At 33.6% G+C, this 72,089-nt stretch overlaps 4 protein-coding genes across 5 annotated transcripts; 2 read left to right on the top strand and 2 right to left on the bottom strand.

The window, feature by feature from the left end:
- Positions 1-3,072: 3,072 nt before the first annotated feature.
- Positions 3,073-11,678, bottom strand: LOC126701461 (peroxisomal membrane protein PEX14). The gene is made up of 12 exons (XM_050399575.1): positions 11,475-11,678; positions 10,275-10,519; positions 10,122-10,155; positions 9,842-10,023; positions 9,480-9,669; positions 9,226-9,315; positions 6,111-6,184; positions 5,944-5,986; positions 5,785-5,852; positions 4,965-5,009; positions 4,812-4,880; positions 3,073-3,865 (listed from the first exon to the last, which is right to left on the bottom strand). Exons 1-12 carry the CDS (start codon positions 11,518-11,520, stop codon positions 3,332-3,334), a joined length of 1,620 nt encoding a protein of 539 aa, XP_050255532.1. The 5' UTR covers positions 11,521-11,678; the 3' UTR covers positions 3,073-3,331.
- Positions 11,679-20,400: 8,722 nt separating this feature from the next.
- LOC126702154 (carbonic anhydrase 2-like) lies at positions 20,401-25,782 on the top strand. Its single transcript, XM_050400812.1, has 9 exons — positions 20,401-20,519; positions 21,237-21,298; positions 22,180-22,311; positions 24,275-24,323; positions 24,493-24,609; positions 24,732-24,785; positions 24,901-24,986; positions 25,151-25,256; positions 25,407-25,782. The coding sequence occupies exons 2-9, from the start codon at positions 21,252-21,254 to the stop codon at positions 25,569-25,571; spliced, it is 756 nt and encodes a 251-aa protein (XP_050256769.1). The 5' UTR covers positions 20,401-20,519; positions 21,237-21,251; the 3' UTR covers positions 25,572-25,782.
- Positions 20,442-51,281, top strand: LOC126702153 (carbonic anhydrase 2-like). Of its 2 annotated transcripts, none has more exons than XM_050400811.1 (9): positions 20,442-20,519; positions 47,237-47,298; positions 48,134-48,265; positions 49,772-49,820; positions 49,989-50,105; positions 50,228-50,281; positions 50,397-50,482; positions 50,647-50,752; positions 50,903-51,281. In XM_050400811.1, exons 2-9 carry the CDS (start codon positions 47,252-47,254, stop codon positions 51,065-51,067), a joined length of 756 nt encoding a protein of 251 aa, XP_050256768.1. In that variant the 5' UTR covers positions 20,442-20,519; positions 47,237-47,251; the 3' UTR covers positions 51,068-51,281. The 2 variants fall into 2 exon arrangements, with proteins under 2 accessions (XP_050256768.1, XP_050256767.1); XM_050400810.1 differs by lacking the exon at positions 20,442-20,519 and adding an exon at positions 46,354-46,496.
- An 8,660-nt stretch (positions 51,282-59,941) lies between these two features.
- On the bottom strand, positions 59,942-61,416 carry LOC126703207 (transcription factor WER-like). The gene is made up of 3 exons (XM_050402163.1): positions 61,144-61,416; positions 60,899-61,028; positions 59,942-60,405 (listed from the first exon to the last, which is right to left on the bottom strand). Exons 1-3 carry the CDS (start codon positions 61,259-61,261, stop codon positions 60,003-60,005), a joined length of 651 nt encoding a protein of 216 aa, XP_050258120.1. The 5' UTR covers positions 61,262-61,416; the 3' UTR covers positions 59,942-60,002.
- Between the last annotated feature and the right edge of the window lie 10,673 nt (positions 61,417-72,089).

Here is a 72,089-nt window from a genome sequence, read left to right as displayed (position 1 = left end):
AGCGGGAAACCCAAGGGTCATGCCATCAACGCCTTCAATCAGCACGTGCCATGTGGCCACGTTGCGTACTGCGTCGCCATCGTGCATTAAATTTGGAGCAGAACCCCAAGCGTCACAGACAACTCAGGAAAAACCTTTCACCTTCTGTGGCCCTCATGACACGTCACTAACGACCACAAAACTTGGGGGGCAACTGATGGGAGTGACGAGAATGCATTACCTTGACGAAGCCAACACTAATGACGAGGTCATCCCTAGCGACGAGGAAATCAGCCATCACTAACGAGGGAAGGAAAGTCATTCAATGATGCCAGCCAGTAGCCTGGGCAGTTACGAAACCAGCAAAACAGACCGTTTGGAGCCTAATAAAAACCCCATAATTAGGCTGGAGGCGTTACTAAGAGAGGCATTAACACTCCAACGGCTAACAACCAAAATCACATATATAAAGCCCTTGCATTGGCAGCATAAGGTACACATACGGATACTCTAAGAAAATACCTATTACTTTTCTAGTTTGGCAAATTGCTTTTCTGTTCTAATTTTAGCATCGGAGGCGTTGTGGCAGGCACCACACCGGTGACCCATTTTTAAAGGATACATTGGTGTTGACGGGAGGTTTCATCTGCCCATTTCGACTGATGAATTCACACCTCATCAGTTGTCGAATAAGAGATATAAGGTTTAATCTCCTGTCTATAATAAAAATTGATTAATATCTTGATTTGTTAATAAAAAATTACTATTTTGGAGCAAATATCATTAATTTGAAATACTATCACATCTATTAAAAAAATAATAACACGCTAAATTAACAAATTATTGGTGTAAATCGTCAAAGTAAAAAAAGTGGGACCAATCTAGGGCCGAATAATCTTGTTTTGAAATATAAAAAGACAAAAAGGAAAGAAGAAAAAACAAATAATGGGGCATCTTAATTAAAAAAGAATTATAAAAGCTAGTTGAGTATAAATTAAATAAACTAAACACATGAGATTTACATGGGAATAGGTCTCGTACCGAAAGTTGTAGCTAGTTTTGGTGATGGGGCTCACCATGCACCACTAATTAAGATATGGTATATCTTTGAACATTAAAAAACCTCCACTAGGACCACCAAGTCAAGTTAATTGTTGAGACCATAATATATATACAGCATATTAGTGCGAGAAACTATTTCCTGATAAGATAAATACTGTGACAATATTTTTACAAAATTTTTATAAAAAATTTTATCTGATAGATTGATACTTTCTATTACTGGTGAGAAGAAAAATAATTTTAGTAGTGAATTCAAATTAAAACCAATAACAATTTATCATTTAAAATTTACTGTAAATATTGTGAAAATATTGTAGATGTTTATTAACAATTTATTATTTAAAATTTGTAAATATTGTAAAAATATTATTACACTTTCCATTGCGATAATCTTCCTACAATGAAAAGACTTGCTCCTGCTATTACAAAAGATATGATTGATTGATTAATGTATTATGAGGAGCAATAAGATAAGCAAAGTGGCAATAAAACTAGTGGGGAAGTTGACTTGACGTGTTGAGCACCCCTGCGAGGACAGAAACTCTGGTCGGCAGAAAGTGGCCACCTCTGTCTAGCCAATTCATACCATATAGTCCCCAATACGAAACTTCTTCCTTCCTTCTAGATTTTCAACAGGTTCAACAATCTCTCTCTCTACTGTTGAAAAAAGGCAAGCAATATCAATGAACTATAGGGTTCTTTAGCTTTGATTTTACTATCAAACCCAACAGTCACAAAACAAAATTCAAAACACAGTCAAGGCTTGGCAGATTGGTACAAATTTATACTACATTTAATTTTTTAATATCTTTTTTAATTCAATAATTACGATAAGAATTTGAACTTGCTTCCCTTCTCCACTTCTACTAATAAGAATCTTGGCATAATTAAGGTTTTTTAAAATTATTTTTTTGGGATAAGTGACATTCATAGTCATACTTTATCTAAGTTGAGCGTCTTTGAAAATATAACCGAATTATAAAAAAAAAAATTGAGAGAATTTCAATCCATTACGTCCCCTTTTGATGATAGTTCTTTATCATCAGATCAAGACACTAATCGGCTTTTTGTGTAAGCAGGAATTGAACTCCTGATTTCTTATTCAACTATTAGAAACTTTACCAGTTGAGCTAACTGGAACCCACAATTTTTAAAATTTTTTAAGTGAATTTTTAACTAGAGATGATCTTAATAATCTCTTCTCTGAATACATACACTTTACACAAAATAAAATTTTCTTTCATCCACACACACCCAAAAAAAACCCTTTAACAATTGGATCTTTATCTTTAAAGAAAAAAAAAATCTTGGTGGATATGTTGGTAGATTGTCATTTAGAAAAAAAAACTAATAAGATGAATTAGTGGGCATGGCATGCACAAAGCCCATAGATACAAAAAATAGCCTAAGGGAAAGACAGAAATTCAAATGGTAGGAAGCAAAATAACAAACAGGAATTGAGAACATATCATCACTGAAGTTGGTGAACCCAAAAAAAGAGGGCTAGCGTGCAATGCGATGCACACGAATCAAAGAAGGCTGTTGATTTGGCTGACCTGAATCAGGCCATGCTAGGTAGGATTCTTTAATTATGGCCACACAAAAAAAAAAAAAAAAAAAAGGAGAAGGAAGGATTATGATTCTATAACAAGTCAAGCGTGCAATATGTCATTATGCACTCGCAAATTTTGGAAAGATAACTAACATAAAATATGAAGCAGACCCCATTAATCAAATGAAGACTTGACCAATCACTGCTACTTGGAGGTTATCTCATCATCATCCCTAACATAATGGAAATCAGGACTCCAGATGGTGTAAGATTCATACTCAAAACTGATTCCAAGGTAAAAAGGCTAGTGCTCACGATGCGAGGTGGAATTGTTCGGGAAGAAAAAGCATAAACTCTAGATTATTCTTTAGCTGAACTTTAACCATTTGTAAAGCAGATAAAGAGAAGAAGCGATAGATACGATCTGCATTTCGTAGCAGCTTGGCAGTAAACATTGCCAATATTAGAAGGCCATAACAAACCCGTACAAAAGGAGCTAGAAATACTTGCATACGCTAAATGCAAACAATACATGCTTGCACTTATGTTTCACAAGGGCTTTCTCTCATTATTGATTATAACTCTCATTTTCTCATGAAAATAAGTCCACGTATCTTGCATTCAAATTCTGTTATAACTACACAATAGCATGGGATCATTATTCGATTCAAGTTGATCCAAAACATTCCATGGGCCGCTACTACTAACAGAAAAGTATACATGTGGGGGTACCTTAAATTAAGTTGAATGAACACTTCGCTCATAACTGTGATCTTCTTGTATCTCACTTGAGTTCAGCACTGAGCTCCCACCATTAATCTCCACACTTGAGTTCAGCACCGAGCTCCCACCATTAACCTCCATCGCACCTCCAGATTCAGATATTTTTGTGATCCTCTGCAACTCATCAGTTGCATCTGAAGGATTTGTGACCGACTGATCATCAACCAACTGTTCTCTCTGAACTGCTGGTTTTGGGCGTCGGATGGCTTCAGCTGCTTCTGGCATTGCAACCGGGGGTGGCTGAGGAGGGACCCACGAACGTTGAACAGGTGGCTCACTGATTCGTTGACCATAAATCCCTGCCTTGAGTTCATCTCCATTTTCAATCTCTGTGATTTTGGCATTTTTCTGTTGCCACCAAGGTACTGAACTGTCACCATTTAACTGATAGGTTACTCCATTGTCTTGTACCTTGGAATTCAAGCCTTCGTTGCTTACTTGAGATTGAGGTGGTTGGCTTGAGTTGTGGGCCTGACTAAGCTCCCATGGCTACTCAGGAGTACATGAAGTAAAAATCAGTTTCATTCTTTTCAAAAGAGCAAATCAACCATCAATTTTATTTGGTGTGAATGCAAGAAATTCACCATTTTCCTTTTTCACATTTTTCAACAGTGATTAAAGTAACAAATTGAAGAAGGAATTTTTTTTCTCTATTTTATGACTCTACATTTTTATAAAGCATGCATCTACTCTAGGCCATTTCTAAATTATTTATAGCCATAAGGATTTTTTTTTTCTTCAGTTGGAAAGTACACATGTACATACTATGGATTTTGTACCCAAGACCTCACTCTTAACCCTACTTGTATGGGAGAAGGTGCCATTTGATTTAGAGCTCATGGTAGTGATTGTTGGGCTTTTAAGAGGCAACATATTCATAAAAGTGTAACTGAAATAAGAATGTTAAGCTGAATTAGTGAAAATACATGAAAAGATAGGATTCAAAATGAGAAAATTCGATTAAAGATCGAGGTGCTCACTGCTCCCTATTAATAATAGGGATAAGAGAGAGTCACTTGAGATGTTTGATCATGTTTAGAGGAGAAAGATTAATACTCCAATGAGAAAAAGTGAGTTGATTCAAGTTGAAGGAACAAAAAAAGGTAAAGGAAAACCAAGAATAAAATTAGTAGTAGTAAAAAAATGACATGTCAATTAAGTAGTAAAGAGTATGACTTTGGACAAAATAGAATGACAGAAAAGAATAGATGTGGCTGACATTGACTAATCTATTGAAGATCCATAGTTGATCCCCCCCCACCCCCCCCCCCCCCCCCCAAAAAAAAATTTATTCCTTTTCTTTTCTTTCTCCAAAATGGCCCAACCACTAAATAAGTTAAATGATATGAGTGTTTCAGTTTTTCTGATAGTCCACAAAATCTATTTTTGAAAAAGAAACAAACTATCTTAGACGGAAAAATGCTCAAAAACAAACCTTAGCTCTAGGTGCTAAACGAGGATTTGATGGTTGCTGATTAGGGTTTGGGGGTTGATCATTTATGTCCTGCATATGAATTTAGAATGACCCAGTATTAGCATCAACCTCACTAACAAGCTGATCTCAACATAACATTTACACATAGTTTACTCTGATATTAGGAGGTCTCTCCCCTCTCTGGATCATGGCCATAATCTGCAACACCATGAGCAAGATATTAACATTTCATATCAGTGGACAGTGGCAGTATGTATCTGGCTTTAAAATTAATAAAAAATGAAGAAAATCAGAACAATTTGCAGACGGTAATTGGTTCTGAGTTAGAATAACGAAGATCAACATTCACATAATAGTATGAAGTGCATCATTATAGTCAAGACAAACCCATGGATCTAAATTAAGCATTAACTAGATAACAGCAAACAGATAGTAAAGCAGATAACAAAATATGTTACAGGCCTGAACATAATTGAAAGATATTCACAAGAATGAAAATTTGATAGTCATTTCAATCTGATGATTATTTCCCTTTTTCTTTGGCTATTATCTTCTTTAATGCTTGTTCTGAAACTTTTGATAACAAATAACAAACTAATATAAGTATATAGTTAGACAAAAAGTAGACAACTACTCAGATATGGACTAAGTCTAACAATGGTCAGAAATCAGAGAATTAAAAGATGGTAGTCATATGCTCTCAGTTGCAATATGTAGTCATTCCCAACCATCTCTACCACTGACTCTGGTGGAGTAATTCCAAAAGATGTAGCACTCTCTCAAAAGACAATCTCACACTTCATAACTAGCTAATTAATTATATAATCTTCCCTATATTTTTAAGTGATTAATATGCATGTCATTTACTCTTACAATTACTAGACATGACAAGTAAAGAGGGACTATACTCAAGCATACAGTCATACATTACGTTGTGTTTCTCATCAATGGAAATATCAAGTTAACTACTTACATCCATATAGGACTTAGGATGAGGTGCAACTGATGGTTCTGCAGATGTGGGAGGTGAGGAAGATCTCACTGTACAGAAAATTTTAGTTATAAAGCATTGAAATTTAAACTAATTAAAAGAAACACAAGAGAGAACTGCCACTTGATCCCTGAAGTGTACCTGAGCGCAAGTCATAGTCCGTCTTGTTGTTTACATACATTTGCTGCAGAACATTTAAATTAATAACAGGTTAAACCTTAGAGAGACCACGTTGATGAGAGTAAGTTCTCTAAAATCTTCTTAAGATAGCATGAAATGTTCTCAAATTATGCCTATGTTCAGCTTACCTTTGAATTCGATATAGCAACTCCATGATCCTCTTGATCAACAAAAGAGGCTCTCCCTTGGGTGTTTGATTGTCCTGATGATTAGGCAGAAAGAAAGGATATTCAATAATAAGAATAGCATATTGCTAGTAATTGATGAGACGTAATTTGTAGATATGTCCTTGAAGATCTAACAAAGAACAATGGTATTAAGAATGTTAAATATTATCCCAATGAGCAAGAGGATTTTCTGGACACAGCTGAACCGCTAACAATGAAGCAAAGAGACTATTTAGCATCTTATCAGAATACCTAAGAAAACCTACGCAACAGCATTGACAGCCAAGGACAATGGCTTGACAGATTGCTCAGCTTGGCTCAGGCACTAAACTAAATATTCATGTGGATCAGCAGTATGAGTGCATACCTTTTTTATAACATATATTCATTATATATGTGACACTGTTGCAAGTTGGTCACATATAAGATGCCTCTGACCAATTTTCCAATAAAAAGAAAACAATAACAGGACTTAAAACATCAGTATTTAAGAAAATAAAAAAGTTTTCAAGTATAAAATAACTATTGTCTGTAACATTGTTTCTTAGAAATCTTGTATGTAATTCCAAAAATTTAGAGTTGGCAAATCCCATGACTAAAATCTTAGGACAAATTGTTTGGAATTGTTATAGGAATAGTGATTAAGATGTGAGTCCGGGTTCTATGACGAAGGTTTACATTGGTTTGTGGTTCACGTTGAAGATCATAAAGACTTGAAGCTTGGTAAGTGATCTAGGGACCAAAATCCACACATTAGAGACTGTATTACTTTTGGTTCCACATCTTGCATAGAACATGGTTTAGAATCTCCCTGTCAAATGGCCTGTTTTCCTTGGTAGGAATAGGCAAGTAAATTCCTTCCTGAAATTCCTAGCCAAATGGTTATAAAAATTGTCAAATATGTGTATTTTTCTACTTCTTGAAAAACAAAATGGTGCTTCCTTCGTACTTCATTTGAGTAAAAATTCACATTTTTTATCGATCTACCTTCCTTCAAGTAAAACTCCTCTAAACTTTTGATCAACTAAATTGGTTATTTGGTTGATAAGAATCTAGGATTTAGGAAAATCTGGTTTAAAATTAAAAGCCTTATATCATTCGATCAACTGTTTAACACATTCAATCGACCCAATATGTTTTGAAACTTTTCAAATTTTTTTGGGGAGGAGAGAGGGGAGTCAATTCAAACCAACAACATGGGAGATCAAGGAGGGCGTAGGTACCATCAGGCCTTTCTATATATATATATATATATATATATATATATAAGTAAAAAATTTATTAGAAAAGGAAATAAAAATGATACAAAAATTTATGCGTGCAACTCCTTTCGAAAGAAAACAACTCAAAATAAAAGAGAGACAATAAAATCAACAAAAGGCAAGGAGGGGGTGCCACCTAGAGCATGTATCCAATTATACAACGACCGATATATGCTCTTTAATGACAGGCAGGATTATCACAGACCCGATTATTACTTTTGTACCCAGAATCCACATGACACATAAGGGCAAGGCTCACCACACCTTAGCTCCTCTGTGGCTCTAAAACCGACCTTGCCAACATTCCAACAGTTAAACCACAGATTTAGGCATCACCCAAGCCAGCTCAAACAAAGTGAAGAAGAAGGACCATATATCTGTAGCAATAGAGCAATGAAGAAGCAGGTGATCAATGGATTCCCCACTGCACTTACAAGTTACACATACGACACCAGTCAACTATCAAAATGTGTTTCTTATGAAGATTATCAACTGTTAGAATTTTCCCAAGATCTGCAATCCACACAAAGAATTCCACCTTTCTTGGAACCTTAGCCATTCAAATGCTCTTCTAGGTGGGGAAAAACTGTTTGTAGAACCCTTGAGAGAATTAGAATATGATCTTACCTCTAACACTCCTTTTTAGATGGTAACCACAAGGCTCAATCGTGACCAGTCGAAGCAGAAAAATGATCATATAGCACCTCAAAAAAATTATCAACAAATTCCAACTCCCAATTCTGGAAAGGCAGGATGAACTGAGAATTCCAATGATGACCCTCTCCCATTGACACAATTTGCTCTAAATTTCAGGCCAAAGAATCATTAAAAGTGTGTGTGTGTGTGTGTATACTTTTAATGATTCCTTGGCCTGAAAGTCTTTTTCTCCTTATAAGGATCTTGTAACACAAAATTTAGAGCAAGCTCAGAGTTTCTATAGGTTAACAATTGAATGATTTTTCTATTTCATAAATCTCTCTAGTTCTTAAGTTAGAAAATCTTTGTAGAGTTTTCTGGTGGTTTGTTAAAAAACTTCATTTCATGAGAGAATGATCACATCCACAAATGTTAACTTCTATGAGGGTTCAAGTGTTTAGAGACTATAAGATTTTTAGGGTGTGTGGTGTCTATCGAGGTCTTCTAGAGAGATTCTGGAATCTCTTATCCACAAATAGATTTCATACTAAAGATTACACGTGTTGAAGACAAAACTTGGGGATAAAGCATGTGTCACAATGAAGATTCAAGGAGAGAGTAAGGTGGATAGCTGATTTGACATTAGGGGACTCAGGTTTGAGTTGGTAACTCTTTGTAATAATTGTTTTTATAATGCATATCTTTGGCTGGTTCCATGATTTTTCCTAGTTTTGGGTTTTCCACATAAAAATCCTCATGTCTTATGTGTAGTTGTGTTTCCTTTACTTTATTGCTTTAATTATTACATGCATGATTAAACTACAAATTTTTTTTTTTTGGAAAGATAAACTTGCTTCCACAACACATAGCAAGCAATTCGTATTCACCTAGGTAAAGGGAACTTCTCCATTAGTATTAAAGTGTATCAATGCTAAAGTTTTTGGATGTTTAATGGCTAGATGCCTATATATTAGCAACATGGAAGCCGTCAATGCACAAACATGGAGTTGTAATAGACTGAGATGCTTTGCAAACAAGTCTAATGAGATGAGCAAGCTCACCCCTAATGAATAAAGAATTTAATATTCAGTGCTAAAGGCAGAAAATCAAGAAGCAAACTCTTTTTCAGGAATAACAGTTTTGTATATCCTCTTGTTCAGAAAGCAATTTTTCAGTACCTTCCAATTTCCTTATGGCATTAGTCATTGACTTCATTTCTCGTACTTGTACATCCATGAGATTAGTAAATTCTTCAAAACGTCTCCTTTCTGGCCATGTATAGAATAAGGTGAAGGGATCAAAAGAGATATTACTGATCAGTGAACATTCCAAAACAAAACAGAAATGGGTGAAAAAAAAAAAAAAAAAACCAACAAAGAAAAATAGAAAGAGATCCGAGACAAAATAAGCTAAAAGTCAAGTATAAACCCACCTTCATTCCTTGAATTCAACATTTCTTGACTTGCTTTTGCCACATCGGCTGCTGCAGCTGCAGCTGCTTTTGCAGCAGCAGCTGCCTCCTCTGCTAAACTTGGTTTTGAATCTATTTTCTTGACAAGGTCATCTTCTTCCTCCAATACAACCTTGCGTATCCAAGTCTTCAATCTTGGAACAATAGATTTCTACAAGAGGGAATGTGTTATCAATTAATGTGAGCAAGCTTGAGATATCAAGTAGTATAAGCTACTGCATACAGCCAGTCAGCCATAAGTGAAGCTTGGTGAGAGAACCATACAAATGCAAAAACATCTGAATTATGGATTGCATGATTTCAGAAGGGTCAATCATTGGTACCTTAATTAGCACAGCTGTTCCAGCACCTGAAACTGCCAGTAATCCTATGGTAAAAACAGCATGAGTCCAGTGGAATCGAAACCGCATTGAGGAAATGGTACCGGGGGGAGCAGCTGCTGCAGGCTGCAGAGTTTGTACTGCAGCCTGTGGCTGACTGTTTGATGATGGCTTCACCTGTGCATCTGTTAGCATTTTGATAAATTACATACGAACATCAGTTATAAAGGATAAGCTACTAAACTCTGGTTAAACCCAAATCTGAATTAATATTTATCCATACCTTGATTAACATTGGTTGCACTTGGTGGCGGGTCCTGTAAATTCAAAACAACGTGGGGCACCCAAAAAAAATAACAGAAATGGGTGATCTGCCCATAAATAAATGCTGTAGCTAACAACAAATCAATATATCATGATAAAAGAACCAACTTACAGGTACACGTCTAAAGGCTTCGTCTATCTCCTCCTTTGTGAGGCCCTTCTTTTCAAGAAATGATCTTCTGTAGATGACCGGAGAACCTCTAACTTTGGGGTGTGAGAGAAATTTCACTGCATTTTGCACTTGTTCCTCTCGCATTGGCTCAGAATTGACAAACACCGACGTTGGAGAAGTTTGACTCGGAGCCTCCACCTTAGAATCTTGCTGATCCTGATTTGTTGGTTGTGATGGTTCTGTTGCTGAAGATTTCAGACAAAAACACATTTTTTTCTTTAATCATGAACTTGCAGCATCTATAATTTGTAAAAATTTAGAACACATACAAAACCATTTTTTTTTTTTTTAATGATAATGAAGGGATCCTTTCTAAACAAGAGCCCTTTGCACTCACTCTAGCTAGTAAAACCTATGAGCAACTGACCCGACCCACCAAAACCAGTTTCTAGGCAATCCTGGGCATTCACCCTTAACGGGCTAAGCAGTTTACGCTCATGCCGAGGTGCACATGTGCAAAAACAGTTGTGGTAGAAAGGAGTATTACAAAACACCCTTGTGCTTCTAGCACAAATGCTCATTAAATTGAACCCAGGAAAATCACCACAAGGCAAAAAAAAAAAAAAAAAAACATAACAGCAAGTTTTCCATCATCAATTCAATGGTGTATAGACAACAATCCATACATTGTGTCCCATACACCTCCCACGTAAATGCAAATTCCAGGCGCAAAATGCTACTACATACTCCAACAATTTTCTTGACATTTTTTACAACAGTTAGTATTTTTTTTTTTTTACCAGTTCTCATCTGGGCCCCACCAATAACATCGCTCTATCATCTATCCGCCTCGACAGTTGTGAAATCGAAAATTGTTATAGCTCTAGACTCATTGAATAATTTCAGGATTAAACAAAAAAAAAAAAAAAAAAAAAAACCCATTTCTATCATATGATGCCTTTTCGTTTGACACCAACTTTAGCACTTTTAACACACAGAAAATTGTCCTACTTTCTTTCTTTCATAGTTTGAATTAAACCCAGGTTACATAAACACACACATACACAGCAGAAAATCTTATCGGTGAAAGTTGTTTTATTCATTTTATTTTACGTAGCATCTCTTTTTTCTTGTTTTCAATGAGAGTGAGAAACAACAAAAAAAAAAATGAAGAGAGAGAGAGAGAGAGAGAGATCAGACCGGGTGAGGGTGGATTGCCGTCCGTTGGATTGGGAGGAGTCGCCATGATAATCAGCAGTGAATTTTACAGAACGGAAATGAATAAAGGGAAAAATAGAATAGAGAGAGGAAATTGTGGAACTATTATTATTATATATAAAAAAGAGGAGAGAGTGCTTAACAGAAAAGGAGGTAAGGCTCTCAGTCTGAGAGGTGGGTTTTTGCTCATCCCGAGCACTATATTATCATTTTTTTATAAACTTTTTTTTTTTATAATTATATTATTGATTTTTTTTTTGAAATAATTTTGATTTATAATATGATATCTCTTTATCACTTGATGAAAACATCAATCAATTATTTATTTATATTTATTTATTATTATTTTTTTTTTTAAGGCGGGCGAATCTCTTATTGATTGATTGCATAGACTATATTGTCTATTTGCCATTTTTGGCTGTGCTAGATTGCTTTTACTAGTATACACCTTATATATAAATCACTTTTTGGGCTAAATTGGGCCTTTCACAATTGTTCTCACAATTGTTCTAGTATAGCCTACCAACTACTCTCGGTTCCATTTTTGTTTTTTGTTTTTTGTTTTTTATTCTATAGTTATAAGCAAATAATGGAGATTTAAATTTTGGACATTTTCGTGAAAAAGACCCGGAAATGTTATTTGAGCTCTTTGCCCTTGTCGATCCATTTTAAGACAATCTTTTATGCTTTACTATTTGTATGTGTTTATGTATATCTCAATTTTATTTTAAGAATATTTTCCAATTGCCATGACAATATATGTGGATGGTGTTAAATCAACAGCACACTACAAATAAATTTTTATATTATTTTATATTTTATAGTTAAAAGTTGACACATCATTATTTTACATTTAATATAATGAAATTTGTAATAATTTTTTTTGAGAACAAATTTGTAATAATTGTAGTATGGGACATAAAAGTTGGAGAAATATGGGTTGTTTCATGATTTTTTTTTTCTCTCTCTCTCTCTCTCTTATTTTATTTTTCTCTCTCTCTCTCTCTCTCTCTCTCTCAAACTCAAAACGTCAACGAGTCACCGCAAAAGAGAATCGGAGCTATGAAGACTAAGTTGGATCAATCTCAAAGTGTTCGAATTGGCGATCGAGACGTCTCTCTCTGCAGATTGAAAGTTCATCATTTTGTTGTTAATTCGTATAATTTTATACTATTTTCTTTCAATTGATTGTGTTTTGAGTGGCTTTATTTATTTTTTTTAAATTAGTTCTTTTTTAGGTAATGAAATTATCGATTTTGTTTTTATTTTTGTGTTTGTTAGATTTTGTTTGGTTTCTGAGAAAATTCAACTGAGGAGAGAGAAACTGATTTGAAATCTTACATTTTCTGGTTTAGTTGCATAGATAACGAAATTTAAATAAAGTTGATATATTAAGGGTTGCTTCATGTAGTCATGCTTGCTATATGTGAATTTGGAAAAGATAATATGAAAGGAAATATTAGTTGGACAAAAGAAAACTGAGTCTCATTTATTTATATAAAAAAAACATATAGTCTTTCAATTTATCCCAAAAAAAGAAAAAGAAAATTGAGGCTCCATAGTCCATGACTCCATTCCATAGTGTAGTTACAAGCTAGTGGCCTAGTACAATGTTTTTTGCATTGTGGCCTTGTGGGCTGAACACATATTTAGGAAGTCCAATATGTAGCCATTATAACATTCTTTTTAAGGTTAAGTTGATTAGCCCAAATGTTTGGGCCAGCCCTTGAAGGAGTTCATTCGGCCGCTGCAAACAGAACCAACTTATGGGTTAGGCCCTGAAACCCACACTACATGGGAAGGAGTACAGCCCAAAAATAACGTTTCATAGAATTTAAGACAAAAACTCTAACCGTCTGTTTGGATATCGCTTATTGCTAAAAATTAAAAACTGAAAATATTGTAATAAAATAATTTTTAAATGTGTGAATAGTACCGTAAGACTAGTTTTAAAGTTATTTTTATTGAAAAAAGTACTTGCGGGTCCTGTGAATAGTGCACGAGACCCGCACAAAAAACATAGACGTGCGTCTGCTTTCCTTTTCAATGCAATCCAAATGTGCACTAAGTGTTAGTTTGGATTGCGCTGAAAACGTTTTTCAGCGTGTTTGCATCTTTGTCAATGGGTCTCATGCACTGTTCACGAGACCCACAAGTTATTTAATTTAGCAAAATTTTCATTAAAACTGGGTCCCACAGCACTATTCACACATTTAAAAATTATTTTGTTATAGTGTTTTCAGTTTTCAGTAATAAGTGATATCCAAACAGACCCAAATGTTTTCTATAATTTATTTATTCATCTAGAAGCAATTTGAATTGAGAATTGATCTTTAGTAATTGGGAGGGATGAGAAGAGAGAAGGATGAAATCAATTAAGAGGTTGAACAGTTTAATCCTATTGGTTTTTTGGTTTGATATATATATATATATATATATTGGTATCGAATAAGCAATTTTAAGAAAAAAAAAACCAATTGATTAAATCAAATTAAATAGGTCTTCATTTGAATTATGGTTATGGAAAATGTTAAAGTCATAAACTATTTTACAAACTACTGATGCGGTGAGTAGTTATTGGTAAGTAAAAAAGTAATGTCAGTGTTAGACCCAAATAAGAACCAGTAAGAATTTGCCACATTAATAGTTTGTAAAAATGTTATAAGATACTTTGTGGATGTAGCATTACTATTTTTCAAGATGATTTGAATTTGAATCTCAAAGTTGGAATGACTAAAAGTAACAATAATTCTAGAATCACACATTTTCCTATAATTGTGCTATGTGACTAACTATGAGCAGTAGAAAAAAAAGTTGTGGGTACACGTGAAAGTGACAGCTAATCATTCATAATCTGCTACATAGGATAATTGTGATAAATGATGTAGTAAATGTTATGGTTAGCATAAAAGCAAATAAGCTATAATGACCACCTTACTGATCTGGATACCTCACTATCGCTATTGTTTCTGTGTGTAAACAAAGATTACAATCTAGTTTCACTTATTTGTCCAAATATGTATAATTATCAATGTAATTTGATAAAGATATAATCCATTAAAAAAAACAAGTGATTCAAGGCTCATGAAGCTTTAATGCTTTATGTAGGAAATTGCTGTCCATAAAAACCTTTTTTTTTTTTTTTTTTGAGAAACCAGACTTGAAAGCCTGCTAGATTGATAAAAATAGAGATTACAAAATATCACGAGATACAAGAGGAGCTATGTCGTCAGGGATGGATTCAATCCAGACCAAAAGCTCATTGCTAGATTTAGACTTTTTGGCAAGGAAATGGGCAACTAAATTGCCTAGACGTTTTACATGAACAAAGTTACAAGAGCGAAAACCACGAGCAAGAACAAGGGAGTCCATAATGACAAGACCAAATTCGGGATGGTTAGACCCTCCACCACACAGAGCATTTGTTACAATTTCTGAATCATTCTCAAAAGTAGCATAAAAGATACTCAATTCCTTAGCAAACAGGACAGCTCTTCTACAGGAAAGAGCTTCCACCGTGGCCACAACGAGAGGGAGGGGAATTCTCTCCATTAACGCACCAATCATGCTACCCTTTGCATCTTGGATGACCACACCCAAACCCGCCACCCCAATTTCCTTGAAGATCGCCCTGTCATAATTAACTTTGTAGCTCGAGGAGATGGGAGGGATCCACCTGGCTCGCCTAGCTAGCACAGAGGGGTAATCGGTTTTTTGTGGTAACTAGGCAGCTGAGAAATCATGGAGGAGCCGTATGGGCCTGGGTCGAATATCTTGGTAGCAAAAGGAGCTGTCCCGCATACGGTCTGCATTTCTTTTCTCACATATCAACCAGAAGATCATTGCCAAAAGGTCTGTGTCGGTGCTACCCTGGTATGTGAAAACCATTTCAAGTAGGTCTGCAACTTTGGAGAATTTGTACCGACATAGATTTTTCCTTAAACCATTAGCTTCCTAGACGGTCATTAGAGCAGGGCAGCCCCACAACGTGTGAATAGTATCCTCACAAGCAGAATTACAGCTAGGGCAGGAGACCGATTGGACCACTTGCCGTCTCCACAGATTATATAAAGTAGGGATTGCCTCATTTGTTGCCTTCCACATCAGATGCTTGATCTTGTGAAGTACCTGTAAGGACCAAATACCTTTCCACATTTGACTACGCCTTTCAGAGTCTAAGCAATTAGGGAGGGACAGTCTCTTAGCCAAAGCTAATAGCTTATAGGCACTGCGAGTGGTAAACACACCTTGGTTAGAGGGAAGCCAAACCTATTTATTGGGAAGCCAAACCTGTTTATCTGGGGTATTGTGTATACTTAATGGGATACCAAAGATGATTTTAGCTTCATGAGCTAAGAATTCACTCTTAATCAAGTCCAAGTTCCATGTGTAGGACTCTTCATCAATCAAGGCACTAACATTTGAATCTGAGCTGAGGGACGAAAGTAGGGAAACAATACAGCTACTGTATAGGCTTGGTAACCATTTATCGCCTCTGACTTTTATGGACTTATCGTCCCCAACACACCAAACCAAACCCAAATCAATAACCTGTCTAGCTTGGGCTATGCTCTTCCATGTGTAGGACCCTTTACTTGAACTATTTGCCTCCATAATTGAGCAGTTCGGAAAATTTTTTGCCTTGAAGACCCTATGAAACAGAGAATCCTCATTGTTCTTTAGACGCCACACTTGCTTAGCAAGGAGGGAGTCATTAAATCTACTTAATTCTCTAAACCCCATCCCCCTCTCACTTTTTGGGAGGCATAACTTCTCCCAACTGACCTAGTGGATTCGTTTCTGCTCTCCACGATAACCCCACAAAAATTTCCTAATCAAGCATTCAATTTCATTGATAAGCCCTTTCGGAATTTTGAAGCACGACAAGGTATAGATGGGGATCGCCTGGATCACCGCCTTGATCAATATCTCCCTACCCACTTGAGACAATAATTTTTCTTTCCAACCCTTTAACTTCTTCCATATCCTCTCCTTAATCATACTGAAAGATTTCTTTTTAGCCCGGCCAACCAAGGAGGGAGGCCAAGATACTGCTCATACCTTTGGATGGCGGGAACTACCAAGAGAGCTTTAATTTTAACCTGACTCTGAGTGGACGTGTTGGAACTAAAGAACAGATTGGTCTTACCCCGATTGATATTTTGACCCGAAGCCCTTTTATACTTCAAAAGTATTTCTTGGATATTCCGGCAATTTGAGATGGAGGCGCGACAGAAGATGAGGCTATCATCAGCAAATAGCAAATGAGAAATCCGGGGGCTAGTCGAGCAAAGGGAGACACCTCTCAAATTGCCCACATCTTCCGCTTTTTTCAAGAGACCATGCAACCCTTCAATGACTAACAAAAATAGATATGGTGACAGAGAGTTACTTTGTTGGAGGCCCCTTTAAGGAGAAATAAGACCATGTGGTTGCCCATTTAAAAGGATAGAATAGGAGACGGATCTTATGCAAATGGAGATTAGTGAAATACATCGATTGCTAAAACCCATTTTCGCCATGATTTTTTCCAGGAAAACCCATTCTACCCAGTCATAGGCTTTGCTTATATCGAGCTTCAGAGCCATCAGTCCCATCTTACCAGTACGCTTGGCTTTTAGGTAGTGAAGGGTCTCATGAGCTATCAATATATTGTCGGTTATGAGGCGACTTGTTAAGAAAGATTTCTGAGTTTTCGAAATCAGCTAAGGAAGAAACTTTTTCAAATGGTTAGCAAGCACCTTCGCAATGAGTTTATACAACACATTACTCAAACTAATTGGCCTAAAATCCGTTACCCGCCTCGGACTTTTGATCTTAGGAATGAGAGTAAGGAAAGTGTGGTTAAGGTCAGGAAGGAGATTACCTGAATTTAGCACACCCAGGATAGCATCAGAGACATCAGAGCCGATTTTTGACCAATATTGCTTATAGAACCGGGAGGGAAGCCCATTCTGGCCAGGGGCTGTATTGGCTTTCATTTGCCCAAGAGCCAAATGGACTTTTGAGGCATCAAATGGGTTAAGCAAGACTGCATTCATATCCTGGGTAACTCGAGGCTCCACACCTTCAAGAACTTCATCAAACTCGGTAGGGCAAGACGAGGAGAATAAAGAAGGGTAGAAACCATTAAGCAACTCACCAACTCTATTCTCATCCTCAACCTAGAGACCATGGTTGTCTTCAAGACCAGAGATGAAATTTTTCTTATTCCTTTTAGTGGCACGGCAATGGAAATATTTTGAGTTCTGATTGCCATGTCTGAGCCAGTCTGTTTTAGCTTTCTGGTTCCACATGCACTTTTCTAAATCCATCAATTTATTAATTTCCTCCTTGAGGACTTTGACCTGACTGATGCCCTGTCCTGAAATAGCTTTAGATTCTGCCTTAGCCAACAACTTTCTTTTACGAGTTAGAGATACTTTAATATTGCCAAACACATTCTTATTTCACGATTTCAGATGAGTTTGACAATTACTAACCTTTTGTAGAACTTGCCTTATAGGGTCACCTACGAGACACAAGTCCCAAGCGGCATGGACCACCCCTTCACACCTCTCATCCTTAATCCACATCTCTTCGAAGCGGAAAGGCCTTTGAGGGCGATAGAACCGACAATGCACATCATCAGAGTAGAGCCAAATAAGCTTATGGTCTGAAGAAAAATTGGATAGGTGGTGCAAGCGAACAGAAGGAAACTTGAGCATCCAATCCACCGAGGCAACAACTTTGTCTAACCTGACCCATACTAGGGGACCATCAAACCTATTATTACACTAGGTGAATGGCAGCCCAGTAAACCCAATGTCCTTAAAGCCATAAAAATCAAGACAATCTCTAAAGACTTGCATTTGCTTATTCGATCTTAAAGTACCCCAAAACTTTTCCTCTAGCCTTATGATTTCGTTAAAATCACCAATATAGACCTAAGGTAAGACAAAATGGGAGCTGAGGTGGCGAAGTAGGGACCAAAAATCTTCTCGGTTGACTGTCTTTAGAGCTTCGTAAAACCTCATAAATTGCCAGGCGTCATCAATCCTTAGATTTACCACTGCATCAATGTGGTGAAGGGAAAAGGTGCGAATATGAAGGTTGTGATCATTCATCCAAAACAGGGCAAGACCGCTACTAAGATTTCTTCTAGGAACTAGGAACATGATATCAAACTTCAAACGGCATCAAATCTTCTCCATGTACGGATTTTTCTTTTTGGTTTCCATTAGGAAAACCAGGTGGGGACCTTTTGCTCTCACTAACTCGGAAAGCTCTTGAACTCGTCGTTGGTTCCCAAGCCTGCGACAGTTCCAGCTCAGGCAATTCATGGTGACCAGCGTGGCTGGGCAACAACCAATGCCAATGGAGAAATAGATACGTTAGGGCCATGTGGGAGGGATGCTCTGTGTTTTTTTACTTGGGGCTCTAGGTCTTCAGGTGCAGGCCTCACCTTGCTTAAATCACACATATTCTCATCAAAGGGGTTAGTAGTGGGCTGCTTATCAATTCTAGTCCACTTACCTTGGGTTGTAGCTTTAGACTTACTTTTAGGCCCACTTACATTAGATATGTCTTAGAGTGGAGACCTCGTGCAACCAGCTGAGAAAGCAAAGGTGTGGCTTGGCCCATTTTCCTGCTGGGGCCCAATATCACCATCGAAAGGAAGGCTTGCAGATGATCTAGTCTTGGCACCTTCGTACGTGGGAAGCTTCTTGGGGGGATTTGACTCTGCATTAATTACCACCTCAGAGAGATCCACACATGGTGGGGCCACAAGGTCTGCAGCCAATCCAAGTTCACTATCAATCAACTGCAACATCCTTTCAAAACTTTTTGAGAGATGCTACGTCTACAACATTTTTACAACAAATCACAGGTGGTTAGTTGTTATTGGTTCAAATTTCAAACTAACGTTAATATTACTTTTTTGCCCCAACAATAACAACCAGTAACAACTTGCCACTTAGGATTTGTTGTAAAAATGTTATAGACATATCATTTCTCAAACTTTCCGGATTACCCAGCAAAGACTTTGCGTGTAAATTACTTTCAGGCGCCACAACCGATCTTACCTTATCAGGATGGGCTGTCCATAAAAACTTAGACCACCTACCTCTTGACTGGGAGGTTACCCAAATGGCGTGAAAATCACATGAATTGATGCTCCTACCTAACGAATAAAAAACTATTTTTTTACCTTAATATTTCAAACTTTAGATTCCCAAGACTTAGAAAAAATTGAGAAGATAATCTTTTGCACGCTAATCATATGTTCACCCCTCATACATAACTGAAGTAGACATTTTTGTTTTTGAACCAAAAAACAGTACTTACTCCTCTAACTTTATTGAAAAAAACAAAAGTAATAGCAAATTTAATTATAACTATTTGGAGATTTTGCTAATGTACTAGTTGGCAACCTCAAACATACTCATCTTTGTCCTCTAATTTATTGCAAATGATTGATGTAACATGTTTTTTTTAATGGTGATATTATGTTGTTAACCTCATAACTTGAACCATTTTCCTTCTAATCTTTGAAGTATTTCTTTTATGAATAAGTATCAATTAAATTACAAGGTTTTTATAAGTGTAATAAAAAGAGCAACTTTATGACCTAAAAAATGTTATTCATATGTCATTTTTAACTTGGAAACATTGATTAATTTCATTTTCATCAAGGAGAAGGAAAACATTACATATTATTCATGCAAAAAAGAAGATAGGAGACAATAGGACATGTCCAATGGGAACATGGTTTCATAGCTAAGATATAGTATAAAAACAAGGACACATATAGAGACGTGTTTATTTTACCATGTGAAATTAAGAAAATTATTTTTTCCATTGACTTTTATGTTGACGAGACAATCAAATGTGGTCTGTGAAAAACGTTTCTGATATGAAGATAAGCATAGAGACTTGGCTTATAAATAGAGACCTTCACTCAGTGCAAGATATGTGTGCAAGTGTACTTGGTTTACATTAGGCAGCAAGTTCTTCAAAATTTCAAAGTGAAATCCTTAGAATTCGGTCTGTTAATTCTTATATTTTCTGATTACTAATATGTGCTTCATCGTCTTTGTTTTTCAAACAAGATCATATATGTATATATACCTTGGTCCTAATTATTTTAGGTTATATTTCCATTAGAGTTTTATAATTGTTTTAAGCTTGATTGCCATTTTAGAGATTTTCCTTCATTTCTTATTGATTTTTACGAGTTTCCAGTGCGTGGAACTTATGTTTTCAAACAGCATCGTACTTAATTTGGTCCTAATTATTCTGGCTAGGTTACTTTGTCATTATATTTTACTTCTTCTCATAAAATTTTCCAAGTTTAACTTATATTTTTCAAACAAATTCATTTTTTGTTCCCAATTATTGTAGGTTACATTTCATAGGACTTTTAACTTTGATTGCCATTTTAGATAATTTTCTTTTCTTCTTATAAAATTTTCCAAATTTCTAATGCATGGAGCTCTACTATAAAGTTTCTTATTATTATTATTATTATTATTATTTTTGGACACAAGTATATCTCGTGGTTCCTTTTTTCTTTTTTGTTAAATATAATTTTGAATTTCAGAGAACAACTTTCTTCTTTAGAAACAATCAACTATTAAGTATATACTGCCAATTTCATGATGTTTTTTTCAGAAAAATTAAGCTTTTTTTATTATTATTATTTACAATACGATTAATTCTGTATATGCTTCACTTTATAATTTACATTTCCTTAAATTGCAGAAAGAAGTTTTACCTATGGGGTCATTGGAGGAAGCCATTGAAGGATTGAAGAAGTTTCTCAGGTTTTACCACTTGTTCAGAAACCCTTGGTTTGTCATATAGGTGTAAATATAAGAAATTTTTAAAGGGGTTTAGATAGCATTACTAACCTTTCCACTAGGTGTAGTCTCAAAAAAAAAAAAAAAAAAAAAAAACCTTTCCACTAGGCGATATGAAATGTTGGTGTAAGAAATTAAAATATAAACCTAAACTTCTTCTAACACCACATCCCCAAAAAAAAAAAAGTTTAAAAAAAAGTGATTCTATAACTACTACAAATATGACCTTGATCATATATCTTACCAATTGACGTGTTAACTTCTAAATATAAAACATAAAAGTAATTAAAATTTTATTTATTATATTGTTTATGTAGCATTGATTACCTTTATTATTATATTATTTTTAAGTTTTTTTTTTTATAATAAAATTGGTGATATTTTCTTTTATAGAAAATCATTAAGGCTTTTGATATTTATTATTTGAGATGGAGAAATGATATTTTAACATTGGAAAATGTTAATTTTTTCCTTTTTACCTCCTCTCATGTGATGATGTGTAAATAATTGTTTTTTAGTGTAGAAATATCATCCCTTTATAGTGTGATAATTTTGTTTTGGGTCAAGGGATAACAATAGAAATACAACCTTTGTCATTGTCTCAACAAACACAACATTTAAAACAACAAAGAAAATCTATGCATGACAAGTTCCGTCATGTGGAAAAAGCATTCACAGGACATTATTATTTGTTGACTCAGAACTTTGGCATGTTTACAATTCCATATGTATTGTTGAAATGAAAAGATTGCTACCAATTAGAGAAGCAACAGTTAATGTTATGCTTTCTAACCATACCTAACAATCCATGAGATTGTTGACTAAACTCGATTACTTGGCTGCAGTAACAAGGATGATGTGGCGGTTGCACAAATTGAGAAGTTGATAACTGGATTGCAAGAGACAGATCGCAATGAATTTGACCCAGTTAAAAGGATTATAGAAGGGTTTCAACACTTCAAGATCAACAAATTTGAGTATGATACCACTTGTTATGCCAGTATGCCACTAGAAAAGTACTTTCAAAATACAAGCATATGATACCTTTATCATATATATGAATTCTCTTGCACTTAGAGTATTCTCATCAAAGACGGTATAAATGCTATAATGCTATTTTAGCAACTAAAACATCAAAAGACAAGCTACAACAAAGATGTTAAACTTAAGAAATAGCAACTGAGCTACAGTGAGATGTCAAAGATAACATCTCACTGTAGCTCCAATCTTATACTAAAAAAATTATTTTATTCCTTTCTCTTTCCACTTCTCTTTAAAAAATATTTTTTTCTCTCTATTTTCCTCTCTAGCTTCTCATCTCTTATTCTCCAAGTCTTGCCTATTCCTCTTCCTTTTTATTTTTTATTTTTTATTATTATTATTATTATTTTTTTTTAAGCTATGGCCGAAAATACCTCTCTCTATTTCTTTTATATTTTTCTTTCTTTCAATTTTTTTTCTCTCTTTTGTGGTGGTGATGGGCTTTATGGCTGATTGTGGGTGTGGTAGTAATGGGTTTTGTGGCTGGTTGTGGGTGTTGTTGTGATGAGTTCTGTGGCTAGTTGTGGGTGTGGTGGTGATGGTTTTGTTGGTTTGGTTTTGGTTGTGGATGTGGTGGTGATGGGCTTTGTTGGCTTTGGTTTTGGTTGTGGTGTGGTGGTGATGGGTTTTGTGGGGTTTTCTTTTTCTTTTTTCTGGTGGTGGTGGTGGTGGCTAGTAGTAGGTTGTGAGTTCTTGTTTGATATTTATTTTTTTAATTGGTGGTGGTGGTTGGTGGCAGTGGGTGGGTGGCAGAGAAGAGATATAACATGTGTGGGTGGGTATGGAGAGGAGAAAGAGATGTGGAAGGAGATGGAGAAAGATGAGAGAACAAGAATTAAAAAAAAAAAAAAAAGAATAAAGAATAAAGAAATAATAAAGAAAAATTATTTAAATGAAGTGTTATGAAAAATAGAACCTTGGATATTGAGTGTATTTTAAAATGGAACGTTAAAATAGATAAAGTAGGTTTTGAGATGTTAAAAGTTAAGGATATGCCTGGTAACTATTTTTTCTCCTTATTTTTTGTTTTTAAAGATAATTTTCTATTTTTGAGACTAAAAAACTTGTTTGGCAACCCAAAATAGATAGAAAACAAAAACTGTTTTCAAAACTCAATTTATGAAGGAAACTAAAAACATGCAAAAAATTGTTTTCAGTTTCTAATTTTCAAAAGTTAATGAAAAGAAAGCATTTAATTTAACGAATTTGTCTCATTTAATGAATTAGTATTAGAGTTCAAATCCTAATAATAACATATTTTAGTATTTTCTATTTTTTTCTTCAAAAAACTATCTTTTTAATTTTAGCTAACTAAACATGTTTTTGATTTCAAAAATACAAGAAAATTGTTTTTTATTTATATTCCTAAAAAAAAGTTTTTGAAAATAGAAAATAAAAACTATTATCAAACATAACCTAAAATTTTTAAAAGCTTTGATGAGAATGCTCTTATATGCCTCTTAAGCTGTTATCGATTTACAAAAGGTTGAAATTTATGGAAAATTATTGTATTTTTTGAAAGAATAGTAAAAAATATTCTCTCATCTCACATGGATTGTGAGTTCTACTATGAATTTAATTAATATGACTCATCATTATGTGAGAGGAGTACGTATTAATTGTACTCTTGAAATGCTATAATTAATATGACTCGTCATTATAAACTTACTATTTCTCTTTTACAGATATTACTAACAGATGCTTTAAAAGCATCTATTAATGAAACATTTTAGAAAACTTTTTATTGTAAATTAAAAAAGTTATTAAAAAATCATTTACCTTTTTCACTTTTCCTATAAAAAATTCTCTAAAATGGTTCATTAATGGATGCCCTAAGGGCACTTATTAACTGAACCACTCTTTTAATTTTTATAATTTTCTTTGGTTTGCTCTTTGCAGCAAGCATCCTGAATTGTACGAGAAACTTGCTGAAGGCCAGTGGCCCAAGGTACCATCTAAACATCACTACTTATCATTACTACTTTTCTAACCTGGTTAGAAGATATCAAAGAGTTAATGTGCAATTCTTTTGTGATTATAAAAATAGAAACAATAAAAACAAACTTAATTTATGTCTATGATTTATGAATGATTAAAATTCTTAATTTTTGGTGTAGTTTTTGGTATTTTCATGCTCAGACTCTAGGGTGTGTCCCTCTCATATCCTGGACTTTCAACCTGGAGAAGCCTTCATGGTCCGCAACATTGCTAACATGGTTCCTGCATTTGACAAGGTTTCCCATTTAATCCTTCCTAATAATCAATTTTGTTAAATTCAACATGCAAATTCTTGTTCAATTTAACATTAAATATTTTACCAACTTTTTAAAATGCTAATATATTTGATATTGTATAGCTAAAATACTCTGGAGTTGGTGCTGCCATTGAATATGCTGTCTCAGAACTTAAGGTGAATTCATTTATTTCTCCAAAATTTCTTGTTTTGTTTATACAATTTTTCCATGTTTCTTTTTTCAATTTTGTAACTAGGATATCTAAGTGTTACAAGAAATAAAAATCTATAGGTACAAAATATCCTGGTCATTGGACACAGTCGATGTGGTGGGATAAATAGGCTTATGACTCATCCTGAGGACAATTCTGCTCCTTTGTAAGAGGCTTTCTACATACAGTTTTATATCTAGCAAAATTATAGTACTTTCTTTGACATACACTCAATTTAATCAACCAACCAATTGGGTCTAAAATAAATAGGGCAATGAAGTTAAGCTAGAATTCTAATTCACATATCTCATCTATCCAATTGATGTGTAGTGACTTCATAGATGAGTGGGTCAAAATAGGATTACCTGCAAAGGTCAAGGTCCAAGCAGAGTTTGGTGACTTGCCATTGGAGGTTCAATGTAAACATTGTGAAAAGGTTAGCTCTATTTTACCATGTTGTTTCAACTCTAATCATGATTCAAAAGAGAGAAAAAGAACAGAAGAAATATTGACTTTAATTATACAGAAGGTTTACCTAAACATGTTTGAAGATAATCATATATTGTGAGTATATGTTGTTATGCAGGAATCAGTGAAGTTATCACTGTGTAACTTAGAAACTTATCCATATGTTCAAATGGGGTTGGCAAACAAGAAGCTGAGGTTGATGGGTGGCTACTATGATTTTGTTCATGGAAAATTTGAGCTCTTGGAGTTTGAGCCTCGCTTTCGCCATCTCTTCTCCACATGATTAGTCTTAATTGTATCAAGAAAATTTGATATTATTTTCCTTGCTCTACTTCACATATTTGCACTACTGTATTTCCTTTTATGGACAATAGTGTGAATATGTACTAAATAAAGCAGAGCAACTCTTTGTATGCTCGCTTTCGCAAGTTGATCTGTTACCCTTTAAATTCTGAGTGCCAACTTGTGCAATAATAATTATGTTCTTTCCTACATATGCTTAAGATTTTAGATTGTGTAATAAAATCAATTTGATGCCAGGGTATCTAATACAAAGTCTTTGATGAGTGCTTCACTTATTGGTAGCCACAATTACATAGAAAAAGTAAATAAGAATTCCAAATCCCATAACTGGTTCAAGTTGTTGTCTCTATTTTGAGAATGCAAGTTCTTTCTTTAGCAAAGAAATCATTAAAGGCCATTGCTTTTAAAGTGACACAGACAAAACTCATCCTAAAATTCATGAAGAAAATTCTGAAGAGAGAAGGGGTTATGGAGTTTCAAATTCCCAAAATTGCTTTTTCAAAGAAACTAATCCCCTACATCTTAACTCTTAACATTTAAATAAAAATTGGAGGAAATTGGAGGATTTAATAACATCCCCCCAAATGAATGATCAGTGAAGGAACATAAGTTTGGCCTATAAGCGAAGAAATATGGAGGAAGCAAGGCCTTTTGGTAAAGAGGTCATCAAGCTAATCCTTAGTATAGTAATTGGCATTGTAAATCTTTTAGAATCACCTATTCTCTAACAAGCTCAATCAAGAGTGGTAACCATTTTGAAGTCTTTCAATCTAGTATTGAATTTTCCATTAGATACTTCAATGGATCCATATAAGTAATCAATAGGACCTAAAATGTGAGCATGTAGTGTCTAAACTTTTGGATGACCCAAATTAATGCTACCCATGTTTTCTCTAAGGGAGTATACTTCACTTTATATTCAATTATATTTTTATTTATGTATTAAACTTCATTTCTTTCTTGGATTCTTCCATAAACTAAGCTAGGAATGCTCGTATGGTGTATCAGTCATGTCGTTCACATACACTTCTACTTTCTTGTGTATCTTATCATGCAAAGGAGTAGTAATAGCTCGTTAGTATATGGTTTATTATTTAGTATAAAGGGTATTACCTTATAACAGTTGAGCCCTATAAAGTAAAGAAGAAAGTTTTGTCCATGTCCTAAGTAAAGAAGAAATTTTTGTCCATGTCCTTATGACAGTTGATTTGTTTGAGCTTGAAAAACCATCCATAGACGAGAGCAGTGCATGGCCTACCGCATTATCCACCAAATATGGGTTAATGTGAAGCCATTTTTGGCACAAGCTTTGCTTAAATGTCTAAAGTTGACGCACATGTAGACTTTTTGATTTTTCTTAAGTATTGTGACCATATTGGCTAACAATTCGAGATAGTTTACCACTTTAAGGAATTTGACATTGTATTCTTTCTCTTCCTTAATTTTTAGGGTCTATTTGGGATTCATTCGTATAAGTTTTTGCTTGACAAGCTTTATGTCTAGATAGGTTGGTATCTTGTATGTTGGTATCAATTCTAGGTATATCTTCATATGACCATGCAAATACTTCTTGAAAACACCTTAAACAAGGCCACAAATTGTTCCTTCTCCTTCACAAACATGGTATTACCAATTTGAATAATCTATAGTTCATTATTCTTTGCTAAATTAATGTGTTCAATTTCTTCTTTTACAGATTGAGGTTGTGCCTTCACTTGTTGAGCAAGTTTAGGATTTTCATTACAACTTTTAAGTTTTAAGCGCCTTAAGCTCATTAATGAAATTATTTAAAGCTAGGACATTATCGAAGTTATACTTGAATTTTTGGAAATAGAAATGTTCGCATTGAAATCATAAAAAGGGAAATACTCGCTAGACTTGGACTCAAATGACTCAAAATTCATTTTTGTGGCAAATTCAGACTCGAAAGTCAAAACTAATAGTGTCCGGATAGTATGGAACATCATCAACTTTTTCTGGGACCAATTATAGAGTGCATCTATGAATTTTGAATCACTTGTCTCTGTCTCTAACTTGTGCATGACATTATCAACCAGATCCTTCAAAAGTGTGGTATTATATATATTCGATCCACCCTCTCACATGAGGTGAGTCCCACACTTGCGGTCCACCTTCATGTGAGAAGGTAGATGCATTTATCCAATTCATGATAGAGTTTTATTCCTTCAAAGCTTTAGGATCAATTTTTCGATCCAGTCTTCAACTTTGACAGCTTCAAGCTTTTGGATTATATACGTCTTGGATCTTGAGGCTATATTTTAACTTTAATTGTACATAAAGTATACCTAAACTTGTTTGAAGCCGATCAAATTTGTGTGAATATATTGTTATGCAGGAGACAGTGAACTTTTCACTGATTAACTTACAAACTTATCCATATTTTCAAATGGGGCTAGCACACAAGAAGTCGAGGTTGATGGGTGGCTTTTGAATCTGATGGAACTTTTGAGCTTATGGAGTTTTGAGCCTTGCTTTTCTCATCTTTTTTCTACATGAGTCTCAGTTGTATCTTCCTATTGCTATCTTGCTTGCTCTCTTTCAGACTTTCACATATGCACCACTATAATTTTCCCTTTATGCAACATAACATGAATATCCACTAAATAAAGTAGGCTCTTGTATGCTCGCTTTCGCATGTTGATCTCTGTCACCCTCCAAATCCCAAGTGCAAACTTATACTGCTGTGCAATAATAATTATGTTTTGTCCTATATATTCTTAAGTTTTTTGATGGTTTGTATAATAAAATCAATCTACATTGATAGGCCAAGAATGTATTGACTCTTCGTGATAAATTAACCAATTAATTTTGCCAAATTAATTAATTAATTCAATTAACATGCAATAATGTATGGTAGCACAAACAAATCACTAAATAACTAAATGCAGCGGAAATTAAATTTGACACGATGATTTATTTACGAATGGAGAAAACCTCCAAAGCAAAAACCTCATCGGGTGAATTTAAGGTTACCACTCCCAAGAATCCACTATTATCAAAATAAATGGTTACAAGTAAAGGAATCCCAATACCTTATACCAACTTACAATTGAACCCTTACCCCAATATTTGATTGGACTTGTTCTGTAGTGACAATCTCTCATTTTCAATGCACGGCTTCCAATACATGACTAACCAATCGATGCACGGATTTAAGTACGTGACTAACACACCAACTTGAGAAGGATGTTGGTTGCAAAATTTTTTAGTTCATCCACATGATGAAGATCAAGAAACTCCTTGATTACAAAACTCTATGGCGTACAAACGCAGCAACTTCCTCAAGATAAAGATGAACTAGGGCATATGTCTCCAATCACAATATGCATGCAACAATAAATGCAACAACTTTTGCATTCACTTGCATCAATCGTGATGACCCTTAAAATAATCCTCATATATGTTTAGGGTTGTGAAAAAAGAAAACCTAAACACATACACATAAATATGCATGAAATCAGATATGAAAAACTGATTTTCATAATTCTCGATAGATACAGTTGTCAAGATTATCTATCGAGCTTCACATTTTAAATCCCGATAAATACATCTGTCTAGTTTTAAAACACAGCACTTATTCACTTGATTCTTGAACATATTTGCATTGCTTCAATACTTGAACTTAAACTCTTGTTCTTGAAGTAATAAACACATCCTAAATCTACCAAATTACAAGTAAAATGCGTTTTGTCAAAAGATTAGCCAATTCTAAATGACATATGTTCTTAACATGATCCACATATGTCCTAAAAATTTTCTCATTTGGCAATCCGCTATAAAACCATAATAAACAAATGAAAATATGAGAGACGACATAATTCACTCAACTCATGCTCACTTGTTGAATACAATAAAATCTAATCCTAACAAAAACTCTTGAAAAACTTTGTAAGAAGAGAGTTCATGGTAAGATAGACTTTGACAACCTATATTTTTGAAACACTTTAAATAAAACTCATCACGACATTTTAGTGTGAGACAGAAAAATAAAAAATTGCATATAATTAATAAGAATCATGTACATAAAGAGAGAAAAGAAATAACACATGGAAAGATAGGTGAAACTGTAATAACAACTTTAATATATATCAAATAGATACAAGGTTTGCTATCACAAAGTAGTCACAAGACCAATGTACAAGAACAATGTATCTAAAGAAAAAAGAAAAGAAAAGATACAAAAAAGTCCTTACTACAGCCTTCATAAAAATAAACACTCCCCCTAACAAAAATATTTCCTATACACTGAGAAGCAGTCATCTCATCGTCACCGGAAGAACTAGTATCCTCATTTGTAGTAGCATCATCGTCACTACCGGAGTCACCGTCATTATCCTCGTCTTCAGATGCCTCTAAAGAAGGAGAGGGAGACTCTACGAAGCCACTAAGGCGAGCCTGTTGTCATGCAGTACGACTGACACAGGTGTTCACCTGATACAACTCATTACTGAAAGTGTCAAGGTGAGCATCCATGTGCTAAAGTTACGCCATGATTGTCTTGAGGGCCATACCACTTGCAGTAAAAGAAGAAAGGGTGGAGGTAGATGAAGTAGAGCAGGCTAGAGGAAACGCCATCTCGGTCCATGGCCACTTCAGTCGAAGCTGGGCCTTGCTCCGTCTAACGAACGCGCTGCTGATGGCACCCATGACAGAGAAGTGAGGAGACTCGAGATAGGAAACAAACACGTGGTGAATGATCCTCGTGATAGCAGAAGGGAAAATAAGCTTATCACGTGTCGCTGTATCCTTATAAACATTTATAAGGGAGAGTATGAAATGAGAGGAAAAATCAATGGTAAGCCCCTCAAGTAGGGATAACAAAAATCAAGCATGAGGCACAGTAATAGAATTATAGTGAGATAAGGGATGTAAAACAAATGTCATCACCATATTCGAAAATCTCAGACTTTTTGCAAAGTCTGAGCAAGGGGTGTTTGGACGGTCACCCTAAGATGAGGGTGTCTCACAGAAAAGAGACATGAGTTCATCTTTGGACAAAGTCCGAAAACAAGGACAGCCGGGGTAATCAAGATGTGATACCTTCAGGATATGTAACGCATCAGAGATAAACTCCGGAGTGACTACTATATGTATACCTCGAGAAGGAGTAGGATCAAAAGAAGACTATGCCCCAAAATGAGGAGGGTTCTGGATGGAGCAGACTTGCGCTTAGTGTGAGAAAGATAAGCAGAAGAGTACCAAACAATATCAATATCAATAAGATAGAAAAGAGAGGTATGTATGCATGAAAAATACACGAACATGTGACATGCAATCAATAAAAACATCATGGGATTTGCCTAATCCAATCCTACTAGCACACAAGATTTCAACATAGAAAACACACATCTATAATCCATGAAACATTGTGAAAATGCAAATGTGATGCAATGCATGAGCATGTAGGATCATTTAAACAAAACCCAACCTAAAAATTTCACAAAAACTTCATCAATTTTGAAACACCTCAAAAGTTTTCAAAAACCCTAAAAACTTAGGTAAAAAAGTATGAAATGCATGATTAATAAGAGAAAAGAGATCATACTAGAGGGAAAAAGCAAGGATTAGGCCGAAATCTAAGTGGGGAAGATGAAGAGTTTGAGTGAAAAGTGTTTGGAAGAGAAAGAAGTGTGTTTCTATTGAGAGAGATCGGATAAAATGAGAGAAAAATCGTGATGAGGCTATAAATAGAAAGCACGAAGCTCGATGGATCAAGAGGTATCGAGAGCTATCGAGCACTAATTCTCGATAGATTTATCTGTCGAGATACTATCGAGAGTTGTCCACAACAAAGAGACCTCGATGGATCGAACAGCTATCGAGCATCTATTGAGCAGACAAAAAGTTTCTTGATGGATCGAGAAACTGTCGAGAAGCCAAATGCTTTGATGGATCGAGATAGTGTTAACTTCTATCGAGAAAGGAAGATCAAAGATCTCGATAGATAGCCTAGTTATCGAAATGTGTCGAGAAGTTGTTGAGATGTGTAAAAATAGTTTTTCAAAGAAGATAGAAACACAGAAATGAATGGAATCAAGCATGCTACTCAACCAAAGATCTAAACAACATTTTAAGCTCTCAAAAACATCTCTCAACAAAAAAAATGTCAAGCATTTGGCTCCAAAACACACACACATTAAACAAGTCTAACCAATTTTATATTTTAAAAAACAAGTTAAGATAGTTTAATGAGCATACATTAACACATGTATTCCTTGTGATGGCCAAATCACATTGTACCTGCACATATATCAAAAGTAACAAAGAATTTGCGTGTTGTGTGTGAAAAACATCGCAAGATTGCATAAGTGTTTGCATGTTATGATAATTTAAGATATGAGAAAATCAATTTAACTCACACATAATCATAACTGCTTGATGGAGACTATCACCTTTAAGGTACATCCTATAACTCCCACATCTCCTAGAAGACACATTTGCAATTATATATGAAACATTTTGATTCTTTTTGCTTTTATCGTTCTTTGCATTTTTTTTTTTTTTTTTTTGTTAAGCATATCATGCATGAGCATATAAGAGAGAGAAAAGAAATACTTAGTTATGTTAAGCTTTTGACATTGCACTTTTGTTTTGCCAAAGCATACAGATATCATTTTATGATCGGTAGGCAACAATAGTGAGATGAATATTTATGCCTTTCTCTAAGGATTTTTTAGTCATTCACATCAAAAAGAGTGATACGAGTGTTAAGTACAAAAGATTACTTAATCTTACTCATCACAGATACAAGCCATAAAGCTCACTTGTTTAGTTGTGCATAGAGATATTTATTTAAGCTACAAAAGATATAAAGTTTAGAAAATTTTGTTTCAATAGCCATCTAAGGTACACAAGTACCAATGTATACAAAATACACATAGTTTTTATATTTTTCTAAATTTTCAATTTTATTTTTATGAAAAAAAAATAAAGCAAAATTGAAAACAAACAAACAAAAACATGTTAAAGAAAGCAAAGTATAAAAATTAGATGCAAATGCATGAGGAAGGAAGAGGAGAAGAGAAGATCAATCCATGGAGATAACACCAATGTTTTGGTGAAAGAATTTAAACTGTTTGCTATCAAGAGGTTTGGTGAACAAATTAGCTTTTTGATCATCAGTGTGAATGAACTTAAGAGTGAGAGTACGATTTTCGACAAGCTTCCGAATAAAGTGATGTCGAATCTCTATGTGTTTAGTTCAAGAATGTTGAATAGGATTCTTAGAGATATTGATGGCACTGGTATTGTCACAATAGATGGTAACATGTTCTTGATGAACACCATAATCAAGGAAGAGTTTTTGCATCCATAAAAGTTGGGTGCAACAGCTACCAGCAGCGATGTATTCAACCTCTGCAGTGGATAATGAGATGGAATTCTGTTTTTCACTTATCTAGGAGACAAGATTATTACTTACATAAAAACAACCCCCCGAAGTACTTTTTCTATCATTAGCATTCCTAGCCCAGTTTGCGTCAGAATACCTCTAGCCCAGTTTGCGTCAGAATACATAGCTAAGACATCATTTGTGTCCTTACTATATCACACACCAAAATCGGTAGTGGTTTTGACATACTTTATGATTCTTTTCAAAGCAATCATATGAGACTCTTTGGGATTAGCCTAATATCTAACACACACTCCCACACTATAACTAATATCAAGTTTACTAGCAGTAAGATAAAGAAGACTACCTATCATGCTTCTATATAGAGACAAATCAACACTTTTTCCCAACAAATTAATAATGAGATTAACATTTGGGCTCATAGGGGTTCTAATAGAACTAGCAGATTCCAAAACAAATTTTTTCACAAGATTTTTAGCATATTTAGATTAAGATATGAATATACCTGACTCTTGCTGACGGATCTGCAACCCAAGGATGTGATTCAACTCTCCAATCATGCTCATTTCAAACTTGGCTTGCATGAGTTTGGAGAAACTATGAGCAAGTTCATCCTTTGTTGATCTAAAGATGATATCATCAATATAGACTTAAGCAACTATCAATTCGCCATCTTCCCTTTTAATGAAGAGAGTTTAATCAGTTTTTCCTCTTGTGAACCTATGTGATACCAAGTATTGTGTGAGCTGATTATACCAAGTTTTAGGGGCTTGCTTTAAGTCATAGAGTGCCTTTTTGAGGTACAACACATGGTCTGGAAAGTGTGGATCAATGAATCCTTTTGGTTGAGCCATATAGACATCTTCTTTAAGGAACCTATTCAAGAAAGTAGTTTTTTACATTTATTTGGTAAAGCTTGAACTTCAAGTGACATGCCAGGGCTAGGAGAATCCTGATGGACTCCATACGGGCTACGTGAGCAAATGTCTTATCATAGTTTATTCCTTCCATTTAAGAGTATCCTTGAGCCACAAGACGAGCCTTGTTACAGATCACATTACCCTCCTCATCAGTCTTATTATGGAATATCCATTTTGTGCCAATGATGTGCTCCCTTTCCGGTCTAGGTACTAGAGTCTAGACATCGTTCCTTTGAAATTGAAGCAGTTCATACATGCATAGCCTTAATCCAGCTTTCATCCTGAAGAGCTTCCTCAACCTTGGGGGGTTTAACTTGTGACAAATAATAAGAATATGACACAAAGTTAGCAACACATTTATCAACTGTATGCTTTTTTAGTGTAAGTTCATTCATGCTTCCCACAATAACTTCAAGAGGATGATTTAACTTGATCCTGGAGGAAGGTCATTTCTTTTCATGAGATTTAGAATCAAGTGAGGTAGGTATGTCTGTTGAACCTTCTACAACACTTGGAGTGCCAAGAGTACTTAGAGATGCGAGCTCTTAATCAACAATTTCTTGAACATCCTTAGGCTCGGGAGGAAGAACTTCTTTTGAGATTTCTTCACTAATTTTCTCAGAGCCGAACTCTGAAGGTTTCATCGATAACAATGTTGACAGTTTCCATCACCTTCTAGGTTCTCTTGTTGTATACCCGATAAGCCTTGCTTGTAGAGGAGTATCCCAAAAATATTCCTTCATTGCTTTGGGAGTCAAATTTTCCCACATTCTCTTTATCCTTGAGAATGAAACAAGTACTTCAAAAGATTCTAAAATATTTAACATTTGGTTTCTTTCCTTTCCATAACTCATAGGGAGTTTTCTTGGTACCAGGTCTGAAATACACCCTATTAACCGTATGACACACAGTGTTGATGGCTTCCCCCTACAAGTTTCTAGTCACATCCTTGTTGTGCAACATGACTCTAGCCATCTCCTGAATAACCCTGTTCTTTCTTTCTACTACACCATTTTGTTGAGTAATAGGAGCAGAGAATTCTAGAGATATACCTGATCTAGTGCGAAAGGACTCCATGTAAGCGTTCTCGAATTCTTTATCGTGATCACTTTGAATTTGATCAATCTTTAAGCTCTTCTCATTTTGCAATCTTGTGCACAAGGCTTTAGTGTGCTCATGAGTATTTGACTTGGATATTAGAAGAATGATTTAAGTGTACCTAGTGAAGTCATCTACCACAAGCATGCTGTATCTATTTCCACCAAGAGACTCGGTTCTAGTTAGACCTATAAGATCTAGATGAGTAGCTCTAATGTTCAAGATGTAGCAGATGTCTGAGTGCCCAAATGTTTAGCTTTTGTTTGTTTCCCAAGCTGACACGGTCCACACATAACATTGTTCACTCTACTGAGCTTTGGTATCCCCAAAACTAATTCATGCTTAGATACAATTGAAAGATGTTTGTAACTAGTATGTTCCATCCTTTGGTGCCATAGATTTTCATTTGGCACATGAATACTATTGCACACAATATTAACATCAGGGACTAAACCATAACAATTGTCTAGAGTGCGAACACCACTTATGAGTTTCTTTCTAGACTCATCCAACACAAGGCATTTCCCCTTTGAGAACAGCACCATAAAGTTTTGATCACATATTTGACTCATGCTTAATAGGTTCACTTTCAGATCTTCTACATATAGCATATTTGCAATGTCTGGCAATCCAGGTAGAGAGATGGTTTCCTTTCCTTTAATCTGTGATTTGCTCCCGTCACCAAAAGTGACATTACCACCTTTCTTAGACTCGAAAACCTTAAAGAGAGATTGGTCTCTAGTCATGTGTCGTGAGCAGTAGCTACCAATGTATCACAAGCATGTGTCCATAACCTTAAACATGGACTTCATCATGAAGCACACCTCATGCTTAGATGACAATTCAGTAGGAATGGTGTTTTTTCTCATCTGCCACTTATGAACAAAGCTTTTAACTTTCACTCTTCTCAGACGAACTCCTCTGCACTTTTTCATTCTGAGACAGTCTAGTTTCTTCTTTGTCATGTTAAGATCTTTTCCAATATTTATCATGATAGATTTCAAATAACTTTTAGACTTGCTTTTTCTAATACACTCAATTAAGTAGAGATTAGAAAAATAAGATATATTTGAAACCAAAGATCTTTTCATGCCGGTTGTAGCCATGACAATAGGGGTCAATGGATCACACAGCAAAGATTAAGCCTAATCAGAGTGTGTCTGCTTTGATACCACTTGATAGCCAAGAATGTATTGACCCCTTGTGATAAATTAGCCAATTAATTTAGCCAAGTTAATTAATTAATTCAATTAACATGCAATAACGCGTGGTAGTACAAACAAATCATTAAATAACTAAATGCAGTAGAAATTAAATTCGACACGGTAATTTGTTTTCGAATGGGGAAAACCTTCAAGGCAAAAACCTCACCGGGTGAATTTAAGGTTACTACTCTCGAAAATCCACTATTACTAAAACGAACAGTTACAAGTAAAATAATCTCAGTAATTTATACCGACCTACAGTTGAACCCTTACCCTAATTCCCAATTGGACTTGTTCTGTAGTGACAATTTCTCATTTTCAATGCACGGCTCTTAGTATATGACTAATCAATCGATGCACGGATCCAAGTACGTAACTAACACATCAACTTGAGAAGAATGTTGGCTGCAAAGTTCTTCAGTTCATTCACATGATAAAGATCAAGAAACTCCTTAGTTACAAAACTCTACACTGTACAAACGCAGCAACTTTTTCAAGATAAAGATAAAATAGGGCATATGTCTCTGGTCACAATATGCTTGCAACAATAAGTGCAACAACCTTTGCATTCACTTGCATCAATTGTGACAACTCTTAAAATAATCCTTATATATGTTTAGAGTTGTGAGAAAAGAAAACCTAAACACATACACATGGATATGCATGAAATCAAATCCGAAAAATTGATTTTCGTAATTCTCGATAGATACATCTGTCGAGCTATTTGTTGAGTTTTAAAACACAACACTTCTTCACTTGATTCTTGAACAAATTTGCATGGCTTCTTTACTAATATACACTTTATATATAAATCCCTTTTTGGGCTAAATTGGGTCTTTCACAATTGTTCTCATAATTGTTCTAGTATAGCCTACCAACTACTCTCAGTTCCATTTTCTTTTTTGTTTTTTATTCTATAGTTATAAGCAAATAATAAAGATTTAAATCTTGGACGTTTTTGCTAAAAAGATCAGGAGATGTTAGCTAAACTATTGGCCCTTTCAGATACATTTTAAGATATATATATATATGTGTGTGTGTGTATACATATATGTATATCAATTTTATTACAAAAAGATTTCCAAAATTACCATGACAATATATGTGAATAGTGTTAAATCAACAGAGCACGACAAATAAATTCTTTCTTCTATTTTATAGTTAAAAGGTGACACATCATTATTTTACATTTAATATAATGAAATTTGTAATAGTTGTAGTATCACTTTTAAGGGATGTAAAAGTTGGAGAAATATGGGTTGTTTCATGATTTTTTTTTTTATTATAAAAATTATAAATAAAGCTGATATATTAAGGGTTGCTTCATGTAGTCATGCTTGCTATATGTGAATTTGGAAAAGATAATATGAAAGGAAATATTAGTTGGACAAAAGAAAACTGAGTCTCGTTTAAAAAAAAAATATATATATATATATATATATATATATATAGTCATTCAATTTATCCAAAAAAAAAAAAAAAAAAATGAAAATTGAGGCTCCATAGTCCATTCCATAGTGCAGTTACAAGCTAGTGGCCTAGTACAATGTTTTTGCATTGTGGGCTGAACGCATATATTTAGGAAGTCCAATATGTGGCCATTATAAATTCTTTTTAAGGTTAAGTTGATTAGCCCAAATGTTTGGGCCAGCCCTTGAAGGAGTTCATTCGGCTGCTGCCAATAGATCCAACTTATGGGTTAGGCCCTGAAACCCACACTACATGGGAAGGAACACAGCCCAAAAATAACGTTTCATAGAATTTAAGACAAAAACTCTAAATGTTTTCTATAATTTATTTATTCATCTAGAAGCAATTTGAATTGAGAATTGATCTTTAGTAATTGGGAAGGATGAGATGAGAGAAAAATATTTATAGGATGAAATCAATTAAGAGGTTGAACAGTCTAATTCTATTGGTTTTTTGGTTTGATTTTTTTTTTTTTTGGTATCGAACAAGCAATTTTAAGGAAAAAACCGATTGATTAAATCAAATTAAATATATCTTATTTGAATTTTGATTATGGAAAATGCTAAAGTCACTAGCTATTTTACAAACTATTGATGTGGTGAATATTGGTAAGTAAAAAAGTAATGTTAGTGGTAGACCCTGATGAGAACCAGTAAAAATTTGACACATCAATAGTTTGTAAAATACTTTGTGCATGTACCATTACTATTTGAGTAATGTTACAACCACAAATTATTTTACAACATTTTTACAAACTATTTTACAATATTTTTACAAACTGTTGATGTAGCCATCTTTTTATTGGTTTTCTTTTGTTTTGTTTTGTTTTGTTTTTTTTTTTTTTTTTTTTTTAATTTTTTTTTTTTTTAATTCCATAGTTATATGTGGAAAATAGAGATTTAAATCTTGGATGTTTTCGTTAAAAAGATGATGAGATGTTAATTGAGCTCTTTGCCTCTTTTGATCCATTTTAAGACAACTTTTTGTGCTTTACTATTTGTGTGCGCACGCGCACGCGTGTGTATATATATATATATTTTATTAAAAAAATACTTTCAAATTGACATGACAATATATGTTTAAATCAACAGCACAACAAATAAATTTTTTTAATCATTTTTATTTTATAGGTAAAAGTTAACACATCATTTTTTTATATTTAATATAATGAAATTTGTAATAGTTGTAGCATCACTTTTAGGGGACGGTAAAAGTTGGAGAAATATGGGTTGTTTTTTCATAACTAAAAAAAAATAAATATAAAGCTGATATATTAAGGGTTGCATCTTGCAGTCATGCTTGCTATATGTGGATATGGAAAAGATAACATGGAAGGAAATATCAATTGGACAAAAAGAAAATTGAGGCTCATTTATAAAAAATACAGTCTTTCCATTTATCCAAAAAAAGAAAAAGAAAATTGAGGCTCCATAGACCTTTTTTTTTTGAGGCTCCATAGTCCATTCCATAGTGTAGCTACAAGCTAGTGGCCTAGTACAATGTATTTTGCATTGTGGGCTGAACACACATATTTAGGAAGTCCAATATGTGGCCATTATAAGTTTACAACACTCTCTTAAGGTTAAGTTGATTAGCCCAAATGTTTGGGCCAGCCCTTGAAGGAGTTCTTTCGGTCGCTGCAAACATACAACCAACTTCTGGGTTAGACCCTGAAACCCATAGAATTTAAGACAAAAGCTTTAATGTTTTCTATAATTTATTTGTTCATCTGGAAGCAAGTTGAATTGAGAATTGATCTTTAGTATTTGGAAGGGATGAGATGAGATGAGATGAGAGAAAACCATTTATAAGATGAAATCAATTAAGAGGTTGAACTATCTAAACTGATTGGTTTTTTGGTTTGATATCTCTTGTATCGAACAAGCAATTTTAATAAAAACAATAAAAGAAACGGATTGATTTAATCAAATTAATTAGATCTTCATTAGAATTATGATTATTTGTCAAGATAGTTTGAATTTCGAGTCTTCAAGTTGGAATGACCAAATGTAACAATAATTCTAAAAACACATCCTTTATCACAACTGTCTTATATGGCTAATTGTGAGCGGTGAAAAATAAGTGGTGAGTACATATGAAAGTAACAGCCAATCAATCATAGTTTTTCACATGGGATGGTTATAGTAAATGTTGTGGTTCTAGAATAACTCCAAAAGTAATTGCATTAGGGGTTCAAGTGATAGATCAGTGGTAATAATATTGTTTATGGTATCTCATATTCTCATGTATGTGGTTCAAATCCTACCTCCCTCTTCCTCGCTATATACCAAAAAAAAAAAAAAAAGGTAATTAAATCCAAATAAGCTTTTAATTGCAATATAATTTTGCACTAAGTGCCCATTTTAATTTTCTTAATTTTGGTGTCAAGTGACTCATTCATAATACTTAGCGTAAAAGTTATAGTGACCACCTCACTCATCTAAATAAGACGACCTTACTATCACTATTGTTGAATGTTTTCATGCGTAAACATGAATTATAACCAAGTTTCACTTGGTTTTCCATATATTTATAATGAAATGGGTTCAAGTTACATTTGGTATAACTTATATAAAGGTACACGTTTTTTACACTATAGATTCATAAGAGATCTAACGGCTAAAAAAAATCATTAAATGCTATTGGTTTCTACCTCATTCGTAATTAATACTAGCATTTTCTCTTTCTTTATTTATTTATTTTTCACTTGATTAAAGGGTATACTGCCATTTTTAACAACTTGCATTTCCATACATAAAAAAAAAAAAAAAAACGAGACAAAAATCTTGAGGCTCCTTTTCACATAACTAGGTCAGTGCCTCCATCTCTATTGTTGTGTTTTTGCCTTCATATTTTGGTGTGGAAGTTTTGTTAACCAAATAATTAAGTACTAATAATAGATGTCCATGGGAAAACAATAATATATTGTGTCAAAGCATAGCCTCCCAAGTCTTACATGTATCTACATAAGGAAGCAACTATAATGGAGAATAAGCTCATACTTCTCACAGAGTTGCAACTGCTTCGGATCGTAACAGTACTAATTGAAAATGAACTTGTTCTTCTCGATTAAATAAAAAAAGAACATGAACTACTATTTCCAAGCACTTAGTTGAAGTTACTTGACCATTCTATTTCTCACCAATTATCTATCTCAGATATTTTTCTTGTATAGGGTTTTTTTTTTTTTTTTTTTTAGTATAGAAATGCAAGTTGTTAAAAATGGCAGTATGCGCTTTAATCAAGTGAAAAACAATAAATAAAGAGAGAAAATGCTAGTATTAATTATGAATGAGATGGAAAGTAATAACATTTAATGATATTTTTTTAGCCGTTAGATCACTTATAAATCTATAGTGTAAAAAAGGTGTAACTTTATGAGAGTTACACTAGATGTAACTTGAACCCATCTCATTTATAATTATTAATGTAATTTGATAAAGATATAATCCATTAAAAAATGAGCAATTCATTTAATTCCCCAATAATCAAACAAATCATACTAGGAAGGAACTTAACTCTCATCTAGGTTTTTTATTTGGAAACTCTCTCGTCTAGGTTGATGTTCATTATAATTCTTTTTTTTTTTAATTTTTTTTTATATAACAAATACCATATGATTTGAACTTAACGTTCTATTTGTTTCAGCAATGATGTTTTCTAGAAAATGAGTCATTTTCCAAAAAACATTTTCTATAAAACGGGCAAAACAACCTTCTAACTTCCCTAATTTAGCTTGCTGTGAGATAGAGTTGTTTTCCAAAAAAATTAATGGAAAACAATCTCTAAAAATAAGTCTTATTTTTTATGTTAACCAAAAATAGTTTTCCTTTGACTCATCTTTTTTTATGTTACCAAACAATGGAAAACATGGAAAACTATCTTTACACAAGATTTTCCATCGAAACAAACGGAACATAAGTTATGGTATGCATATATTTCATGATAATTACTAGGGGTGTTCACCAAACTGCAAAAACCGTAAAAACCACACCAAAACCGCCTACAAAATAGCATAATCGCACCACACCACATTGCATGGTGCAGTGCAGTTTGCGGTTTTATAATAAGAAAACCGCATAAACCGCATTGCACTGCACCCTCTTTATATATTAATATATTTATTTATTTTTAATATTAATATATTATTAGTAGTTTAATAACCCTAGTTTAAAAAAAAAAAATAGTTTGATAGTCCTAGCAAATGTTGAATAGAAAAGTCAACCCAAAATTAAAAAAAAAAAAAAAAAAGCTCAATAATTTAAAACTTGGCCTAAAAAAAAGAGAAAAATTAGTTTTGGGCTGGGTAAGAAAAGCCTAAAATTTGAAAAATATACTGATTTCAAATCGTATCTTATACATAGCATTGCACATGTGACCGCAAAAATAAGGTGCAGAGCGGTTATGGTTTTGGTTAAACTCTAAATCGCCCGCACCGCACATGTGACCGCAAAAATAAGATGTGGTGCAGTTATGTTTTAGCTAAACCGCATCATAAAGTGCGGTGCTAAAAATGGCCCAAAACTACACCGCACCGCGAACACCCCTAATAATTACTTTTTACAATCATGCTAAGACATCAATATATTTCTTTATGTCTTATCAAATATATATATGCGTGTGTGTGTGTGTGTGTTTGATTTGTTCCTAGATTCTTATTAAAATATAAGAATGAAACAATGCTCATGAAGCTTTATGTAGAAAATTGACTTTGATTCCAAAATGTAAGAACCAAAATGTAAGAATCAAAATGATATTTTCATTTTTTTTTTAATAATAAATACCATCTGATTTGAACTTATGGTATGCATTTCATGATAATTACTTTTTACAATCATGCTAGGACATCAATATATTTCTTTGCAGTATATATGAGATTAAGAATGAAACAAGGCTCATGAAGCTTCATGTAAGAAATTAATTGCGTCTCTAAAATATAAGGACTAGAATGGTATTTTCATTTTTTTTTAATAAATACCATATGATTTGAACTTATGGTATGAATTTTTTTTTAATGTAATACTTATTATTATTCATTTGTTTGGTGACAAAACCATGAAGATAATAGAATAAAAGCATCTTAAATTAAATATTCTAAAATACGCTTATTATAAAATTACAAACACAGTTGATAAGAATTAGTTTAACGAACCCAATCTTGAACAGAGGACCTCCAACAAACCCAATCTCTCTTCTTCTTCTTTTTTGTAAATAAAATTGCTTTTATTTCATTGTATAGAAGTAGCTACATAAGTAATCAATCGGTCTGTCAAAAATTCTTGTGGGTCTTCAATCAAGTGTCCCACAGTTGTAAAATTTGACCAACAAACTACAATCTTACTCGAACAATGATAAAATACCCAATTTTTTCGAAGTCCTCAATCTTGATTCAATATCTAGTTTTGCTCTTAACCCAGCATTAGGTAATTTGGTAGAAATCTTTCCTTCCAAGACTTTCAAATATCCGGGCTTAAACTTATTCTTAGGGTTACCTTATCTTTCATGGTGATATTCTACCAAAGCCTCCAATAGTTTCAAATCTTCAACAGGATTCCACTTTCGTTTAGAAGGACCTTGAGAATTAAGTGTATCTGATTCCATATCTAAATAGACAAGGCAAATCATAATGCAGCTAAAATGCTAACCAAAAAAAAAAAAAAAAAAAAATTGGAAGTTGATAAATAAAATGTAAAAAAAATGCAAAAGCTTAGACACAATTTTAATAATTGAACAAAATGATAATTTAAAGAAAGAATAAATATTAACAATAAGAATTGGGATGATTTTATTTTTTCCCAATCTAAATTTTTCCCCAATATGAACGATAAGAATTAATCTCAAATTTTCCCCAAAGAGAGAAGCATGAAAAGCAGCACATAAACAAGCTATATGAAAATATTTGAGAAACTTTAGTTTGTCAATCGTACTAGAGTGATTTTCATTTAATGTATAAATAGCACTTTACAATTTACGATAAGCCTATAATTTAAATAAATTTACAAGTGATAAATAGGCATATTTAAATACAAGTTTGAATCTTATACATATTGTCTATTATCTATCTTCTTGTGTTTATCTTCTTAGCAGACTTTGAGTTATTTCCAACTCTATCCTCTTTATCTGCTTGTGGCTGTTTCAAACTCTATCTTATCACCTCCTTTATTTTTTAATTAATTTGATTGTGACTGCTTGTGTAATCCATACACGACAGGTTGGTTAACACTTATAAAAATCCTATTTTATTGTTTTTGCAATTGCAAATATAAAACAAAAGTTTCAGAACAAAAAAAAAAAAAAAAAAAAAAAAAGAGTTTCAGTATAGCCTATTGAATTGCAAATAAAGTTTCTTGTTTGTTTTGTCCTTCTAAGATTGTTTTTAAAAGCGCATAAAGGACACCAACAAGTTTTTGAAAACGCAAAAAATAGTACTAGAGAGAGAGAGAGAGAGAGAGAGAAAAAGGGGGGTGGGGGGGGGGGGGGGGTGGAGTACTTGTGGAATCACAGAGATCTAGTAGGGGAGAAAAAAATTCTTAAGAAAAGAGAGCAGCAACTGAGAGGAAATAAAGGCCATACCTGTAGAAATAGGAAATATCTAGTAGTAGGAGATGAAAAGTTTTGAGAGAAGGGTCATAAAATATTTCAAAAGGGGCAGAGATAGAAATTTTTGTTTGGGAATTTTTTTAATTGAGTGTGTTATTAAGTGAAGGAATAGGAATTTCAACCTTTTAATAAGGTATGACTATTTCTCATTTTAAGAAATAATTATTCATAAGGAATAATTATTTTTTATAATAAAAACTTTACCAAACAACCGTATAACTAAATCATGAGATTAACTATTACATTACAGTTTATCAAACGTGTCCTAATATATTTCTTTGTGGTGAGATTTGTCCCTAGATTCCTTGTATAAAATATATAAATGAAACATGGCTTATGGCTGTGTCCATAAAAGCTTAGACCTCCTACCTCTTGACTGGGAGGTTACCCAGAAGTCGTTAAAATAATAAAATCACATGCATTGATGCTCTTACCTAACGAATAAAAAACTATTTTTTTTACCTTAATATTTCAAACTTTAGATTTCAAAGACTAATTAGAAAAGGGTTGAAAAGATAATCTTTTGCATGCTAATCATATGCCCACCCTTATGCCTAACTGAAGCAGACATTTTTTGTTTCTGCACCAAAAAAACAGTACTTACTCCTCTAACTTTATTAAAAAAACAAAAACAATAGCAAATTTAATTATAACTATTTGGAGATTTTACTAGGGCCGGCTCAATGAATTTAGGGGCCCTAGGCGAAATCTTTAAATGGGGCATTTTATTATATTTAATTATAAATTCATATATTTCTTTTCAATTAAAATTTATTTTTCTTGCTTTTTGAGAGACAAAATTACTAATTAAATTTTTGCATTCAAGTTCCGCTAACATTTCCTTTTTAATTGGTAATATGACTAATCCACTTAATCTTTCTTGTGACATAGTTGATCTTAAATATGATTTTATTAATTTTAATTTTGAAGAACTTATTTATACGGAAGTAATTGTAACAGGTATAGTTAGTAATATTCTGAAAGCAATACATGCATTTGGAAAAGATTCTAGCCTCTTTATATAATTTAGTACATTAATTAGAGAGTTTTCATTTTTTTGCAAAACTTCTTTTAAAACTTTTAGTTCTGAAAATAAATCTAAACCATCAATATCGAAATAAGTTTCATGTGTGAAAAAATATTCAAGATTAAGACAGTTTTTTTTCAAACTATACAATTTTTTGACGGGATATTATATAATATTATATAATATATTATTACTATTTGGGGGCCTCTTTATCAGTGGGGGGCCTTAGGCCACTGCCTAAGTGGCCTATAGCTTCAGCCGGCCCTAGATTTTACTAATGTACTGGCCAGCAACCTCAAACATACTCATGTTTATCCTCCAATTTATTGCAAATGATCGATGTAACATATATATATTTTTTATTAATGATTATAATATACTGTTAACCTCGTAGTTTAAACCATTTTCTTTCTAAACTTTGAAGTATATATTTTTTTCATGAAGAAACATCAATTACGTACAAGACTTTTGTAAGTGTAATAGGAGCAACTATGTATTTGTTTGTATCCACGTTTACTCTTGTGTTTCAGGTTTGCATTCCAGCCTTTCTTCTTTTTTCTTTTTTATTTTTTATTTTTTATTTTTTTTTATTTTTATATATATATGATTCATGCGCAACAGATTTTAGGAGACAGTGTACTGTTTATGTACTATTCATATGCTGTTTATACACTGTTTATGGGTCTCATGACACTATTCACACATTAAAAAATTATTTTACTACAGTGTTTTCAATTTTCAGTTTTTAGTTTCAGTTTCAGCAAAAATAAGTTGTATCCAAACGGACTCATATGATTTAAAAAGTGTTATTCATGCAAAAAAGAAGATAGGAGACAATTGGACAATGCAAATGGGATGTTTTAAACGTTGCAGTTGTACGTGGCAGATGGGAACATGGTTTCACAGCTAAGATATAGTATAAAAACGAGCTACACATATAGAGACGTGTTTGTTTTACTATGTGAAATTAAGAAAATTAATTTTTTCCCTTGTCTTTTATGTTGACGAAACAATCAAATGTGGTCCAATTGTTTTTCCTGTGAAAAACGTTTCTGATATGAAGATAAGATGAGCATGTTCATTGTAATTAAGCATAGAGACTTGGCTTATAAATAGAGACCTTCACTCAGTGCAAGCTTTGTGTGCAAGTGTACTTGGTTTACATTAGGCAGCAAGTTCTACAAAATTTCAAAAGTGAAATCCTTAGAATTCGGTCTGTTAATTCTTACATTTTCTGAATACTAATATGTGCTTCACCATTTATGTTTTTCAAACAAGATCATATATATATACACACACACACTTTGGTCCTAATTATTCTAGGTTATATTTCCATTAGAATTTTATAAATTTTTTAGCCTTGATTACCATTTTAGAGAATTTTTTCCATTTTTTTTATGAGTTTCCAACGCATGGAACTTATGCTTTCAAAGTGCATCATACTTTGGTCCTAATTATTCTAACTAGGTTACATTTTCATTATATTTAACATTGTTCTTTTCTTCTTATAATAAAGTTTTTTAAGTTTAACTTATGTTTTTCAAACAAGATCATATTTTGTTCCTAATTATTATAGGTTACATTTCATAGGACTTTTAACTTTGATTGCCATTTTAGATAATTTTCTTTTCTTCTTATAAAATTTTCCAAGTTTCTAATGGATGGAGCTCTACTATAAACTTTCTTATTTTATTATTATTATTATTTTGGATACAAGTATATCTTGTGGTTCCTTTTTTCTTTTTTGTTAAATATAATTTTGAATTTCAAAGAACAACTTTCTTCTTTAGAAACAATCAACTATTAAATATATACTGCCAATTTCATGATGGTTTTTTTTTTTTAAATGTCAGTTCGTTTAATTTTTAAAGCCAATTTAAAGTCAGAAAAATGAAGCTTTTTTAATTTACAATACGATTGATTCTGTATAATTTACATTTCCTTAACTTGCAGAAAGAAGTTTTACCTATGGCGTCATTGGAGGAAGCCATTGAAGGATTGAAGAAGTTTCTCAGGTTTACCACTTGTTCAGAAACCCTTTGTTTGTCATATAGGTGTAAATATAAGAAATTTTTAAAGAGGTTTAGATAGCATTACTAACCAGTCCACTAGGTGATATGAAATGTTGGGGTAAGAAGTTAAAATATAAACCTAATTAAACTTCTTTTAACACCACACCCCACATTTAAAAAAAAAAAAAAAAAAAAAAAAGTGATTCGATTCTATGACTACTACATATATGACCTTGATCATATATCTTACCAATTGACGAGTTAACTTTTAAATATAAAATAGAAATGTAATTAAAATTTTATTTATTATATTGTTTATGTAGCACCAATTACCTTTATTATTATATTATTTTAAAGTTTTTTGTAATAAAATTGTTGATATTTTCCTTTTAGAAAATCATTAAGGCTTTTGATATTTATTATTTGAGATGGAGAAATGATATTTTAACATTGGAAAATGTTAATTTTTTCCTTTTTACCTCCTTGATGATGTGTAAATAATTGTTTTTTTAGTGTAGAAATATCATCCCTTTATAGTGTCATAATTTTGTTTCGGGTCAAGGGATAACAATAGAAATACAACCTTTGTCATTTTCTCAACAAACACAACATTCACAAATTACAAAGAAAATCTATGCACAAATTCCTTCATGTGGAAAAAGCATTCACAGGACATTATTATTTGTTGACTCAGAACTTTGGCATGTTTACAATTCCATATGTATTGTTGAAATGAAAAGATTGCTACCAATTAGAGAAGCAAAAATTAATGTTATGCTTTCTAACCATACCTAACAATCCATGAGATTGTTGACTAAACTCTATTACTTGGCTGCAGTAACAAGGATGATGTGGCGGTTGCACAAATTGAGAAGTTGATAACTGGATTGCAAGAGACAGATCTCAATGAATTTGACCCAGTTAAAAGGATTTTAGAAGGGTTTCGACACTTCAAGATCAACAAATTTGAGTATGATACCACTTTTTATGCCACTAGAAAAGTACTTTCAAAATACAAGCATACGATTCCTTTATCATATATATGAATTCTCTCTTGTATTTAGAGCATTTTCATCAAAGGTGGTATAAATGTTATAATACTATTTTGGCAACTAAAACACCAAAAAGCAAGCTACAACAAAGATGTTAAAAAAAAAAATAGCAATTGAGCTACAATGAGATGTCAAAGATAACATCTCACTGTAGCTCCAATCTTATAAAAAAAAATTATTTTATTCCTTTCTCTCTCCACTTTTCTTTAAAAAATATTTTTTCTCTGTCCTCTTCCTTTCTTCTATTTTATTTAGTTATTTTTATTTCTTAAGCTATGGTCGAAAATACCTCTTTCTATTTTTTTTTTCTCTCTTTTGTGGTAGTGATGGGCTTTATGGTTGGTTGCGGGTGTGGTAGTAATGGGTTTTGTGGCCGGTTGTGGGTGTTGTTGTGATGGGTTCTGTGGCTGGTTATGGGTGTGGTGGTGATGGTTTTGTTGGTTTGGTTTTGATTGTGGATGTGGAGGTGATGGGTTTTGTTGGCATTGGTTTTGGTTGTGGGTGTGGTGGTGATGGGTTTTGTTGGCTTTGATTGTGTTTTTTATGTGGTGGCTGTTGTGGTTGTGGGTGTTTTTTTTTTTTTTTTTTTTTTTTTTTTTTTTTTTTTTTTTTTTTTTTTTTTTTTTTTTTCGGTGGTGGTGTGGTGGCTGGCAGTGGGTTGTGAGTTCTTCTTTGATACTTTTTTAACTGGTGGTGGTGGTTGGTGACAGTGGGTGGGCGGCAGAGAAGAGATGCAGAAGGTGTGGGTGAAGAGGAGAAAGAGATAGAGAAGAAGATGGAGAAAGATGAGAGAACAAGAATTAAAAAAAGAAAAAAAGAATAAAGAATTAATAAAGAAAGTATATTTAAATGAAATGCTATAAAAAAAATAGAACCTTTGATATTAGGTGTATTTTAAAATGGAATGTTAAAATAGATAAAGTAGGTTTTTGAGATGTTAAAAGCTAAAATTTTTAAAGGTTTTGATGAGAATGCTCTTATATGCTCCTTAAGCTGTTTTCGGTTTACAAAATACTAAAATTTATGGAAAATTATTGTATTTTTTGAAAATATAATAAAAAGTATTTTCTCATCTCACATGAATTGCAGTTCTACTATAAATTTAATTATTATGACTTATCATTATGTGAGAGGAATATGTATTAATTGTACTCTTGAAATGCTATAATTAATATGACTCATCATTATAAACTTACCATTCCTCTTTTACAGATATTACTAATAGATGCTCTAAAGACATTTATTAATGAACCATTTTAGGAAACTTTTTTTTGTAAATTAAAAAAGCTATTAAAAAATCATTTACTTTTTCATTTTTCAATAAAAAATTTCCTAAAATGGATCATTAATGAATGCCCTAAGGGCACCTGTTAACTAAACCCCTCTTTTAATTTTTATAATTTTCTTTGGTTTGCTCTTTACAGCAAGCATCCTGAATTGTACGAGAAACTTGCTGAAGGCCAGTGGCCCAAGGTACCATCTAGACATCACTACTTAGCATTACAACTTTTCCAACCTGGTTAGAAGATATCAAAGAGTTAATGTGCAATTCCTTTGTGATTATAAAAATAGAAACAATAAAAAAAACTTAATTTATGTCTATGATTTATGAATGATTAAAATTCTTAATTTTTGGTGTAGTTTTTGGTATTTGCATGCTCAGACTCTAGGGTGTGTCCCTCTCATATCCTGGACTTTCAACCTGGGGAAGCCTTCATGGTCCGCAACATTGCTAACATGGTTCCTGCTTTTGACAAGGTTTCCCATTTAATCCTTCCTAATAATCAATTTTGTTAAATTCAACATGCAAATTCTTGTTCAATTTAACATTAAATATTTTACCAACTTTTTAGAATCCTAATATATTTGATATTGTATAGCTGAAATACTCTGGAGTTGGTGCAGCCATTGAATATGCTGTCTCAGTTCTTGAGGTGAATTCATTTATTTCTCCAAAATTTCTTGTTTTGTTTATACAATTTTTCCATGTTTCTTTTTTCAATTTTGTAACTAGGATATCTGAGTGTTACAAGAAATAAAAATCTATAGGTACAAAATATCCTGGTCATTGGACACAGTCGATGTGGTGGGATAAAGAGGCTTATGACTCATCCTGAGGACAATTCTGCTCCTTTGTAAGAGGCTTTCTACATACAGTTTTACATCTAGCAAAATTAAAGTACTTTCTTTGACATACACTCAATTTAATCAACCAACCAATTAGGTCTAAAATAAATAGGGCAATGAAGTTAAGCTAGAATTCTAATTCACATATCTCATCTATCCAATTAATATGCAGTGACTTCATAGATGAGTGGGTCAAAATTGGATTACCTGCGAAGGTCAAGGTCCAAGCAGAGTTTGGTGACTTGCCATTGGAGGATCAATGTAAACATTGTGAAAAGGTTAGCACTATTTTACCATGTTGTTTCAACTCTAATCATGATTCAAAAGAGAGAAAAAGAACAGAAGAAATATTAACTTTAATTATATAGAAGGTTTACCTAAACACGTTTGAAGATAATCATATATTGTGTGTATATGTTATTATGTAGGAATCAGTGAAGTTATCACTGTGTAACTTAGAAACTTATCCATATGTTCAAATGGGGCTGGCAAACAAGAAGCTGAGGTTGATGGGTGGCTACTATGATTTTGTCCATGGAAAATTTGAGCTCTTGGAGTTTGAGCCTTGCTTTCGTCATCTCTTCTCCACATGATCAGTCTCAATTGTATCAAGAAAATTTGATATTATTTTCCTTGCTCTACTTCACATATATGCACTACTGTATTTCCCTTTATGGACAATAAAATCAACATGCACCAAATAAAAGCAGAGCATCTCTTTGTGTGCTCGCTTTCGCATGTTGATCTTTGTTACCCTTTAAATTCTGAGTGCCAACTTGTGCAATAATAATTATGTTCTTTCCTACATATGCTTAAGATTTTAGATTGTGTAATAAAATCAATTTGATGCCAATGTATCTAATACAAAGTCTTTGATGAGTGCTTCACTTATTGGTAGCCACAATTACATAGAAAAAGTATATAAGAAGTCCAAATCCCATAGCTGGTTCAAGTTGTTGTCTCTATTTTGAGGATGCAAGTTCTTTCTTTAGCAAAGAAATCATTAAAGGCCATTGCCTTTAAAGTGACAGACAAAACTCATCCTAAAATTCATGAAGAAAAATTCTAAAGAGCAGAGGGGTTATGGAGTTTCACATTCCCAAAATTACTTTTTCAGAGAAACCGGTCCCCCACATCTTAACTCTTAACATCTAAATAAAAATTGGAGGAAATTGGAGGATTTAATAACATCCCCCCAAATAAATGATTAGTGAAGGAACATGAGTTTCACCTATAAGCGAAGAAATATGAGCAAAGCAAGGCCTTTGGGTAAAGAGGTCTTCAAGCTAATCCTTAGTAGAGTCAAATTGGCACTGTAAATCGTTTAGAATCACTTGTTCTCTAAAAAACTTAGTCAAGGGCAGTAACTATTTTGCAATCTTTGAATCTAGCATTGAATTTTCCATTAGATACTTCAATGGATAGATATAAGTAATCAATAGGACCTAAAATGTGAGCATGTAGTGTCTAAACTTTTGGGTGACCCAAACTAATGCTACACATGTTTTCTCTAAGAGGGTATACTTCACTTCATTTATAATCATCTTTTGATTGGTGTATTAAACTTCATTTCTTTCTTGGATTATTCCATAAACTAAACTAGGAGTGCTCATATGGTGTATCAGTCATGTCGTCGACATACATTTCTACTTTCTTGTGTATCTTATCATACAAAAGAGCAGTAGTTGCTTGTTGGTATATGGCTTATTATTTAGTATGAAGGGTATACCTTATAGCAGTTGTGCCCTATAGAGTAAAGAAGAAAGTTTTCTCCATGTCCTTATAACAGTTGATCTGTTTTAGCTTAAAAAACCATCCATAAATGAGAGTAGTGCATGGCATACCATATTATCCACCAAATATGGGTTAATGTGAAGTCATCTTTGGCACAAACTTTGCTTAAATGTCTGAAGTCCATTCAAATGCAGACTTTCCCATCTTTCTTAGGTATTGTGACTATATTGGCTAACAATTCGAGATAGTTTACCACATTAAGGAATCCAACATTGTATTCTTTCTCTTTCTTAATTTTTAGGGTCATTTGGGTTTCATTCTTATAAGTTTTTGCTTGACAGGCTTTATGTCTAGATAGGTCGGTATCTTGTATGTTGGTATCAATTCTAGGCATATTTTTATATGACCATGCAAATACTTCTTGAAAACACCTTAAACAAGGCCACAAATTCTTCCTTCTCATTTGCGGGCATGGTATTACCAATTTGAATAATCTATAGTTCATTATTCTTTGCTAAATTAATGCATTCAATTTCTTCTTTTATAGATTGAGGTTGTGCCTTCACTTGTTGAGCAAGTTTAGGATTTTCATTACAACTTTTAAGTTTTAAGATCCTTAAGCTCATCAATGAAATTATTTAAAGCCAGGACATAATCGAAGTTATACTTGAATTTCTTGGAAATAGAAATGTTCACATTGAAATCATAAAAAATGAAATATTCGCTAGATTTGGACTCAGATGACTCAAAATTCGTTTATGTGTCAGATTTAGACTCGAAAGACAAAACTAATATTGTCTGGATAGTATGGAACATCATCAACTTTTTCCTGGGACTAATTATAGAGTGCGTCTATGAATTTTGCATGACTGGTCTCTGTCTCTAACTTGTGCATGACTTTATCAACTAGATCCTTCAAAAGTGTGGTATTACATGTATACGATCCACTCTCTCACATGAGGTGAGTCCCACACTAGTGCGTTCCACCTTCATGTGAGAAGGTAGATGCATTTATCTGATACATGATAGATTTTTATCCCTTCAAAGCTTCAAGATCAATTTTTCAATCCAATCTTCAACTTTGACAACTTCAAGCTTTTGGATCATATATGTCTTGGATCTCAAGGTTGTATTTTATCTTTAATTGTATAGAAAGTTTACCAAAACTTGTTTGAAGCTGGTCAAATTTGTGTGAATGTATTGTTATGCAGGAGATAGTGAACTTTTCACTGATTAACTTACAAACTTATCCATATCTTTAAATGGGGTTGGCACACAAGAAGTTGAGGTTGATGGGTCGCTTTTGAATATAATGGAACTTTTGAGCTCATGGAGTTTTGAGCCTCGCTTTTCACATCTTTTTTCTACATGAGTCTCAATTGTATCTTCCTATTGCTATTTTGCTTGTCCATTACACTTATGCACTACTGTAGTTTTTCCTTCATGCACCATAACATAAATATCCACTAAATAAGGTAGGCTCTTGTATGCTCGCTTTCGTATGTGGATCTTTGTCATCCTCCAAATCCCAAGTGTAGACTTGTGCTGCTATGCAATAATAATTATGTTCTGTCCTATATATTCTCAAGATTTTAGATAGTTTGCATAATAAAATCAATCTATATTGTGGATTCCAATTAATTTAATTGGTAAAGTTTTTTGTTGTCGAATAGAATATCTGGAATTTGAACTTGTTTATATACCGAAATTCAGTTGGTTTCTTGGGTCTAATGATAAAAATATCATAATCATAGAGTAGACATCATAAGTTGAACTTTTATCATATTTATATAAAATGAAGAAAAAAAAAAATCAATCCAATGTTAGTGTTACATTTTTTTTCCTCCTAATTAACGGATGTCTATAAGGCATTTTTTAATAAACTATTTTATAAAATTTTTATACCTGTTTTATGAGAAATATAAATTGATACAAGCAATTAAGTTAACTCAAACCCACCAATACCAATGTATCTAATTCAAACTCTTTAATGGGTGCTTTACTTTACTTATTGGTAGCCGTAATTACATAGAAAAAGTATATAAAAAAGGTCCAAATCTCATAACTGGTTGAAGTTGGAGTGGCTATAATGTGAATGCAGGTTCTTTCTCTAACAAAGAAATCATTAAAGGCCATTGCCTTTCCAAGGCCTTTACTCCATTACCGTTTTGCTAGGCCCAAGTTACTTACAGCTAATAGTGCACTAAGCACATGGAACCCCGAAAGGAAAAGAGCTTAACATAGATGAAGCATGTGTGATGTCGTTTTTCTCAATCTTTTTATACGAGTGGGAAGAGTAATAATCAGCAAAATGATTGTATTGGTCTCGTCAAAAAAAAGAAAGAAAAAAAGATTGTATTGGACCACAATGATAACCTAGATCATGTCCTACTAATAATGAAGTGCCAAATATATCAAATATATATATATATATATATATGGCAGTACATTATCATTAGGGAAATCAAGAGTAAGACAACGGGAAGGACACTAATTAGGATCAAGGATAAGAGATTTGATTCATTAGCATTTAAAGATGTATCATGCCATTCTGCTATGGCTGCTAATGTATCATTAGCATTTACATGTGTCGGAGCATTTTGAAATTGTCTTTTTTTGAAAAAGCAATTTTTTTGCTATTGCTACTTTGTCCCAATGCGAAAACCAGTGGGTGCTCCTGAATTTTTTTCTAGAGAGTCAATGAAAAGATAAATCTTGTGGTCTATAAGGTTTCTTTATTACACATTTGTCTATAATACTAGCTAACAAGAGAATAAAAAATAAACTATTAGTTCATTTGACATATTATTTCATAATATAAAGAACATACTAATTATTGTTATTAAGATAAAATCTTAGAAATCATCTATTGTTTCTAATTACTATAGACATATTAATTATTATTGTTAAATAAACTTTAATTGTTATTTCTTAGAATTCTTTTATCTATTAGTTTGTCTTTACTTTTTACAATACTTTTATTTAACAATTCAACTCAACTTTGACAACTATTATTCTTTGTAATTGTATTTAGTGTGCGTTTAGGTCTTGATTATAAGCTAGCTTATTACTTCTTCTTCTTTTTTCCTACTATTCATGGGTACCATGTGGATTCCTACTTATTTTATATTTTTAGCAAAAAGTTATATAAATTACTTTCAAATGAACACTAAGAAATTTTTTGTTGTATTAACATTTGCTTTTGTGTTCACTCAATCACTCTTGGCCTGCCCCACACCATCAATACCAATCAATAGATAACACATTAAAAGCACATTCAAATTCAATAACTAATTTTTATTTTCAAGGTTTTAGTTTGAATTGGTTGTTGTTGGGATTTTTCATTTGTTTAAAAATGCCAAGATATTGGTAAGAAAATCATATCCAAGGCTATTTTAGTTGTGATTAAAAAAAAAATTAGAGTCAGAATATTCAAAATTTTATTTTAAGAGGGTCAAAATAAAATAAAAATATTATATATAATTTTTTTTTTGCCAAATCAGGGGTTCATTTGAACCCCCGGGCTATGGCTAGCTAGCGCCGCCCCGGCGTAAACGCAGAAAAATCACATTATTACATAAACCCACGATTTGTAAATTTTACCAAACACGTTTTGAAATCATAAAGGTGATTTTCCCCCCCAAAACGTGATAACCAAACGAGCACTATTATAACAACTATTTCTCTCTTTTTTTTTTTGGTTGTAATGACGATACCTACTATTACTATTTCATGGCATTAGAGGGAATGGTTTTGGAAGTTGGAAGAATGGTTAAAGTGACTACAGAGACCTCACCGACTTTTAGGTTGGGTCGGTATTTTGCCCATCAATAATTTTAAAAAAGTATTACTTTGCCTATTTGAGATTAAACTCATTACATAATCCATCTTTGTGTCCATTATTAAAAGAAAGGAAAAGTTAAAGATGCCCTAAGGGCATTATTTATGAAATATTTCTAGAAATTTGTTATAGGCAAATAAAAGTAATTGATTTTTTGATAAATTTTCATATTTTTCATAAAAATTGTATCAAAATTTTCAATTAATAAATGTCTTATGGGCCCTTAAAAGGAACACAATAAAACATAGAAAAACATATACCTAAAAGTTCAAAAATGGGTTATAGTTTGCGTATCAAAAAAGAAGATGGGTTATAGCTTTGTAATTGAATTAATCTTAGGTGAGCAAAATGATGCTTTTTAAACCATGTTGATAAACTATAACCGTCTCAAAATAAAGGTAGATAATGTTATTGTTATTATTATTATTGTTGTTACGTACCCTACTACTTTAATTAACTTGTTATCATCGAAACATATTCATCAGGTAATAAGAATTTAAATTGATAGGACTTTAATTCCTTTTGTATTGAAAATTCTAAGATTCCTTTTCTCTAATTATTCATCCAAACAAATAAACAGGTTTGATGAAGAATTTGAGAAAGTTAAAGTAAACAAGTATAATGGAGAGAATCGTTGTTGGAGATAATCCAAACCGACATGTGAACGGAAAGTTATGCAGCAAGAAACAAAACACCTTTTTCATACTTGATTTCTCAATGTAAAATGAGTTTGTCTTTGAAATGGAACCCAAAACAAAAACATGAAGATGGAAATGAGAGATGGGAAAAAGGAAACTTTTATGAGATTCAAAAGGGTAATTATTTCTGGGCAACACAACCACTCACTAGTCACTACCATCCAAGTACTATTTTCCGAAACAGGGTACAAGATGACAAGGTCAAACTGCTTATGTTTTGCTTTTTGGTAATGAGAGGAATAGATTAAGGCCATTTTTTAATGTGCCCTTGATGGGCCTCTTCCTAGGAAAATTTTCAGGATTAACTACTAATTAGAACAATGATTTTGATACCCCGTATATTTCCTATCTATTACCCCACCTCTCTTTTCTGACTTTTTAAAATAATCACAATCAGAGAGTAGAGATATCAATGATGAATGTTTGAAGATAAAATAAAAATAAAATTTATTGATCAGTTGGGGGCCATAGGGAACCCTAAGAATTCAGTACCCTTGGAGAGATGTTTTGATGTTTTGGTTAATCAAACTAAAGAATCAAATATATTTAGTTAATTGAAATGTAAATTAAAATTTTGATAAATAAAATTAACAGAAGAATCTAGAACAAACATTATTGTACTTCTATCTCAGCCAAAAAAAAAAAAAAAAAAAAACCCATTATTGTACTTCTAGAGGACTTTATCATTGGAATGTAATTTATCATTGGAATGTAATGCCTTTTAGAATTAATATTATTTTGCAAAAATCTTTATATATATATATATATATATTTTTTTTTTTTCATATAGTCTATGTTACATGTTGTGTCTTATAAATAAAAAATAATAATTGTGACCTATTGTAATTCGCATTTTATAGATTAGTGTCTTTGGTAATTCGTATAAAAATGACATTGTCTCAATCACACTTAGATTTATAATAAATAATGAAAAAAGTTGTGCCCCCTTTTGGCCCTTATTGATGTTGAAGGGTTGGTAGATCTTGATGGGGGGTTTCATCTCTTCGTATTTTTAACGAAGATATTTAGAGTTCAAATTCCACCTCCCCATTATATCTATCAAATTGTTTATAAAAAAAATAAAACACACACACACCCACATAACAATATGTTCCTGTTCTTTTTTTTTTTTTTTTTTTTTTTGAAGAATTTCAACATATAATGTCTACTTTTGATGATAGTTTTTTATCATCTAACCAAAACACGAATAATTTTTTGTGTAAACGGGAATTGAATTCAAGATCTTTTATTCAACTGTAAGAGATTTTACTAGTTGAACTAACTAAAACTCACTAACATGTTCTTTTTTTTTTATAATCATGCTATGACAAATATTCTCCACTATATATCTCTTGTTTTATTGTCACTAGAAACTAGTATAGTCACTTGAGAACCTTTGTTGAAAATCATAAATAATTGTCCTAGAGATTCTAAAGCACTACAGCATGACATAGGTACGTACTATACGTACTGACTGAGGCTTGTACAAAGGGAACTGACATGGTTCTAATAGTACTCCCAAACAAAGTTCCATCTAAACTAAGTCGTTACTAAATAGATTTCTATCCTCGACCCATTTTCTGAAACTTTCCAGGTTTCTCATTGTCTTAAACAAAATGAAGAGAATCTTCCAGCTCTATGGCCAATATGACAAAGAAAACATTATTGGCCTGTGATTTTCCCACGTTTATTTAAATACCAATTATTATAATTAGTCTAGATGCAGTGACCCTTTCCAGCATATTCATTATTGTATTTGTAGCTAGTCAATCTTAAACAGAATGAGAAGGACTAAAAATTTGATGAGCTTGCTGCAATATTCCTTTCACATGCTCTACTTCTTGATGATGGCACTTGATTCTGTAGTCTTCCACCATATTGCATGCATCATGAGAACACTGAACAGTATTAGTTAGATCATATATAAAGCCAATTGTCACACACTTATTTATGTTATTTACTTGCCAATAATACTTTTTTTTTGGTCTTAATATGCATGGGTGCTTGAGTAACTAATTTCTAGCATTTACTTACCAATAAATATAATTTCTATTTAATAATATATGGGTGTCCACTGTCAAGAGTTTTAAAACACTTGATCAGTCTTTTGGATGAATGGTCCCTTCAACTTCCACACAAACTAAATAATTGCAAGGAAAAATCTGTTAGGAATGACCCTAAAGTATTATATTGAAAAGCAAAATTGCTCACACAACTTAGCTGACATCTTACAAAATCTAGCTATAGGGTTAGGTACCATTGAGTGGAAACTGGAAATTGGTCATCCAAAACAAAATTTAAGCTCTTTTAAGGTATGGGGAAATTGGATTTACTTTTGGTTTTTGACTTTTTGAGGCAAAGAATCTTGGAGAATGATGGATCTGAAAAAACACAGGCCCCCCTACCCTCAACAAAAAGACAAAAAAAAATGGAAGAGACTTTCTATTGTGCTACTGATTGCAGGTGCTTGATTTCCCAAGTTCCCTAAGTCAAGGTGACTCACTGCTACCGGGAAGCCAAACGCTGCGCTGATGGCCTTGCTAGAATAGGAACTCAACAAGATGCTGATGTTTTATTTTATAATTCCCCTCCCCCATCTTTGCTGGCATTTTCCTTTCGGACCTCTATGGTCATTTTTGTACTGGGCTCTGTCCTGCCTTTGTTGGTTCTGTTTCTGTTTCTTAGTTTATGAATTTATCCAGTTTACCAAAAAATTAAAAAAAAAAAAAAAAAGACGAAAAAAATTAAACTGTCAATTAATATCAGGCAAGGGAGCCCCAAAAGACATTCGAATGGATTGGCATTTCTATTGTCTATATATCCCTGTATCATTAATTTCACACCATTAATTTAGTTGGCTAGAAGCCTAGAACATATATGCTAAGAACAATTATGATCCCTTCGTACAAAATATTCTTAGACATATATGCAACCTTGTTTTCCTTGAATATATGTTGCATTTAAATTTGTTACAGCTTAATTATTGTCATTTTTATAATATATACACACATATATGCATGCATGTGTAATATGTGTGTGTATATATATATATATGTTGGTATGTACAAATTATTAATTGTATGACAAAAAAGAACATATTAGTTACAGGTTTGGTAATTCAGTGAAATCTGGTAATCCAATGGAGGAGAACTTGGGTTGAATTCACTATATTCCAACTTGTTTTAAGTGCAAAATAAACCCAAACATACCATTTAATATTAAACTGTCATTGAGACTACATGGATGAAAGTTTAACTACAAACCATCCAAAACAAAATCAAGAGAATATCCATCTAGAGGCTCCATTAAGTAAGGAGTAAGTAGATTTAAATCATCATTAGAGAACCACAAAGAACTGCCACAGTTGTTATCCTCTGTGATTTCTTGTGTGCTAGCAAACTTGAATGTACTTTGAGAGCCATCTTCAACCATTGTCTTGCCTCCAGTCTCACAAGTACAATCCGAAGGTGGCTCAGAATTTGACTCCATGGGAACACTTGGATTCTTCCCTAATTTTCTAGAAAGTGAAGGTAAAGAAGCATTGGCTTTAGTTTTTCCTTTATTTTTTATTCCAAGTTTTTTGCTCAAATGAGTGTTCCAATGGTTCTTCACTTGATTGTCCGTTCTCCCAGGTACTCGCCCAGCAATCAAAGACCACCTAAAATTAATAGCTCTCCCAATTTAGAGTTTCGGCATAATAACATCATCTTGGCAATAAAAGGTCTAGTAGTATAGTGTGGTACTGTAGCAAAAGCTATGCAATAATTACTGCTATAAATATAGTGATACTTTCAACAATGCTCATGGCAATTTTAGCACTGGTAAAGTGAAAATCAGTGGCTAGTTTGAAGTTGATTTGAATGCAAACAAATATGGAATATTTACAAAGAGGTAAAATAAAATATAGGAGATATGGTAGTAAAGCAAGCATTGAAAGGACAAAACACAATCATCACAGCTAGGATTACTGATGATGAAGCTATGTATGTACCATAAAATTAAAGAAAATATTAATATTGTCAAAAATACGGTAAAAACTAGTAATTCCGTTCTACTGAACTCAACTTTGTTTGATTTTTTTTTTTTTGGAAAAATAATGGAAAACCATACATATAGAAAAGGAAAGAAAAGATCTGTACTAGAAAATAGACCTGTTTCCAATGAGGTTATGAAGCCGAATTATGAGGTCTTCTTCTTCCTCTGAGAAATCACCACGCTTTACACTAGGACTTAGATAATTAATCCACCTTAATCTGCAACTTTTGCCACACCTCTTCAAACCTGCACCAGAGCTTTAAACTAATCAAGTAACGAATATAGAACTAAGATCTTCAAGTGTTAAACTTAAAAGAGTGTCACACATGCTTTCCTATTATGGAAAAAAAAAGCTACAAACCTGTCATTTTAGCTATGCGATTCCACTTCCCTTTTCCATGCACCCTTATGTGATCCATTAGAATTCTGTCCTCCTCTACTGTCCACAACCCTTTTCTGTATTCATTCCTAGCTTCCATTCTTGTTGCAAAAGTAGAACTCAGAGAGAGAGAGAGAGAGAGAGAGAGAGTTGAAGTTCTATAGTTTGCCTTGGGATTTGAGAGAGAGAGAGAGAGAGTGAGTTTTGAAGTTCTATAGTTAGGCTTGAGGTTTGGGACTTTGGGGAGTCCACTCAGCTACGGTGATGTATATATAGTTGAAATTCTTTTGTTTTTTGTTTGAAAGCAAGATGGAAGTAAGAGGGTAAGAAGGCTAATAATAGAGGTGAGAAGTAACGATTATGTGTATGTTTTAAAAAATAAAAAGAGAGAAAAATTACTTCTAAATTTTTTGGTTGCAAAGTGGGAAGGAAAATGACAATGCATAGTATAAAATGAAAAGTATGTCCTTTTTATTAGGTATATATGTGTTGATGGAAGTTTCATATAAAAGAATTAAAAAGAAAAACATGCGAAATTAATTTAACATAATCAAATCAAGGCCTATAAATTTAACATTTCTGGATTAATTTGTTTACTGATATGTTATGTGAAGGCTATCGAATTTAAACCATTTAAGAGCAAAACCAATAGGTCAATAGTCTTGTAGTATAGTGGTATTACCTAGTTCTCTCCCGGGAAAGAACTTGACTTTGGTTCCCCACCTACACTTGTTGTAAGTCGAGCCAAAATAAAAAGAAAAAGAAAGAAAGAAAGAAAGAAAGAAAGGATAACGTATCTAATCTAATTAATTAACGTAGCATTGATCCAATTTGGTACGTCCATAATCTACAACCACTTCCACATAAAATCATGCAAAATAACTTTGGTATTTTTGTAAGGTTGAATTTTATCAACCATCTTGTTGGCTTTATTCCGTGCCAAATTTGCTTGTATTTTAGCAATTAGTAACCCTGTATTTAGGTGGGAATCATGTAAGGGTAGTATGTGAGAGAGTGTAAAGAAATGCTCAAGATTGTGCAAAGAAGAAGGGACTCATGATTGGATCTTGCGGGTGGCTCGTGACTTGCAAGCCACCAGAAGTTGCACATGTGTCAAGCATGCCAAAAGCTGAAGAGTCACGACAGCTGTTGCACTACAGGACAAAAGTCCCAGGTTGGCCAGGTCGTTAGCTCGCGGCTTGAACTCACGACTCAACCCAATCGCGAGGCCAAGTCGCCAGAACATCTTGTTTGGGAAAAATTGACTTTTCACATTCCTTCTCACCCTACTATATATATACCCTTATACCCACGATATTCAGAGAGCTTCCAGAGAGAATTTTGAGAGAGAAACCCTAGAGAAAAACAAGATTGATTCATCCACAATCTTCACATAGAGACTCTTTAAATTCCTCTACTCTCTTCCTCTCCATTGTCAAAACCTTGAGAGGTACATTACCAAAACCTTTTCTCACCATACCCATATCTGTGAGAAAGCCATTTGGTGTTTGGGAAGCAGTTAAGAAAGGACCAATTTCATATTGGTTGATGCTATGGTCAAGTAGCAGAATCTGGCAAGTTAAAGAAGAAATAGGTTCGACGTAACCTCGTTGAAGTAGGAGCTTGGAGGGTTTAGGTACATTGGGTAGATTAGGCACATTGGGTAGATTAGACTTGGAGGGTCTTCTGCTGTTCATGTATCCCAACTACATTCTTTAGTGGATTGTTTATCGCTTGGAGGGCGGCGGAGAGGTTTTACGCCGAGGGTTTTGGTTTCCTGTTCGATAACACATCGAGTGTTGTCCTTGTGTTTGCATCTCTCTTCCCTTAATCTTTTCCATTTAATTTCTGTTATGGATGTGATTTTATTTGGTTTAGATTATTTATCAATTCTGTATTAAGCTTATGTTTATTTTCCGCACATTAATTGTTTGATATTAAGCTTGAATTGGTAATTTGTAAATTGAGAGTCTAAACATTCAAGGTGTTTTATACACTTATTGAAATTTCAATTTTAGTGCCCAAAGTCTCGTAGTTCAGTCATCTTATGCATATTGCCCAAGTCTTTTTATAAGAACTTATGCTTCCCACCCTTTTTTGTAAATAATAATAATAATAATAATAATAATAATAATAATAAAAACTTTGGCATCTTAGTTCTTTCGACAAAATTGACATCATAAGGGTAAAATTGACAATTTTGATTAAGTGGAAAAAAAAAAAAAAAAGGTTAAAGAAAAGAGGGAAAAATAGCTAAACACCCTTCAGTATTTTAGTTCTCTTGACAAAAGTCAAAACCCATTAGCGAATTGTTGACCGACTATAACAAGTATAAAGTAGGTGCACCAACCAAGTAATAAGAATTTTTGGGAGAGAGAGAACAAGATCCCTAGAAACCGTAGTGTTTTTTAGAGTGATATTTTCACCCAAAATATGTGGCTCGAAATCGATGGTCCAAATTTAGAGAAACTTTACCATCTATTTCAAATTTGTTCATCTTCTCAGATTTTCTGTTGTCTTTCACCTTATTCTTTACATCTTTTAAAGATTCTCTCTCTCTCTCTCTCTCTCTCTCTCTCTCTCTCTCTCTCTGGCTTGAAATGAGAGGTTCCATTTCATAAAATGTAGATTTAATCAATACATCAGTAATCTAAAATAAATATAGTGTCATGTTATTTAAAATAAGTTAGACGTGGTAGTGATACTATGTACAACCTTATTATGTATAAAAAACTATTTTTTTTATTAAAAAAATCATTTTCATTTTTTTAGGAGATAGTTTTAACTTGTAATGTCACCCCAATCTCTTGTTTAATAACAAAAGATTTTACTAGTTTTTTTTTTTTTTTTTGAGAATGAAAGATTTTACTAGTTGAGTTAATTAGAACCCACAATCATCATCATTTCTATTATAAAGCAAATAGAGAGACCAGTCCTCACTTTAAGACTATGAAAAAATATTAAAGGTAAAAAGGAAAGTCAAAAAATTAAAATTTTCTTTTCAAAATTCTTCCGATATAAGGGAATTTTAAATTAAGGTTTCAAAGGGTACGTAATACTTTGCTATCAACCCTTCAAATTCTTTCCCCTTTCAACCAAAAAAAAAAAAAATCCACAATAGACGGAAGTATCTCATATGGTCTTACGCCTCCACTCTTTTTTTCTCCAATTTTCTTTGAACCAAACTAATTTATTATTATTCTAGAAATACATTTCTAGAAGAGCGAGAATGAGTGCTATTATAATGGTTGTGGTACTACTATCACAGGAAAAGCCAACACATTTTATTTTTGGTTGTATATTATATCATATTTTAAACAAACACTAGATTTAATATGTGATTTGATTTTTTTTTAACTAATAATTTTATCATTATGGATCTCTTTTTATATATAAAGAACTCATAAACAACATTGATAACATATTTTTTGAAAGAAACATTAATTCTATATAATTACATTTTAGTTAAAACTTGGATTTAAGTAACAAAATAGTAATTTTAACAAATAAAAATATGAGAGTTTATATGTTCTTCCTTAAAATGGTAGGAGTTAGAATTAGAATTTTTGGATTTACGAGAACTGTAACATTGATGGGCATTTTAATTCTTAATAATTTTTCCAAAACAACTAAGTTTTATAAATTTTGGAGAATCAACAATTCTCCTGATTACACGTGTGCTTAATTCATAAATAAACATGTCCCCATTTGATAATGAGTAAGTCTAGTACCACAATAATTTCTACTACTTTTGCCACAGCTTGCTTATATGGCTAGTTGTAAGTGGAAGAAATAAAATGGTGAGTCCATAATTCCACCACTCATGAGTTGCCACGTAGCAAAATTGTGGCAAAGTTATGAAAATAGTTGTAGTACTAGACTTACTCCTTGATAATGGAGGGTGCGTGCAAGTTGGATTTCTTTCAACCACACTTACCAAAGATAAATAACCATCTAGATTGACTTATGTTACATCTCACAAATGAGCATGTGACAATTAATATAGCTCAACTAGTTGATAGTTGGCACTTCTTACTGTTTCCAACCTAAACATTTAGGGTTCAAATCCTATCTTCCTCAATTATCAAATCATCATTTAAAAAAAAATGTTTTTAGGTGATTTGTTAAATCCCTTAAAAAAAATTTATGTATGTTGGGAGAACACTAAGTTTATGACTTTGGACTCAACTATGTTATGTTAACTACTCGATCTTGACATCATTATCAAATGTGAGATTTTACTCACACATGTATACCTTTTATAGGAACCACGTGTTAACCACACACGCTCATCCATGAGAACCTCATACTTCCAAGTCCATGTAAATCTTATGCCTATATATAAAGTTTGGTACCAACTATACTATATTAATCACACTCTGCTCATAATTATTCAATATAAGATTTTATTCACACATGTATACCTAACAATTTACCAGAATACTACGCTTGCCAAATCATTTCCTAATATGCACGAGAGAAATGATATTCTATTGTTGAAAGGTAAAGGTATCTGACAAAAGTATATGGAATTTGTTTGTCACTCTGATGGTCACATATCATCATCAAGAATTGAACCGATGGCTTTGTATTTTACCCCAATGTACATATACCATTTCAAGACGGCCCCTATCATTGTCAGGCCTGTCTGCGTGTGTGTGTGTTTCTGTGTGAATGCGCGTGTGGAAACAGAAATGCATTATGATGATGATGATCATATAGACTCGAGCTTAATGAGCCTGCGAGGTTAAAGCACCACTAAAATTTTGCTTTAGGAAAGTAAGATATGTATATCACTTTCAAGCTATATGAATATACCTTTAACATCCCAGCTGGAACTCACATTAGCCAGAGCCTGTTACATCACAAACTTTTTGTCCATATATATGAATAACCCTACAAGAGAAAGTAGAAAATGAAATGTCTTGGTTTTACAAATCATCTAATCTTATAAAATATCAACCTTTTTGACACCTTCTGAAATTACGCTCCTCCCAAAAGTTTTATGAAATGAAACTTCTCTTCTTGAGGTTTGTATAAACGCAACATTTAAGTTTTCCCTAACGGCATATTTTTTTTTTTTTAAGAAAATCATTTTCATTATACATATTTCAGGGGTATCATATATCCACCAGCCACAAATGAATATTTTGTTAATGGAGTTATGGTTTGAGAGAGTATGCACTTAACAGTTGTATTCACACAACTTCAAAGGAAAGTGCCAAATATACAAACGTTTCGGGGTACTGTTATTTCAAGAAATCTCAAAGAAAATGGTAATCTACCTAAATATTAATTAGTCCTCTATGAAAATTTTTGTATTGTAACATTCACATCCGAATTTACAAACTTTAGCCAAATTTTAAAATAAAAATTCAAGGGACGTTACATTACATAAATATTTGTGAAAGAAAACTAGGAGAATAAGTGTCTTGGTTTTACAAATGATGTGTATCTTATAAAATATTAATTAGGCCTCTATGAAATTTTTTGTATTAGAACATTCCATCCAGTTTTTCAAACTTAAGTTAAATTTAAAAATAAAAAATTAATTTTTCCTCTATTTTAGCTATAAGGACTCAATTTGTAACGACCCCAAAATGATATTGGGTTTGTATGTTAAGGGCCCAAACAATATAATTTGTAGAGCGTGGGCTGAAAGGCTAGGCCTTGGTCACCGGGCAGTAAGGCTAGGCCTTGGTCACCGGGCAGTGGTTAGTTATGGTGTTCATGGTGGACGCGCAGAGGTGAACTAAGCTTGCCCATGGATCTTGTCCATGAAGCTTAATGTTCTTACTATTCCTCTCTCTTTTTCTTTTTTGGGTACCCTGGTTTTAGGCTCCCTTTTTTGGCGCATCAGCCTTTACATTATATAGCTCTTCTCGGTTGATCCTGACCTTTCATCTGTTGATCAGGCAGGTAACTACTCGAGTACCTGTCTCATCAGCCGCCTCCCCCTACTTTCTGTTAGTTGGAATAACCGAAGCTACACTGTGCAGGAGTCTTTTCCCATCAATGTGGCTGGGACGTTTGTTGGCGCATTCAATGCGGAGGTGACGTCTTCTCCTTGAACCACTCCCGTACTGTACCCCGTGCGAGTCCCATTCTACTCGCTTTTTCTTCTGGGAGCGCTTTGGAGGCTGCCTTTGACGACATGTCGTTCTTCTCTTTTAGGCCTTGGGATGCTGAGGACAGGGTCATCCTTGGCTACATCTCTAGGCTATTTGGTCTTTCACTACTTGTCCTCGGCAACTTCTCTCCTCGGCGCGGACCCTGGGCCCTAATGGAAAGTGGGCCGGGACACAAATTCTTTGGCCCCACATTAGCTATCTCAATTTTTAAATACAACCTACATATCACACTCTTTATGCTCTTATACATCCAATTAAAAAAAATATTATTATAAATTCTTTTTTTTTTTGAGAGAGAGAGAGTGTGTGTGTGTTTGAATATACAAATAGAAGAAAAGTTTTGCAAAATATTACCGTGCTCTCAAAACTTATAGGCTTATAGCATCCGTTTGCATTTTTTTTCAACTTATTTTTTTAAAATAAATTTTAACAAAACTTTATTTATTTATTTGAAATATGTTAACTTTTGGCCTTTTGTCATACTTTTAACATATAAGCTACCAAAAGTTATATATTTTGTCTCATATTTAACAAATAACTCATGTTAATAGGTGCTCTTAGGGCATTTGTTATTGTCTATTTAAGAAAAATTTTGATACCATTTTCATGAAAAATATAAAAAGTTGTGAAAAATCAATTGTTTTTTTTTTCTTTTTTCATAAAAATTTTCTAAAAATATTTCTTAAACCAAGCCTTTAAAACATCTATTAACTTTTCCCTTAACAAATAAACTACCGAAAAACTATGGGATTCCAAACATACACTAAGTGTGTGTTTGGATGGGGTGATTTTTAAGGAAATGGAAAATGGAAAGAAGAAAATAGGAGGATTTTGAATTGTTGGGTTGTTTGGCTGGAAGGGAGAAGGGAGAATAATTTTGGTAGGGTCCGAATGTTTTATCCCCAAACCCACCATTTTAGGGTGTCTTATTTTCTCCCCTAATTAGGGAGAAAATGGGCGAGGGAGAGAGGCTTTGATGGGAATTTACCCATAAGCCCCTCTCCTCCCTCCTTAACTTTGGTTTCTTTTTTCTTTTTCCAAACTTTTATGTTCAGTTTTTTTTTTTTCTCCTTATAAACTATTTATTTTTTATGTCACAAGGCATACGAATAAATTTATATAAACTATATTTTCTTTCCTCATATTTTTATTCTTAACCAAACAAAAGAGTATTCAATCTTTCTACTTTTCCATCATCCAACCAAATACACATTGTAGTGGGCATTTTTTACAATGTTGGGCTGGGCTGCCTCCTGCGATACTGGGTCCAAGTGTTCTGAGTAAGAGAGTTGAGACCAGTTCAACTGCAACTAAATTTGGTCCGGCTTGTGTGCAAACTATACCTCGTTTGCCAGGAGCATGCTTACGGTAGATAGAGCTACTTTAGATAAGTTGTGGTAAGCGGACTGAAAGTTCAAATAGTGCAAAAACACCATTGAGCCTTTAGACCCCCAATTTACAAATTAACCAATTCAAGCTTTATGTCAAACAACTAGTGTACGGAAAATGAACAAAAGCTATAAAACAGAATTAGAAAACTATCTAAGCCAAATTAAAATCACAACTCACAGCAGATAATAAAAGGCAAAGATAAAAGGGAAGGAAGATGCAAACACAAGGACAACACGCGATGTGTTATCGAAGAGGAAACCGAAGCCCTCGGCGTAAAACCTCTCCGCCGCCCTCCAAGCGGTAAACAATCCACTAGAAAATGTAGTTTGGATACATGGACAGCAATAGACCCTCCAAGCCTAATCTACCCAGTGCACCTAAGCCCTCCAAGCTTCTTACTCCAACGAGGTTGCGACGAACCTTTTTCTTTTCTAGCTTCTCGGATTCCGCTACTTGACCATAGCATCAACCAATGTAGATTGGTTCCTTCCTAACTGCTTCCCAGAACACCAAACAGCCCTCTCACAGTAATGAATATGGTGAGAACAAGATTTTAGTAAAATGCCTCTCAAGGGTTTGATAATGGAGAGGAAGAGAGTTGAGAAATTTGAAGAGATTCTAATGTAAAGATTATAGATGAATCAATTTTGTTTTACTCTAGGGTTTCTTTCTCAAAATTCTCTTTGGAAGCTCTCTTTCTTTTGTGGGTATGAGGGGTATTTATACTGGGGTGAAAAGAGAATATGAAACGTCAGGTTTTTCAAAACAGGGGTGGCTCGCGGCTTGGCCTCGCGACTTGACTGAGTCGCGAGATAACCGAATGGCCAGTTGTCCTATTTTGTCCTGTAGTGCTCCAGCTAGCATGACGCTTCAACTTCCGGCATGCTTAGCACGTGTGCAGCTTCTGGCGGCTTGAAACCGCGAGTCATCCGCGAGATCCAGTTGTGAGACTCTGTTTTCTTGCACACTCTTGAGCATTCAACACTCTATCTCACTCACTACCCTTACAACAAACCCACCTAAATACAGGGTTACTAAATGCTGAAATACAATCAAATTTGGCACGGAATAAAACCAACAAGATGGTTGATTAAATTCAACCTTACACGGACATATAATAATAATAAAAGAAAGTACTTTGGCTTTTAATCAAAGTGAATAAATAATCCCTAATAAAAATGATAATCACAAGCAGTTTTGTAAAGAAAACAGTGGAAATAAGTGGGTAAGACACAAGTTAACAAAACAAAGAAATAGGATTAATCTAATATACCAAACTGTGCTACAGGACCAAAACCAAAGAGGGAAGAACGATTTTCCTCAACGTGAATAATCTCCTGGGGAAATTCTGCCGTGGAAATTAATCACTTTGAGGGAACCAGACTTGAATGGTTGGTGCCTAAGAGAACCTTTTGCTTTTGACAAAGAGCAGGACTTTGAGAGGGAGATAGGGAATCAACCTATTGGTGTATGCCTGCCGTTCTAAGTTCTCTCTTTTTTCTTATTAACCTAGGGAATCAACCTAGGGATTCCTATTACTGTCTTCGTGATACCTCTGTGCATGGCAAGTGCCCCTTTTTATAGTACCTACCATGACCGGATTTTACTATTTTAGCCTTTAACCGCCTTTGTCTGGTCTAGGTATACTTGCCGACCACCACTGGTCCGTCTGCATTGGCTGTGCCGCTCCCTATTACTAGACAAAGAAGGTTATTTTGCTGTGGCACCCTTACTTGCTACAGTGTGGGTGCACTCTCTCTCTCTATCCCTCATGGCATGCATCTAGTGGTTCCAACACATCCTTGCTTCTTTTAGGCGGTATGTCATCCTAGTAGGACATTTCCCCCAAAAGAGTCTGAGCAGGAACCTCAGAATAGGTTTTCCCCTCTCCCTACCGCCAGACCATGTCCTCTAACCTCTGACCCATGACCTCACGATGTCCTGTATTGGCTGAGTACAAGCTAGTGATGTCTGGGCCTTGCACGTGCCTCACTTCTATGTATGTCCAAAATCTACCTGCTGCTTATGCGTTTGCCGTGGTTTGGAGGCTCGTCTGCACAGCCTGCCATCCGTCCTTGACTTTTAATGGCATGAGCTATTTTCTGATTTCCTATTCTTTTATGGCTTGCTCCCCTTAGGGGCTAGGCTTTATTTGATGGTGGGCTTTGCTTTCTTTCAGCCTACTCTTTTATTACTATCATTTCCTGCCATACAACTATGCCATTCCTGCTGTGATGTTATTTGACTTAATCTTGTTGGGCCTCTTTAGGCCTGCCGTTTATTCTTCCCCCAATAGCTCAGTATGGCCATTGGTTCTTTTTATTACATTACTTGCGGGTTCCAGTGTCCCATTTTCTTCCTCTTTGGCATCCTTGGCCTATTTGCTTTCTCTGGGCTTCCTTGGCCCTTTTCCTAACTCTGCATTCCTATGGGCTTTTACTAACTTCTTTGGGCTTCCCCGGCCCAATTACCTTATCCCTCATCCTTGGAGCTCATGGGCTTGCCATCAACCCCTTACTTTCTTTACTTGCATTACTTTGGGCCTGCTGTGGCCCATTCTCACTTTTCTTCATCACATACTGCCCATGAGTTTGCTACTTCTCTCTTTCCGGGCTTCTTTAAGCCCGTTTGCTTCTTCAAGGCCCATTTGTTTATTTCATGGACCTGTGATCCATTATTCTTGCCGCTTGGGCTTAATGGTTTTTCTATCCTCTTACTAACTCTTTTCTGCTCGTGTTGCTAGGCTTCTTCTCTCTATTCGGATTCCCAAAAATGATCATCAACACACATAAAGGAAAACTAAATTTCTTTTATCCTTCAACTTTTCTATCCCTTAATTATCACATTCTATCTCCCCACTTTCCCATCCCCAACCAAATAAAACTTTAACATTTTGCTAAAAGTTAAATAGTGATCATTTGTCCTGGGATAGATAAACCCCTTCCCTGAGCCCTGATTGGAGGAGATTGTGTAGTATTGATCATTTGTCTTGGGATAGATAAACCCCTTCCCTGAGCCCTGATTGGAGGAGATTGTGTAGTATTGATCATTTGTCTTGGGATAGATAAACCCCTTCCTTGAGCCCTGATTGGAGGAGATTGTGTAGTATTGATCATTTGTCCTGGGATAGATAAACCCCTTACCTGAGCCCTGATTGGAGGAGATTGTGTAATTAAAGAGTCAATTGTAGAATATTATTTGATGATTCTTGGTTATGTTGCTTTTCAACTTGAGGAACAAAACAAACCTTGTTTAAGTTTTAAAGAGTTGGATGTTAAGGGGGTGTTTGGTTTGTGTTTTCAAACAATAATTTTCAGTTTTTAAATAACATTACACGTATTTCTATACACTTTTTCACCCACACGTATTTCCACACTTGTTTTTAAATAATAATTTTTAGATTTT

Source organism: Quercus robur, chromosome 10, assembly GCF_932294415.1.
Source record: "Quercus robur chromosome 10, dhQueRobu3.1, whole genome shotgun sequence".
In the NCBI taxonomy this organism is placed as follows: Eukaryota; Viridiplantae; Streptophyta; class Magnoliopsida; order Fagales; family Fagaceae; genus Quercus; species Quercus robur.
Note: the sequence above shows the minus strand (reverse complement) of the source record. Positions and strands in the feature narration are given on the sequence as shown.

Excerpts from the sequence above, each read along its gene's own strand:
- LOC126703207 (XM_050402163.1), bottom strand. The coding sequence starts at position 61,261 with ATGGAAGCTAGGAATGAATACAGAAAAGGGTTGTGGACAGTAGAGGAG. Across the intron at positions 61,029-61,143 it reads TCGCATAGCTAAAATGACAG|GTTTGAAGAGGTGTGGCAAA; the intron begins GTTTGTAGCTTT and ends GCTCTGGTGCAG. Across the intron at positions 60,406-60,898 it reads CATAACCTCATTGGAAACAG|GTGGTCTTTGATTGCTGGGC; the intron begins GTCTATTTTCTA and ends TATTAATTTTAG.
- LOC126702153 (XM_050400811.1), top strand. The coding sequence starts at position 47,252 with ATGGCGTCATTGGAGGAAGCCATTGAAGGATTGAAGAAGTTTCTCAG. Across the intron at positions 50,106-50,227 it reads TGGTTCCTGCTTTTGACAAG|CTGAAATACTCTGGAGTTGG; the intron begins GTTTCCCATTTA and ends GATATTGTATAG. Across the intron at positions 50,483-50,646 it reads GAGGACAATTCTGCTCCTTT|TGACTTCATAGATGAGTGGG; the intron begins GTAAGAGGCTTT and ends ATTAATATGCAG.
- LOC126702154 (XM_050400812.1), top strand. The coding sequence starts at position 21,252 with ATGGGGTCATTGGAGGAAGCCATTGAAGGATTGAAGAAGTTTCTCAG. Across the intron at positions 24,324-24,492 it reads CTGAAGGCCAGTGGCCCAAG|TTTTTGGTATTTTCATGCTC; the intron begins GTACCATCTAAA and ends TTTTTGGTGTAG. Across the intron at positions 24,987-25,150 it reads GAGGACAATTCTGCTCCTTT|TGACTTCATAGATGAGTGGG; the intron begins GTAAGAGGCTTT and ends ATTGATGTGTAG.
- LOC126701461 (XM_050399575.1), bottom strand. The coding sequence starts at position 11,520 with ATGGCGACTCCTCCCAATCCAACGGACGGCAATCCACCCTCACCCG. Across the intron at positions 10,156-10,274 it reads AAGCCTTTAGACGTGTACCT|GACCCGCCACCAAGTGCAAC; the intron begins GTAAGTTGGTTC and ends TTGAATTTACAG. Across the intron at positions 9,316-9,479 it reads GTTGAATTCAAGGAATGAAG|AAAGGAGACGTTTTGAAGAA; the intron begins GTGGGTTTATAC and ends ATACATGGCCAG.